We start from the raw sequence: 69,378 nt of genomic DNA, 5'->3' as shown, positions 1-69,378 counted from the left end.
TATGCCATTTTAAGCTAGTATGCCTTATCATTTTTGTGTAGACTGTTATACTTACTCAATGGCTTTGAAATTTTTATAGTAGTCTATGTGAAGCATGAAATAGCTACTGTAATTTTTGTAGATTTTTCTGAACAGGTTTACTATATATTGCTTTAATCACCTAATTAACTAGATAAATTAGAAAAGGATATTAAAGAATTTATTTAGAAGTTAGCACTGTACTTTCTGATGTTGCTTAGGTATGAAAAACAAGTTGGTTAACTTGGTTTGGTCAAATTAGGCTTTTGCACCATCATTAAATAATTAAGTTAGCAACCCTGTCATTGCGGGACAGATTCTAGGTCTACGGAAATTGGAGTTGGTCAACTTTAGAATCATGCTTTGATGTTTACAAATAAATTGTAGAGAATTTCATAAGCTTTCCAGAATGTCCTCTTGTACGTCATTTGGAGTTATAGAACTCGGGTTATGATAGATTTAAGTTGCTACTTGTTGCATATGAAGCTTTAACTGTTATTTTAAGTATGTCTTTACTATCCTAAGTTCATGGTACTGTTCCTAGGTGTTAGGCCTTTAACTGAAGATGAGCATCTTTATCTTAGGTTATGCAAGCTAGGTAAGTTGCTCTTGTTATTAAGTTAAGTTGGATACATGCTTAAAGTGATTTGAATAGAGCTAAGTACTCGGTAAACGAGTGTCCAGTAATACTTTCGTAAACACTCACTGTGATTCATTCATCATAAGCATCACGCCATTCCTTATGCATCCATGATATTCATCGTTTGCATCGGCATGCAATAGGTGTACCGGAAGGAGTAACCCTGCTAGAATTCGAGGAACTGAACGAGCAGCAGCAGCCGACACCGGAGATTCAGGAGGAGCAGCCTTCAGGAGAAGTGCCAGACGAGGTCGCCGTTGAGTGCCCTGACCACCGTCCTTGCAACTTTGTGAAAGGCAAGCCCCGGAGCATATTAAGCCTCCTATTTTCCGAACTGCAGTTACAGTATTGTTATTACATATATTGTTGCATTAAGTTTAGGTGTTGGATGCAAACACTTGCTGCATTGGTTACCCATTCCTTGTCCAGATATTGTTACCCTGAATCCTATGTAGCTCAGGCTCGAGTAGTGCTTAGCCCTGCTTAAACGCGGTAGAAGTCGGGTGATTTCCTGTCACCTGCGAGATATAGGATGATACATGTGGCACGGTTGGCTATATTTGCTATCGTGGAAAAGAACCAGTCTTAATTTGAAATGAAGACCGGACGGAGGCTTGCCGGTTTGCAGTGACTCCGTCTGTGTCGATTAAGGACTGGATCTTGGAGCCTTTCCTATTCATGTTGAACGCATGCCTCTCTCTTAGTTGGCCGGCCTGAAGACCGACCGCGAAGCCGAGTAGCTCAACTCAGGCCGGGAGTCGATAAGTATAAAGTACGCCTCGGAAGGGAGCCGTAGGCGTGAGTCCAAGGGCAGGTGATTTAAAAGTCCTGATCATCCTGGCAGAAGGGTAATCCCTGAGAGCGCTGGCGCTGATCGAACCCGCGAATTTGGTTCCTGAGTTGTACCAAAGATAACCCACGGCTACCCTTGCTAAGTATGCCAGGGTGAGAGTTAGGAATACCCCCTCAGCTGAGTTGCAATTCGATTCGAATCGCCGTCTCTCCCGGTTAGTGAGAACTTGACGGGTTTATCTCCAATGTAGATACACTTAATAACATAATGGTTCGGAAATGATGATATGATGATGACAGCCTTATTATACCTGCTATGGTTAATATTGTTTGCTCCTAATAAGTGAGTGCTCTAGTACAGGTGCTAATCTAGTAGACAGGTAAATAATGATAAGCTTGATGCTAAGTTTAAATTGGTTACTGTAATCATAAGCTCTTTTATGCAACTGTGTCAAGCTAGCCCACCTGAAAAGCCTTGCATGATCCTTGGTGTCTTTTGTTTCTAATTTTCGTCGGGTAAGTCTAGCTGAGTACCTTCTCGTACTCAGGGTTTATTTCCCACCTGTTGCAGATGACCAGTTCTACTTTGGTTGCTGCAAGTACTGCCTTCTCCCTGCCGGGGATGAAGACTAGACCATTGGGCGCGGTTTCTACTAGTTCTCATACCTGATAATGCTTTTGTGGGACATGACTCTGATCTTGGCAATGTATTTGAAAACTATGATGTTTTGTACTAAACTATGTTGCTTCCGCACACTCAAACTTGGTTTGTAATATTTATTTGACTCTGATGGATGTAACCCGAATGCTACTTATGAAATGTTGTAACGGATGATGTGTTGTGTTGAATCATTACGATCTTGATTTGTATGTCGAGAGTTGGTTGAAATCCTTCGTGATTTCCGGACTACCGGGATTATGGGAGCTTAAGTACAGGAATTTGATCGCTTTGGTGATTGTTTTTGTACTTACGTTCTTATGATTTGGTCGGTTCTGTTACAGCTGGCATCAGAGCAAGATTTGACACTAAACACGTCATTTGTGTATTTAAAACAAAAGTATTTGTGAAAATCCTAAATTAAATACTAAGTATTGCCAGTGGTCATATCCCTTATGCCCAAATAAGGACTCTTAGGTGGCTTATTAAAGTACTAACTTGGGGGTTCCTGCTTGTTTCTGTTTCGTCGTCCATACGGCGTGCTATAGTATGGATGCCATCCACTTGGGTGGTAATGTATGGATCAAAATACCTCTACGCTCTGGTAAGTGTGAGTTGTGAGAGCATGACCGTCCAATCGTCGGTCTAGGGGAGAGTAGTTGTGGTTGCTCGCATACTTACATGTTTAACCATGTATTTATGAGAGTACTTAATTGTGGGTATCTCTGACGGGTAGCTGTGATACTAGGGTATATACATCAGGGGATGTATGTATGAAAGTATTTAGTTATTGCCTGCTTTTATGCATTTTGGGAAATTACTGGGCTGAAATGAAATCTTCTGCAGGTACGCTAACAACGTATCGTTGTAGATCGACTAGTTATCGTATACGAGAGAACGTATGTATGCCACCGTATATTTCGCTAGCCTTTAAATTTTTCTAGGTTTGTGAGGACGTACGGATCGTGCATGCATCATGTTCAAGCATACATGGCATTTCTTGCATTACTCCCTCCTTAAAATTGATGGTCCCGAATAATTAAATTTCGCATCCCTTAAATGATTCTCCCCTTACGTTATAACTTTTTGCTACAGATGGCGCGCACGAAACGCACTGCTCGCAAGTCCGCTGGAGGTAGGGCGCCTCGTCATCGTTTAGCTCCTCGTGAGCCCCGTCCTGAACCTACTGAGGCAGAAAGGCTGAGGGCAGAGCTAGCTCAGGTGACTGCTGAAAGGACTGCAGTTCAGCAGCGTTTGGAGCAAGTCACGCTGGAACGGGATCAAGAGAACCTAGAGGTTCAAAGGTTGACAGTTGCTCACCGCAACTGTGAGCGTATGTTGGTTCACATGTTAAACCAACGGAATGAAGCCTGGCACGAGGAGAATGTGTTGAGAGCAAGGCAGGTTGAGCTAGAGCAGCAGTTGGTAGCTGCAGAAGAGTACAATGACAATCTCCATGAGGAGGTTCACCTACTGCATAATCAACTTCACCCTATCCTGCCACCAGATGATGAGAATGAGATGGGTTCTGGTGTCATCATGGCTGAAGGTGATGATGACATGGAAGTCAATGGACCTGAGGACGCTCCACCTGATGAGGAGGAAGATGAGGAGTTAGAGCCTCCTAGTGATGAAGATGGAGGAGAGATCCTCGACACTGACTCCGAGGACGATGCGTAGTTTAGCTTACTACTGAGCTAATGCACTAGATCTAGTCTTTTGTTGATCATCATGCATGAACAAGTAACTTTGTAGCAAGTTAATCGTTGGGATGTAATATCGAACCCTATGTTACCCTTGATGTAAGTTGGGACCACTATGGCTCGATGTAACTTATCAAACGTATTATGCTTCACGTATGTGAGCTTTTGTGGAATTTCGCCTTTGCGATTTATGGATCTCATTGTTGGTTAAGTTCATCGCATTCATAGGTCAATTGATGCGCTTGATGAGTTGTGTGATTGTGATGAATGATTGTGCCTCGGTTGATTATTTAAATACATTCCCACCAATGGACCCAGTTTGGCATAATTATACGGTTCATCTACAAAAATTTCCACATCGTCAGTGCTCATTGGCTATACATTTTGCAGATGGCTCATAACCTTCGTCGCGGTCGTGGCATGGGAAATGAGGAACAACCACCTCCGCCACCGCCCACACCAGCTGAGCTAATGCAGACAATTGTGGAGAGTCAGCGCATGCTAGCTGAGGCTATGCGCCAGATGGCCAACCGTGAGGATCGGCATGCCCGCCAGGGACCCGAGCCGAACCAGTATAGCACTTTTAAGGACTTCATGGACACAAAGCCTCCTATCTTTCGTGAGGCAGAAGAACCCTTACAAGCGGATGAATGGTTGAGCACGATAGAGCAAAGATTTGGATTGCTCCGTTTGACTGAAGGCATGAAGGCTACGTACGCAGGACACCAGCTCCAAGGTCCTGCAGGCATCTGGTGGACCCATCATAGGACCACCTTCCCTGCTAACGTTGAGATCGTCTGGAACCAGTTCCAGGCAGCCTTCAGGGGACACTTTATCCCTCCTGGTCTCATGGCCATCAAGCATACTGAGTTTATGAAGCTCACCCAAGGCAATAAGAGTCTCAATGAGTACCTCCAAGCATTCAACAACTTAGCAAGATATGCTCCTGAGTTCGTCGATACTGACGCCAAGAGAATAGCTAGCTTCAAGAGGGGACTTTCCCCAAAACTAATGAAGTCAATGGGCAACTGCAAGTGTGTCACCTTCAATGAGTTTATCAGTGACACTCTGACTCAGGAGAACAATGACAAGATATATGCTGCTTCCAAGAACCGAAAAAGGAACTTTGAGGCTGGTGCTTCCCAGTCCAAGGCTCCAATGGTATCTAAGGCCCCGTACCGTCCACCCACTGCTAATGTCCAGTACCGCCCACCGCAGAAGAAGAACCAAGCTAAAACCGGTTTCCGCAAGGGGTATACCATTTCCTTGCCGAAGAATACATCTGGGCAGAGTAGCTCCAATGTTCCACCATCAAACAGGCCGTGCTGGAACTGTAACCAACCTGGTCATTGGGCAAACAGATGTCCCCATCCTCCCAAGAATGCTCAAGGAAACGTCCGTCAGGGGCGTGTTCACTATACTACAGTGGAGGAAATTCCTGCTGGTGAAGTGGTCACCGCTGGTAAGTTTCTTGTTAATGATCACCCTGCAGTTGTGCTCTTTGATTCGGGTGCTTCGCACTCCTTTGTGAGTTCTACTTTTGCATCTGAGCATAATATGAATGTGATTACAATTGTCAAGGGTGGGTATTGTATTAGTGCTGCTGGAAATAATATCCTGACGAACCAAGTAGTTAAGGATGTAAAGATTGAGATCGGGGATCGAGAGTTCCTTGTGGATCTTGTAGTCCTACCGGGGGTAGGAATCGATGTAATCCTAGGAATGAAGTGGATGAGCGGGAATGGAGTGTTGATCGATACATCAACCCGTGTGGTTATGTTGAGGGATCCTGTGGATAAGAAGGGTTTTCTAGTGCAGTTACCTCGTGATATTGCTATCCACAGTGCAGCCAATGCTACCTTAGCCAAAGCCATTAAGGATCTACCGGTTGTCTGTGAGTTTCCAGATGTCTTTCCTAATGACTTGCCTGGATTACCTCCGGACCGTGATGTAGAATTTAAGATAGAACTCATTCCGGGTACGGCTCCCATTTCTCGAAGGCCCTATAGAATGCCGCCCAATGAGTTGGCTGAGCTGAAGAGTCAGTTGAATGAGCTATTGAAGAAAGGGTTGATTCGGCCTAGTTCTTCTCCTTGGGGTTGTCCAGCTATATTTGTGAAGAAGAAGGACGAGTCTCTACGCATGTGCGTGGATTATCGCCCCCTTAATGCTGTTACTATCAAGAACAAATACCCTCTTCCTCGCATCGATATTCTGTTTGATCAGCTTTCTAAAGCTAAGGTATTCTCCAAGATCGATTTGCGGTCTGGCTATCATCAGATCAAAATTCGTCCTAAAGATATACCTAAGACGGCTTTCTCTACTCGTTATGGCTTGTTCGAATACCTCGTCATGTCATTTGGGTTGACCAATGCTCCGGCACACTTTATGTACCTGATGAATTCTGTATTCATGCCAGAATTGGACAAATTTGTCGTCGTGTTCATTGATGATATCCTGGTATATTCTCAGAATGAAAAAGAGCATGCTGAACATCTGAGAATTGTTTTAACTCGGCTACGTGACAACCAGCTTTATGCTAAGTTCAGCAAGTGCGAGTTCTGGTTGAACAAGATACCTTTTCTTGGTCATGTACTATCTGGTGATGGAATTTCGGTTGACCCTACTAAGGTGCAAGAAGTTCTTGAGTGGAAGGCACCTACTACGGTCACAGAAGTCCGAAGTTTTCTGGGTCTGGCTGGCTATTATCGTCGCTTTATCCCAGATTTCTCAAAGATCGCCAAGCCCATGACTCGACTACTGCAAAAGGATGAGAAGTTTGAGTGGACTCCGAAGTGTGAAGAGGCTTTCCACACTTTGCGGACCTTACTAACCTCTGCTCCTGTATTGGCACAGCCTGACATCGGGAAGCCTTTTGATGTCTACTGCGATGCATGTGGCACCGGTTTGGGGTGTGTCCTTATGCAGGAGGGTCGAGTAATTGCTTATGCTTCACGCCAGCTCCGAAAGCATGAAGTCAACTATCCTACCCATGACTTAGAACTGGCCGCAGTTGTTCATGCCCTGAAGATTTGGAGACATTACTTGCTGGGTAATGTGTGCAACATCTATACTGACCATAAAAGCCTCAAGTACATTTTTACTCAACCCGAGTTGAACATGCGTCAACGGCGCTGGTTAGAATTGATCAAAGACTACAACCTTCAAGTGCATTACCATCCTGGTAAGGCAAATGTGGTTGCTGATGCCTTAAGCAGAAAGGCCCATTGCAATTCCTTAGTTAGTGAAGACTTTCATCTGGCACACCTCCTTCATCCTGTAGTACTCCACAATATCACTGTGGATTGCTCTCTTAGAAGTCGAATTATCGAACTCCAGAAGACGGATGTGGGTGTGTTTCACATCAAGCGGAAAATGAAAGAGAAAGAGACCAAGCACTTTAAAGTCGATGACAAGGGAATTCTCTGGTTTAATGATAGGCTTGTGGTACCCAAAGATAAAGAACTTAGAAATCAAATTATGAATGAAGCCCATTCTTCAAAATTGTCCATCCATCCTGGTAGCAGTAAAATGTATCAAGATCTCAAGCTATATTATTGGTGGACCAAGATGAAGAAAGAAATCGCAGCTTATGTGGCAAGGTGTGATAACTGTTGCAGAGTCAAGGCTATTCACATAAGGCCCGGACTATTGCAGCCACTATCTATTCCTGGCTGGAAGTGGGAAGAAATTAGTATGGATTTTATTGTTGGACTACCCACTACCAAAAAGGGTTGTGATTCCATCTGGGTTATCGTAGATCGTCTAACTAAATCTGCTCACTTTATTCCGGTCAAGTCTACCTATCATCCTCACAATTATGCTGAGATTTATTTTCAACAAGTGGTACGTCTCCATGGTGTACCCAAATCCATTGTTTCTGATAGAGGCCCTCAGTTCACGGCTCGCTTTTGGGAGTGCTTACATCAGAATCTTGGCACTCATCTAATCCGCAGTTCTGCCTATCATCCGCAAACATCAGGACAGACTGAGCGTGTTAATCAAATTCTTGAAGATATGCTTAGAGCTTGTCTTATCTCTTGCAAAGGCTCTTGGGAAGACTGGTTACCTCTCGCTGAATTTTCTTATAACAACAGTTATCAAGAGAGTATCAAAATGGCTCCTTTTGAAGCTCTTTATGGCCGCAAGTGTAGAACTCCTTTGAACTGGGTGGAACCCGGAGAAAGAAGATTCTATGGCATTGATTTTGTAAAAGAAGCCGAAGAGCAAGTCCGAACTATACAGAAGAATATGACTGCCGCTCAGGCCAGACAAAAGAGCTATGCTGACAAGAGGAGAAAACCTATTGAGTTTGAAGTAGGTGACCATGTTTATCTGAAGGTATCCCCTATGAAAGGAGTCAAGCGTTTTGGAATTAAAAGGAAGCTTGAGCCTCGATATGTTGGACCCTACCGCATTATCGAGAAAAGTGGAAGAGTAGCCTATAAACTCGATCTACCCCGTGAGATGGGAGCTATATTTCCGGTATTCCATGTGTCCCAGCTGAAGAAGTGTCTTCGTATTCCCGAGGAAAGAATAGCAACAAGGAAAGTCAACTTGAAATCTGATCTTTCTTATGAGGAAAAGCCCGTGCAAGTTCTAGATACTCAAGAAAGAGTGACTCGTACACGAGTGGTTAAGATATACAAGGTAGTTTGGAGTAATCATAGTGAGCGGGATGCAACCTAGGAGCGGGAAGATTATTTAAAAGAAAACTATCCAGCTTTTTATATTAAATGGTACGCTTTCCAAATCTCGGGACGAGATTTTTCTATGGGGGGAGGGCTGTAACACCCTAGGTGTTTGGCTTCCACTAATTGCATTTCATTCATAAGCATGTGCATTATCTATATCATCATGTCATTATCATTGAAACATACATATGCAACATTTGAAATTGTATGTGTTTCGTACTTGAGTGCTTATGAATGATAGTAGTGCAACTTGAGAATGCAACATGAAATTCTTATACTTGGAAACATGGCAACATGGTAGAAAGATGACAAGTGTAGAATAACAACCAAGCCATGAAACATATGAAACATTTCATTGCAACATATGATTGAATTGTTTGTTTTAATTGTTTTATTTCATGTGATCATTAGAAGTGATATAACAACTTTGTAAAATGGTTGATCATGGTCTAATACACCTTAACTACATTTAGTTTACTTGTTGGAACATTGTTCATGTAGGTCAAAATGACAGAATTGCCCTTGAATGGAGGTTTGACTAGAATTGACCATAAGAGTCTCATTGTTTGACTGTTTAAAAAGTGCAACTTAGAGACTTTGCATGGCTGTGCACTCTTTACAAAAGTTGTAGCAAATTTATCAAGGAACAAAAGTTGTTTTATAGCCAAGTCATGAAAATGTGTGGAACATGGTCAAACATGGCCCACAAGTCAGAGATACACGCTGTTTTCAACACTTAGAAAAATATTCTAAGTCATAGTGTTTTCCAGTTGCATCAAGCCAACTCTAGCTTCATATAACTTCGGATCCATGACTTTTTAGGTGTTGATCTTTGAAAAGAAAGTGTAGAGGGCAGATAGGTCTATAGTTTTGATGTTCAAATCTTCCACTAACTCGTCACGGTTTGGGAGCAAATGATCGTTGAAATTGCTCTGTCAGTCACCTTCGACGATGACTGAATCGCGTTTTCAGAAGAACGATTCAGTGAACAGGGCCGACCGGGTTCAGAAAGCACCAGACGCGTGTGCGCCGCGCGTCGACGGCCGGCTGACCGCGCTGGCCACGCGCCGTGCACCTCCTGGCGTCGCAGCCGCGTCTTGAGCACCCCACGCGCCTGTCCGACGCACTCGCCTCCCCATTTCGTTTTCCTCTCCTCCCACAGAACGCAGCAACGCACGAGCTCTGCGGTCCGCCATTGCCGACCAAGCATCGCCGCTGCCGTACGAGCTAACCACCGCGAAAACGCGTTGCCCCGTCCGCCTGCAGCCTCGCCGTGACCCCCTCCACCTCCTCCACCCTTCAGCCGGGTCGTTTGAGCCTCGGTAAGAGCGCATTTCCGTTTTTTCCCCACCGCGGCCATGGCGGGAGCTCGCCGGAGTTGGCGCTCCACGCGGCCAGCTGCCCTCGCGCCGCTCCCATTCCTTCCTCGGCCGCGCGCTAGGTCATAGGAACACCACTGAAGCTTGTAGGGTCACCGCTAGGAACTGTGTCGTCGTCGGTCCACCGGAGCCGGCCGTGCCGTGGCCGTGCGCCGCTGTGTCAGTCGCCGACCCCGCTAGCCACCACCATAGCACCGATTGAGGTCACCAATAGATGCGCATGTTCAAGGCGAATGTCGTAGCGTAGATGGTCTCGCCGGAGGAGCCACCGGCGGCGAGCTACGCCACCGACCGACGCTCCTCCCCTGTTTCGCTCACTGCCGAGCGGGCCCTCCCTATCAGCGTCGTGGTTCAGGCGGGAGTCCAGCTCGGGCCGCGCCGTAGTCTTGGGCCGCCGTTCTTGGGCTGGCCCGTGTAGGGCTGAGTGTTGTTTTCCCATTTTATTTCGTTTATTTATTTCACAGATTTATGTACATCTTGAAAAATATGTAGCTCCTAGTATATAAATCCAAATGCTATGGTTCTAATTTTGTTGGTTTCCTGGTCATGTCTAGTATTTAACAAAAATATTATATGGGCACTTGTTTTAGAAATTTTTGATGATTTAAATAGGACTTTGAAATGTGTTTTTAGGAGCATGCAAACTTGTTTGAATTTTATCTTGAGTTTCTGTGGTCCAAAAATTATGAAATTTAGTGGGTCCTCTATTTAGGTCTATTAGAAGCTCTGGTAAAAATTTCGGAGCTAGTGCATGTGTAGTTTTTAAGTTATAGAATTTCCTTTTATTAATAGGTGGATCTTGTGTGAATTTTCATAATTTTTCTATAGATCCAGTGAAGGTGAAATTTTATGGGTATTATTATTATGCTATAATGATGCTAGGAAAAATGTGAAATCTGTTGCTTGACACTTTTCATTAGGATTTCTTAATTATGCCATTTTAAGCTAGTATGCCTTATCATTTTTGTGTAGACTGTTATACTTACTCAATGGCTTTGAAATTTTTATAGTAGTCTATGTGAAGCATGAAATAGCTACTGTAATTTTTGTAGATTTTTCTGAACAGGTTTACTATATATTGCTTTAATCACCTAATTAACTAGATAAATTAGAAAAGGATATTAAAGAATTTATTTAGAAGTTAGCACTGTACTTTCTGATGTTGCTTAGGTATGAAAAACAAGTTGGTTAACTTGGTTTGGTCAAATTAGGCTTTTGCACCATCATTAAATAATTAAGTTAGCAACCCTGTCATTGCGGGACAGATTCTAGGTCTACGGAAATTGGAGTTGGTCAACTTTAGAATCATGCTTTGATGTTTACAAATAAATTGTAGAGAATTTCATAAGCTTTCCAGAATGTCCTCTTGTACGTCATTTGGAGTTATAGAACTCGGGTTATGATAGATTTAAGTTGCTACTTGTTGCATATGAAGCTTTAACTGTTATTTTAAGTATGTCTTTACTATCCTAAGTTCATGGTACTGTTCCTAGGTGTTAGGCCTTTAACTGAAGATGAGCATCTTTATCTTAGGTTATGCAAGCTAGGTAAGTTGCTCTTGTTATTAAGTTAAGTTGGATACATGCTTAAAGTGATTTGAATAGAGCTAAGTACTCGGTAAACGAGTGTCCAGTAATACTTTCGTAAACACTCACTGTGATTCATTCATCATAAGCATCACGCCATTCCTTATGCATCCATGATATTCATCGTTTGCATCGGCATGCAATAGGTGTACCGGAAGGAGTAACCCTGCTGGAATTCGAGGAACTGAACGAGCAGCAGCAGCCGACACCGGAGATTCAGGAGGAGCAGCCTTCAGGAGAAGTGCCAGACGAGGTCGCCGTTGAGTGCCCTGACCACCGTCCTTGCAACTTTGTGAAAGGCAAGCCCCGGAGCATATTAAGCCTCCTATTTTCCGAACTGCAGTTACAGTATTGTTATTACATATATTGTTGCATTAAGTTTAGGTGTTGGATGCAAACACTTGCTGCATTGGTTACCCATTCCTTGTCCAGATATTGTTACCCTGAATCCTATGTAGCTCAGGCTCGAGTAGTGCTTAGCCCTGCTTAAACGCGGTAGAAGTCGGGTGATTTCCTGTCACCTGTGAGATATAGGATGATACATGTGGCACGGTTGGCTATATTTGCTATCGTGGAAAAGAACCAGTCTTAATTTGAAATGAAGACCGGACGGAGGCTTGCCGGTTTGCAGTGACTCCGTCTGTGTCGATTAAGGACTGGATCTTGGAGCCTTTCCTGTTCATGTTGAACGCATGCCTCTCTCTTAGTTGGCCGGCCTGAAGACCGACCGCGAAGCCGAGTAGCTCAACTCAGGCCGGGAGTCGATAAGTATAAAGTACGCCTCGGAAGGGAGCCGTAGGCGTGAGTCCAAGGGCAGGTGATTTAAAAGTCCTGATCATCCTGGCAGAAGGGTAATCCCTGAGAGCGCTGGCGCTGATCGAACCCGCGAATTTGGTTCCTGAGTTGTACCAAAGGTAACCCACGGCTACCCTTGCTAAGTATGCCAGGGTGAGAGTTAGGAATACCCCCTCAGCTGAGTTGCAATTCGATTCGAATCACCGTCTCTCCCGGTTAGTGAGAACTTGACGGGTTTATCTCCAATGTAGATACACTTAATAACATAATGGTTCGGAAATGATGATATGATGATGACAGCCTTATTATACCTGCTATGGTTAATATTGTTTGCTCCTAATAAGTGAGTGCTCTAGTACAGGTGCTAATCTAGTAGACAGGTAAATAATGATAAGCTTGATGCTAAGTTTAAATTGGTTACTGTAATCATAAGCTCTTTTATGCAACTGTGTCAAGCTAGCCCACCTGAAAAGCCTTGCATGATCCTTGGTGTCTTTTGTTTCTGATTTTCGTCGGGTAAGTCTAGCTGAGTACCTTCTCGTACTCAGGGTTTATTTCCCACCTGTTGCAGATGACCAGTTCTACTTTGGTTGCTGCAAGTACTGCCTTCTCCCTGCCGGGGATGAAGACTAGACCGTTGGGCGCGGTTTCTACTAGTTCTCGTACCTGATAATGCTTTTGTGGGACATGACTCTGATCTTGGCAATGTATTTGAAAACTATGATGTTTTGTACTAAACTATGTTGCTTCCGCACACTCAAACTTGGTTTGTAATATTTATTTGACTCTGATGGATGTAACCCGAATGCTACTTATGAAATGTTGTAACGGATGATGTGTTGTGTTGAATCATTACGATCTTGGTTTGTATGTCGAGAGTTGGTTGAAATCCTTCGTGATTTCTGGACTACCGGGATTATGGGAGCTTAAGTACAGGAATTTGATCGCTTCGGTGATTGTTTTTGTACTTACGTTCTTATGATTTGGTCGGTTCTGTTACAATGTTAAGTGCCTCCTGAGCCTCGGCCGTCCACTCGAAGCGGTCAGTTTTCTTCAGGAGTCGATAAAGGGGGAGTCCTCGTTCGCCGAGGCGTGAAATAAATCGGCTGAGGGCGGCAAGGCACCCGGTGATTCGCTGAACCCCCTTTATGTTTTGGATCGGGCCCATCCTCGTGATGGCTGATATCTTCTCTGGGTTGGCTTCGATGCCACGCTCGGAGACGATGAAGCCGAGCAGCATGCCCCTCGGGACCCCGAAAACACATTTTTCGGGATTGAGCTTGATGCCGTTCGCCCGGAGTTTTGCAAAGGTGCGTTCAAGGTCGGCGACAAGGTGGTCAGCCTGCTTAGATTTGACTACGATGTCGTCGACATAGGCCTCAACGGTTCACCCGATGAGGTCTCCGAAGCAACTAAGCATACAGCGCTGGTACGTTGCCCCAGCGTTCTTCAGACCAAACGGCATTGAGACGTAGCAAAATGATCCGAAGGGCATGATAAAAGATGTCGCGAGCTGGTCGAACTCTTTCATCGCGATTTGATGGTAGCCTGAGTATGCGTCAAGGAAACAGAGGGTTTTGCACCCCGAGGTGGAATCGACTATTTGGTCTATTCGTGGCAAAGGAAAAGGATCCTTTGGACACGCTTTGTTGAGGCCAGTATAATCAACACACATTCTCCATTTCCCGCTCTTTTTCCGGACAAGAATAGGATTTGCTAACCACTCTAGGTGGTATACTTCCTTAATGAATCCTGCGGCCAGTAGTTTGGCTATCTCCTCACCAATGGCCCTGCGTTTCTCCTCGTCGAAGCGGCGCAGGCGTTGTTTTACTGGCTTGGAGCCCGAGAGGATCTGGAGAGTATGCTCGGCGACCTCCCTCGGGATGCCCAGCATATCCGAGGGTTTCCACGCAAAGATGCCCTTGTTGGCATGGAGGAAGTCGACGAGCGCGCTTTCCTATGCGGAGGAGAGCGCGGTCCCAATTCGGACTTCTTTGCCCTCGGAGCTACTAGGATCCAAGAGGACGCCCCTAGAGCCCTCTGCCGATTCGAACGATCCAGACGACTTTTTTGCGTCGGGTGTCCCCTCAATGACCTCCTCCCTGAGGGTGGCGAGCTCTTTGGATGCGATGACCACGGATGCGTGTCCGCAGCATTCGACCTCGCACTCATAAGCGCGCTGGAAGGAGGTGCCGATGGTGATGATCCCATGGGGGCCCGGCATCTTCAGCTTCAGGTATGTGTAATTGGGTACGGACATGAACTTCACGTAACATGGTCGCCCCAAGATGGCGTGGAAAGTCCCCGGGAACCCCACTACATCGAAGGTGAGGGTCTCAGTCCGGTAATTGGATTGATCCCCAAAAGTGACGGGCAGGTCAATCTGCCCTAGCGGTACGGCTTGCCTTCCTGGCACAACACCATGGAAAGGCGCTCGGATAGGGCGGAGGCGCGTTCGGTCGACGCCCATCTCGTCGAGCGTCTTGGCGTACATGATGTTGAGGCCGCTGCCCCCATCCATCAGTACCTTGGTGAGCCACTTTGGACCGACGATCGGGTCGACGACAAGTGGATACCTTCCCGGGTGTGGGATGGTATCTGGATGGTCAGTTCGGTCGAAGGTTATGGTGGATTCCAACCACCGGAGATAGGCTGGTATAGCCGGTCCAGCGGTATAGACCTCTCGACGTGCGACCTTCTGGCGGCGCCTGGAGTCGTAGGCCGTTGATCCTCCGAAGATCATGAGGGCACCGGTCGGAGTTGGGAAGGTGTCATCCTTCTCCTCCGTGTCGTTAGTGGTGGGAATAGGCTCCTTCCCCTGCTCCTCCTTGTAGAGAACCCCAGCCAAGTATTTGCGCATAAGGCCGCATTCCTTGTATAGGTGCTTGGCCGGAAAGGCGTGGTTCGGGCATGGCCCCTCGAGCATTTTTTCGAAGTGGTTCGGAGTGCCTTCCGCGGGCTTCCGGCCACCTTTGCGGTCGGCAGCGGCCGCGAGCGAGTTGTCACGCCGTTGCTTCTTATTTTTACCTTTGGCGGGACGGTTGGAGGCGCCTTCGCTGGCGTCCTCGTCCCGCCTTGTCTTTCCGTCGGAGCGATCAAAGATGGCTCCGACCGCCTCCTCTCCAGAGGCATGACTGGTGGTGATGTCCAGAAGTTCCTTGTGGACTAGGGATTCGCAGGTTGTTCTGAACAGAAAGGCTCCTATCACGTCGGCGTCGGTGACGTTCGGGAGCTCGTTGCACTGTCGGGAGAAGCGCCAGATGTACCCGCGGAGGGTTTCATCGGCCTTCTGATGGCAGTTCTTGAGGTCCCATGGGTTTCTAGGGCGTTTGTACGTGCCCTAGAAATTACCCACGAAGATCTCAGTCAGATCCACCCAACTCTGAATAGCATTGGACGGTAGGTGCTCCAGCCATGCTCGTGCCGAGTCGGCCAAGAACAGCAGGAGATTACGAATAATAAAATTATCATCACTTGCACCACCGGCCTGACATGCAAGCCGATAGTCTTTGAGCCAAAGCCCGGGATTTGTTTCGCCAGAATATTTAGGAATGTTAGTAGGCAGTCGATACCTTAGGGGGAACGCAGCGTTGAGGATGTGCCAGCCAAAGGCCTGAGGGCCTGGCAGAGCGGGGCTCGGGCTTTGGTCCTCGTTGCTATCGTAGCGCCCGCCACGTCGGGGATGATAGCCGCGGCACGCTGCTTCTCCATCGTCACCGTGGGCACGTCTCTAGGCGTCGATGATGCTACGTACGTCGCGGCCACGGCCGAGGTGTTGATGTACAGGGACGACGGAGGGCTGCCCGCCGGCTGGCGGTGTTTGGTGTACGGATGCGTCTTTGGTGGGACGCACTGAGGGCGCGCGTTGGCTGGTGTCGGGTTCGCGTCGTCGAGACAACGAACTTTCCGCCTGCTGCGCTGCTGCACGCTCGAGCAATGTGCGAATCTCCCGATGAGCACGTCGATCCTCGGACGTCGCGGCCTCTGGGAGGCCATGCAGCAAGGCGGTTGCTGCGGCGATGTTCTGGCTGGCTCGAGCAAAGTGAGGAAAGGCCCCATCATCGGTGAGGATCCTTTGATGTACGGTGCGGGCTATGGCGCGCGCGCCCCCTGTCTTTGCGGCGTTCAATCTCGCGATTGATGTCCGCGTATTCCCGTGCGAGCCCTTGCCTGGCCTCATTGATTTCCTGTTGACGAGCCTTTAGCTGCTCCATCCTCAAGTGAGATGGGGCTGTCCCCTCCTCCCCGGATCTGCTGTCAGGATTGTTTGTAGGGGTGGCCACTTCCCTGGAGGCGCTTTCGACATGACCCTCGGGGGTCTGCGTCATGTAGCATTCCCAGGAAGGGTGGTGACTCCCCCTACTGGAATCTGAGCTAGAGAGCGATACGGGCTCCTTGTTGAGGAGCTCGTAGAGGGTCTCCGTATCCTGCTCAATCGCCCCCATGAACTCGATGTCCGTGGGTGGTTGAACCACACATAGCGCCAGAAGGCGGCCAGCGGTTGCCGCAACGTTGCGGAGACCGAACGGAAACGCTATCGGGGCACTCCATACGGACCCTTCCGGACACATGGTGGCGTTGTGAGAGGCCTCCTTGGGTGATGGGTCTCCCCGGGAGTTGCCCGGTGGACCCTCAAGCCTGAGACAGTTCAGGTTGATGGAAGGGAGAGACGGAGCGGCTGAGTGAGTCAGCACCAGCTCTCCTCCTAATGTGATGATGAAATCCAGGTCGCTGAAACGCAGGTGTGTGCCCGGGGCCCAGGTGATTGCGTGGGTGGCCATCCGAGACCTGATTTGGAATGCGCAAAGCCCCTACCTGGTGTGCCAACTGTCGGTGTTTCGTATAAGCACCGGCAAGTAAATTTATAGTAATGCGCGTTAGGCTCGGATGGTGCGCTAAAGGACACAGGATTTATACTGGTTCGGGCGGAACATCCCTACGTCCAGTTTGTTGCTGCTTGTGTTATTAGCACCGTGAACGGTCTGTAGTAAGGGATACAAACTACCGAGAGAGGGACTGGTCCCAAGTCTCTGATCGAAGGATTGAAAGGTGGTCGAGAGCTTCATAGCTGCTCATGTGTATGAGTGCGTTCTATTGTTCGGTCCTATTTTTCCGTCCCTTTGATGGAGGATGCGCATCCCCTTTTATAGATGAAGGGGCTAGCTTTACAAGGGTGAGGACTCCAGGATGTGTATTCTACTTAGTCTTGTGGCTTACGTCTATCCGATCAGGTCCTCCATCCTGATGAGTGCGAAGGAAGATAAGTGCTTACGATATTGTCGATGTCTCTATAGGATGTTAGGTTAGTCACAGAATGCTGCCCTGCGCAGGGTATGGGCTGTAGTATGGTGGTTTTGACTTATGAGCCTCTCCCAGCCTCGCTCCGTGCGCCTTCTGGTTCCCATGATTCCTTGTTGGGAGAGTTCGGGGTCAGGGTCCGGTGTGGCACCATGGCCAAGGCCTTCCGACTGGGAGGACCTGAGGGGTCAAGAAGCGGGCGCCGCTCCCTCGGGTCCACAGCGTGGTGATGGAATACCCGTTGTCCGTGGAGATAGCAAATCTGTTCTTGGAGCGTAGCGGTTGTCGTATATCTTTGTTGGGTTCCGTGTCCCAGAGCTGAAGGCGGCGCCTACAACTCTACAGGGTGAGGCGTACACACCTGTAATACCTTTTGGGCTCTATGGCGCCCGAAAGGGTCTAAAGCATCAGTCCTGTCGTTCCCTGACAGTCCTTTTCCTACCAGGGCACAGGGTATGGTCGTTGGAGCCATGGTTGACCCGAATGTCTTGTCTCGTCCTGTACCCATCATTATGAGGGATAGATATCGATCAGGGCGAGGCTCGTTCTGGGCCATCGGGTGAGGCGGAGATCAATCCCTATCTCTTGGGCGAGACTAACCCTATCCCTCTGGGATCGGGCGAGGCGGAATCCATCCCTTAGCCCTCGGGCGAGACCGAGCCCGCCCTATAAGCGTCGGGCGAGACGGAGTTTGGCTTTGAGCCTTTGGGCGAGACAGGGTTATCCCACAAAGGCGTCGGGTGAGGCTGACCCTGCCCCTCCGGGATCGGGCGAGACGGAACTCATCCCTTAGCCCTCGGGCGAGACCGAGCCCGCCCTCAAGGTGTCGGGCGAGACGAAGTTTATCCCTCGGCCCTCGGGCGAGACCGAGCCCGTCCCAATGGTGTCGGGCGAGGCGAAACCGAACTCCTGTTACTCAAACAAGGGATGACATGACGCCTTTATGCGTCCAGAAGTTTTTCACGTTTGGTGGTTATCGGTTCCTCCTTCTAGGGTACCCCGGTATTAGGTCCCCGACAATATGAATGATAATTGGAGACCTGGCAAGATGGTACTTTGGATTTGGACTTGATTTGGCATTCAAGCGAGGCTCGGATTGTGCTTGTTCCGCCTATGTTGGTTAAGGACCATTCGTTGCACTGGATGTAGTCAGGTCACAGACTTATTATCCTGAACACATACTTGTGTATGGGTGTGGGAAGGCTCATTGTTCTCTTGTCATGGGTTCTGGCTCTTTTTGGATCGACTCATTGGAGGCAGGGATAGTGGAGGTCTAAGCACCGTACTGAGTCTGGGACTCATGAGCGGGGGCTTGGAGTCCAAGTTTGAACGGGGACCTAGACCCTGGATAGGAGGATAGTGGGTTTGTCTTGCTTGTGCCTAGGGTACAAGCGGGGCATGTGTTTCAGGGTACCTAGCTAGGATACATTGGTTCATGAATCACTAGGTGATCCGGTACGACTTGTCTATAGTCTAGCACTATAGTAAGAACTAGAATATGACAGATGTAAAACTAGTTCTGATTGCTTACCACCTGCTTGAAAGTAGTATAGGTGCTTACATAGAATGATTAGTTAATAAACTAACGATGGCTGCTACTAAAATTGAATATAAGGACGCATGTTTAGTAATACTCCTACAGATGCAATAAACCCACAAGTCAGATAGCCTTGCATATCCTTGGAGTCTTTTCTTTTCTCCTAATGGGTAAGTCTTGTGGAGTACAATTGAGTACTCAGGGTTTGCTCTACCCTGTTGCAGGTGATAGGTAGATGCTAAAGCTGACACTTGTGTGCGGGACCTCTTGGTGGGATCAACGAGGATTCCTTTATGTTGCGATCATAGTTGTTATTTATAACTCTCATTAAATATTTTTATAAATAGAAGTTTTATAATCTGATGTCATAGTTTATGTATCAATGCTTTATCATGTCATGAATAGGTATTTATTTCCGCTGTAACTATGATCACATGTTTATATTCCGCTATTAAATTAAATTGTTCATAACTCTGATAACATGATCATATTCCGCTATTATAAATAATAAATATTATACTCTGATGTTGCATGAAAAGGGATGTGTCGGTGTTTCGGACCGGGGGGTCCTCAACCAACTAGTGAATTTGAACTGCGTGCCCCTAATCCCGGATGGTGATGCAAAGAGACATAAGGTTTATACTGGTTCAGGCAATCGATGCCCTATGTCCAGTTTGAGAGATCGATCTTGTATTCCTTGCACCGAAGTGCTTGTAGTAGGGGGTTACAAGCTAGGGGAGAGAGGGAGCTAGTCCCAGGTCTCAGCAAGGTGTCGTGTGGGCCGTTTGAGACATTGCTCTCAGGCGGCTGGGATGTGTGCGTGCGTGTGTGTTACAAGGTGTTCCTCTTTTTTCTGTCCCCTCTAAGTGGCCCAAGTCTTCTCCTTTTACAGTTGAAGGGAAGACAAGGATAGTCCATGTGTTAACTATGTAACGTCGTGCCAACAGGGGCGGCATGTCCGAGCCCTGTGGCCTGTTCCTATGGTGGCGTGGTCGTCGAAGTGGTCCGTCCTTGGAGCACTAGGGCGGCGTGCTAGTCCCATCCGATCCTGTGCATCGTGAGAGCCCTGGGACTGCCTCAGAGTGGGTGCGGCGGTGGACGTGCAAACCGCTGTGGACGGACTGTGCGTGAGGCCGAGGCTTGGTCGGTGCCGAGGCTGCACCATAATGGGGGGTCTCGGCAGGCACGAACCCCAAGATAGCTGAGACCTTGGTGCACAGTGCCGAGGCCTCGAGTGGGCGGCTGATCTGGTGCGTTGGCTTGGAGGCGGTGATGACCCGAGATAAGTTGTCCGTGCGATGTTGTTTTCGAGGCGGGGATCGTGGGACACAGTGTAGTGTGGGCGCTGATCGTGGGCATAGCGTCAGAACACAGTGGCCGGTAATCCCCACCATGCCCTGTCCCAGCCGGTATGGCGCTGATGCGACCTCAGGTCCCGTTGGCCATTCTGTGGCATTGAGCCCTCGTCCGGCGGAGATTGCGGGAGTGGTCGAAGTATTAATGAGACACGACGCGCTGTCGGGAGGGTCGGCCGAGGCGAGGGGGCGACGGGCCATGGACGAACCGACCTCGAGTGACATGGAGAATGAGGCCTTGCGCGAGACGGAGATCGGACTCCTTACTGAGGCCTTCCGCGAGAGGCCTCGCGCGACACAGAGAACGCACCCCCTACCGAGGCCTTCCGTGGGGAGCCTCGCGTGAGGCGGAGATCGTGTTCCCTACCGAGGCCTCTCGTGAAGAGCCTCCTGCGAGGCAGAGATTGTGTCAGGATGCCGAGACCTCCTGCGCGAGGCTCGAGGCGAGGCGGAGGGCTTAGTGGGCCCGGTCATGGCGGGTGAGGGGCCCACGGCTTACCTTCTAGCTTTGTTTTTTGATGGGACTTAAGTGACCCCTTTGATGTTTGCTCAGGGCACCCCGTTCTAAGGTACCCGACAGGATGTAAGAAAAGGCTAAAATGTTGTAAGCTTTATTCTCTCATTTGTGATCCTGATAGAAAAATGTGGATCTTTAGGTTCTCCCTTGGGGTGTGCTCAACAGAGCTGTGTAATTTAGTGTCCTCACTTGAGTACTTAGTGTCTAATAGAAGATTAGTACTCCTGGGAGGTATTAGATTAGGCAGTTCTACCACAGCACTGCCATAGTGCGGCACTGCTATACTTGAGTTGTGGCACAAAGAAGTTAGCGCCCACGCTGACTTCCTTAGATGGCTCGATATGTAGTAAAATGTCTCGCTCGACCCTAAGGTCGTGGGCTCTATATCGCCCGACTAAAAGGTCCTTGTGTGGTTTTGATAATTGAGTGACAACCTAGGTGGACTAATTGTATTTTTGTGAGATACACAAGTGATTAGTCCACAGATACATGTATGTGAGCAACATATGCCATGGAGGTGGAAATGGCTAGAAGATGTTGCAAAGGTCACACATGTGATGATGAAGTAGCTTATTACCTATGAGACATGACATTGAGTCATGTGATCAAGGTGGAGAAGATCAAGACATGACTTGGCTTAATGGACCGGTTGCAAGCATGAAGGGCAAGTTGAAGGCTTTGAAGTGATGGACCGCATAGCGATGAAGCTTGAGCAAGACTTAGCGCCGATGGATGAAGGCAATGGTGAAAAGCAAGTGAAGTTAAGATTGATGAACCAATATGATCATGTGATGATATGAAGTGGATCATATCATTGTTGATCGTATTGGTGCATGTGTTGCATTGACATTGGAGGAGATGGGATGAAATACGTAAGGCAAAGGTATAACCTAGGACAATTCATTTCACCGGTCATAGGTATGTAGAGAAATTGATGACCGAGTTTAGGATAGATGGCTATACAATCAAGAGGGGCAAACTTGTTTACATATCGGTCATCTAGTGCCACTTGAGTGATCTAACTTTGCATCATCGCTAGGATCGAGTGGCATGGCAAGTTGAGTGGCTAATCCATTGGAAAATGTTTGTGAAAAGCTAACACACATACACATTGTGGTGTACACTTGGTGGTGTTGGCATATTTGCAAAGGAGAAGAAGTTGGAGTTGATGTGGATCAACTTGGTGAAGAAACGATGGCGAAAGGTGATACACATTGTGTTTAGCACTTGGGAGCAAGGGTTCAAAACTTCACCGATGGAGTGTCCGCTCGTAGAGTGCGGACAGTCCGACGGTGCCACCAACGCCCTATACAGAAAAGACAGGGTTTCACATAGTGCACCGGACGCTGGTCACATAGTGACTGGGCGCTGGGTCCTACGTCCGCTTAGTAGTAGCAGTGAAGGTGCAAGCATTGGTCTTCGACCGAATGCTAGGTCACTTCATGATCGGACGCTGGGTGGGTGTGTCTGGTCCTACTGACGTGGTGGCGTAGAGAAGAGGAGAAGGACCGGATGCTGATGCTACATCCGATCGTGACTGACTGGACATGTCCGGTCACAAAATAGAGGCTCAAGGAGCTCTCTAGAAATGATCGGACTTTGGTTGGTCAGCGTCCGGTCATGCAGCAGCGGTGCGTCCAGTCATTGAAAGCTCTAGTTTGGTTTTGGTAAATTGATGAAACCCTAAGTGCTAACCTAGTTTATCAAGTGATCATAAGATAGGTAGCACACTCCAAGTGGTGAAGCAAATGAAGATCATAGCATGATGATGATGCCATGGTGATGATCAAGTGCTTGGACTTGGAAAGAAGAAAGAGAAAAACAAAAAGCTCAAGGCAAAGGTATAAACCATAGGAGCTATTTTGTTTTGGTGATCAAGACACTTAGAGAGTGTGATCACATTTAGATTTGATAGCCATACTATTGAGAGGGGTGAAACTCGTATCGAAATGCGGTTATCAAAGTGCCACTAGATGCTCTAACTCATTGCATATGCATTTAGGATCTAGTGAAATGCTAACACCATTGAAAATGTTTGTGAAAATATGCTAACATATGTGCACAAGGTGATACACTTGGTAGTTGGCACATTTGATCAAGGGTAAAGAAGTTAGAGGTGAAAAGGAGTTAGTCTCACTGGTCACAAGGTGACCGGATGCTGGTCCTAGTGGAACTGGCACGTCCGGTCAGTTGTAACAGCAGAGATGCTGGTGTCGGTCAAACGACCGGACGCTGGGTCGCTCAGCGACTGAACGCTGGTGAGGTGTGTCCGGTCCTATTGTTGGGCAATGCTCAGAGGCTAGGGTCTCTGACCGGACGATGGAAGGGTCCGGTCATGCTTGACTGGATGCGTCCAGTGGGCGGAAAGCATTTCTAGAACCTTACTAGAAACGACTAGATGCTGGTGGCTCAACGTGCAGTCAGTTATAGCACAGCGTCCGATCGACTCAAGTGACCGTTGAGTTCAGGACATGTGGCTATCGTTGGGCGACCGAACACTGAGGTCTAGTGTCTAGTCAACATGGCCGGAGTGTCCGGTCAGCCCGTGTTGTGCCCAGTAAAGGGGTACAATGGCTCTATTTTATGGGGGCTTCTATTTAAGCCCCATAGCCACGTCAAGCTCACTCTCTTGGCCATTTGCATTGACATAGCAACCTTATGAGCTTAGCCAAAGCCCTCCCACTTATCTCCATCATTGATTCATCATCTTTGTGAGATTGAGAGAGAATCTAAGTGCATTGCTTGAGTGTTTGCATCTAGAGGCACTTGGTCTTTGTGTTTCGCTCGCTTGTTACTCTTGGTGGTTGCTGCCACCTAGATGGCTTAGAGCAGCGAGGATCATCGAGCGGAGGGTGGTGATTGTCTCCGGCTCCGATCGTAGTGATTATGAGGGGTTCTTGACCTTTCCCCAGCGGAGAGCCAAAAGGTACTCTAGTGAATTGCTCGTGGCTTGTGTGATCCTCATCTTGTGTTGGTTGTGCGGCACCCTATTAAGGGTTTGGCATGTGAAGCCAATTAGCGTGTGAACCTTCAAGTGAGTGAATCGCCACAACGAGGACTAGCTTGCCGGCAAGCAAGTGAACCTCGGTAAAAATCATTGTGTTCATCATTGATTCCGAGGTGATTGGTCTTCATTGTTATTCATCCTTATGATTGATTGGTTCCTTCATCTACATGGCGGTATAACCTTCTTGATCAATCTCATTACATTACCGCAAACTAGTTGTCAAGCTCTTTAGTGTAGCTAGTTGTGAGAGCTTGCTTGCTTGGTTGGTGTGGATCTTTAGTTAGCCTTTAAGAGCACACTAACATAGAGTAGTGTCATAGCTATTATGTGAATAGATACTATCTAAACTAGAATTGTGGTAGGTGGCTTGCATTTTGAGTAGGCTAGCGCAACACTTGCTTCGCCTCATAATTGTCTAACTATTTTGTTAAGTGTTGTTGTAGAAATTTTATTAGGCTATTCACCCCCCTCTAGCCATTAGGACCTTTCAATTGGTATCAGAGCCGAGGTCACCATGATTTGAGGCTTAACAATCTTCAGTGTAAAAATAGCTCAAATCAACAATACCAAGAAGCCACCCCAATTTGATGGCACAAATTATACTTATTGGAAGTCAAAGATGACCACACACATCAAGTCAATCAATAGAAAGGTGTGGAAGGTGGTAGAAACAAAAATTGAGATTGGTGATCCAAAGAATCCCACCGTGATCGAAGAAGTGCTTCTCCAAAACAATGATATTGCTCTAAGTGCTATTCATGTTGCAGTTGATGAAAGAACATTTGAGCAAATCAAGAATATTGAGATAACACATAAAGCTTGGAAGAAGTTGGAAGAATTATTTGAGGGCACTCAAGCCATGAAGGGTGCAAAGGCATACATCCACAAAGAGAAGTTTGCAAGCTTCAAGATGAAGGAAGATGAGAGTGTGCTGGAGATGTTCCATAAGCTTCAAGTGCTTGTCAATGATCTTAAAGCACTTGGTGAAGAGGTGAAGGACAAGGACTTCTCCCATAAGTTCTTGAGATGCTTACCTTCAAGATTTGGCACATTGGTCACTATTCTAGTGAGGAGTGGTTTGGACACCATGACCCCAAACCAAGTGTTGGGAGACATCATGACCGATGATACATATAGAGATGAAGATGAGAAGGAAGAAAAGAAGGAAAAGAAAGATAAGAAGAAGGATGAGAAGAAGAAGAGTGTGGCATTCAATGCCACATCATCCAAGGGCAAAGCTAAGCAAGAAACATCAAGTGAAGAAGATGAATTTTGGGATGATAATGATGATGAGAAAATAGCTCTCTTTGTCAAGAGATTTGGCAAGTTCATAGTGAAGAAGGGCTATCATGCTAGAAGAGAGAAGTCTTCATCCAATAACAAAGAAGAGTCAAGAAGGTGCTTCAAGTGTGGAAGCAAAGATCATCTTATTGCTCAATGCCCATACAATAGCAACAATGATGATGACAACAAGAAGGACAAGAAGGAAAAGAAAGAGAAGAAGGACAAGATGGCATTCAAGAAGAAGAAGGGTGGTTCATATATAGTCACTTAGGATAGTGATGCTTCCACAAGTGATGATGATGATGATAGTGATGATAACAAGACCACCAAGAAGAAGGTTTTGCAAATATTGCTATCAATGAGAAGCCTTCTCTCTTCGAATCTTCATCATGCTTCATGGCTAAAGCCACTAAGGTACAATCTTGTGATGAAGAACATGATGATAAAAATGAACATGAAAATGAAAATGATAGTGATAGTGATAATGATGAACCTACTAAAGATGAATTATTTGACATGCTAGAAGATGCTAGAGAACACTTTGACATCAAGAGAAGGGAATGCAAAAGCTTGCGTAAGGAACTAAGAGACCTTAAGCAAGCCTTTGATGAGCTCAATGTATCTCATGAGAGGCTAGAGGAAGCCAATGGGAAGTTTGGCAAAGCTCATAAAAAGCTTGAAAAGGCCCATTCCTCTTTGCTTGATGAGAAAAATAAAAAGAAACATGTTGAAACTTGCAATGTAGGTTTAACTTATGATATAATTGATGAATCACTATCCATGCCTATCATTGTTGCTCCTACTGACCCTTCTTGTAGCACTTCCACTTCTACCTCATCTAGTAGTGATGGTCTCACTTGTGACACCTCACTAGTGGTTGAGAATGAGAACCTCAAGAAGGAGGTCAACAAGCTCACTCACACCTTGGCTAAAGCTTATGGTGGCGAGGACTGCTTGCTTATGTGCTTGGGTAGCCAAAGAGCTTCTCTCTATAAAGAGGGATTGGGCTATACCCCCAAGAAAGGCAAAGCAGTCTTTGTTCCTCACAAGACTAGTTTTGTGAAGAACAATGGTCGATTTTACACTAGTTGCAAGCAAGTTGGTCATAAAGAGCAAGAATGCAACAACAAGTGCAAAGCATGATGAGCACTAGCAAAGCATTTGAATTATTGCACATGGATTTGTTTGGGCCAACACAATACATTAGTATAGGTGGAAACAAATATGGCTTTTGTGATAGTAGATGATTATATAAGATACACTTGGGTATTCTTTCTAGTGGACAAAAGTGATGTATTTGCAACATTCAAATCATTTGTCAAAGGTATTCACAATGAGTTTGAGACAACCATCAAGAGAGTTAGAAGTGACAATGGTAGTGAATTCAAGAACACTAGAATTGATGAGTTGTGTGATGAATTTGGAATTAGACATCAATTATCGGCCAAGTACACTCCACAATCAAATAGCCTTATTGAGAGAAAGAATAGAATAGTCATTGATATGGCAAGGTCTATGCTTAGTGAGTACAATGTGAGTTAATCTTTTTGGGCCGAAGCTATCAATACGGCTTGCTATTGTAGCAACCGCCTCTATTGTCACCGATTGAAAGAGAAGACACCATATGAGCCCTTGAATGGTAGAAAGCTCAACGTTGCATATTTTTGGGTCTTTGGTTGCAAATGCTATATCTTGAAGAAAAACACTAGATTGGGCAAGTTTGACAAAAAAATGTGATGAAGGATTCCTACTTGGTTATTCCACTACAAGTAAAGCATATAGAGTTTAGAATTTGGATAGTGGTACTCTTGAGGAAGTTCATGATGTTGAATTTGATGAAACCAAGGGTTTACAAGTAGAAAATAAGAACTTAGAAGATGTTAGAGGCATTTAACTTTCAAATGCCATGAAGAACATGGATATTGGTGAATTAAGGCCTAGGCAAGTGAACGATGATGAAGATAATCAAGTGCAAGTGCTCTCTAACTCAAATGTGTAAGATGATACAAATCAAGTTAGTGCAAGTGGATCTCATGACAATGAACAAGTTCAAGTGGCTAGTACATCATCTTAACCCAATGATCAAGCAAGTACAAGCAATCAAGTTCCAATACTCCAACCAACCAATGTTGCAAGGGATCATCCATTGAACACTATCATTGGTGATATTTCAAGAGGTGTACAAACAAGATCAAGATTAGCTTTATTTTGTGAGTATTTCTCATTTGTGTCATCCATTGAACCAAAGAAGATAGATGAAGCATTGAAGGATATTGATTGGGTGAATGCTATGCATGAAGAATTGAATAACTTCACAAGAAATTAAGTATGGGAGTTGGTAGAAAGACCAAAGGGACACAATGTGATTGGAACCAAATGGGTCTTTAGAAACAAGCAAGATCAAGTTGGGATAGTAGTAAGGAACAAAGCAAGATTAGTAGCATAAGGTTATACACAAGTTGAAGATCTTGACTTTAGAGAAACATATGCCCCGGTTGCTAGATTGGAAGCAATTAGAATCTTGCTAGCCTATGCTTGTGCCCACAACATAAAGCTCTATTAAATGGATGTTAAGAGTGCATTTCTCAATGGCTACATCAATGAAGAAGTATATGTTGAGCAACCTCCTGGTTTTGAAGATGACAAGAAGCCCAACCATGTATATAAGTTGAAGAAGGCATTGTATATCTTGAAGCAAGCTCCTAGAGTATGGTATGAGAGAATGAGAGACTTTCTACTCTCTAAAGGGTTCACAATGGAAAAGGTTGATACCACTCTTTTCATCAAGAAGATTGGAAAAGATCTATTTGTCTTGCAAATATATGTTGATGACATCATATTTGGATCAACCAATCAAGAGTTTTGTGATAAGTTTGGAAAAATGATGGCTAATGAGTTTGAGATGTCCATGATTGGAGAGTTGAGTTACTTCCTTGGTCTTCAAATCAAGCAATTGAAGAATGGTACATTTGTAAGTCAAGGCAAGTACATCAAGGACATGATCAAGAAGTTTGAAATGATTGATAGTAAAGCCATTAGCACACCAATAGGAACAAATGGCAACTTGAATAGTGATGCAAGTGGAAACATGGTGGATCAAAAGTTGTATCGGTCCATGATTGGAAGCCTACTCTATGTGACCGCATCAAAGCCGGATGTTATGTTTAGTGTATGCATGTGTGCAAGATTTCAAGCCTCTCCAAGAGAAAGTCATTTCAAGGCTACAAAGAGAATATTGAGGTACTTGAAACATACACCAAATGTTGGTTTATGGTATCCTAAAGGAGTAAAATTTGAGCTAGTTGGTTACTCCGACTCGGACTATGCGGGATGCAAGGTTGAAAGGAAGAGCACCTCGGGCACATGTCAATTGTTAGGAAGATCACTTGTTTCATGGTCATCAAAGAAGTAAAATAGTGTTGCATTATCAACCGCTGAAGCCGAATACATATCTGCCTGTAGTTGTTGTGCACAAATACTTTAGATGAAGGCCACTTTGAGTGACTTTGGAATCAAGTTCAAGAAAGTGCCACTGCTATGTGACAATGAGAGTGCAATCAAGTTGACTAGCAATCCGGTTCAACATGCAAGAACAAAGCACATTGATATCTGCCACTATTTTATAAGAGATCACCAATAAAAAGGGGACATTTGTATTGAGAGTGTAGGCACCGAAGATCAACTTGCCGATATATTCACCAAGCCATTGGATGAGAAAAGGTTTTGCAAGCTAAAGAATGAGTTGAACATATTGGATTTCTCAAATATGTGTTGATGCACCCCCACTCATATGACATGCCTCTCCTTCGAGCTATTCAAGGTAAAAGTTGATTAGCATAACATACATCCTTGCTAAGGACATGTTTAGTGCATTTAGTCACATTTTCAATCTTTTTAGGACCTTCAAGTGGTTCAATTTTATTAGGCTCATTCATGAAAATCAAATAAATTTGATGTTTATATAGTATCACTATTGCTTCTATGCTTGACTTGATCTAGTGATAGCATATGACATGTTTGTGGGCTTGTAAACCTAGTGTTTAATCTAGAAAATGAACTCTAAGTGTTTAACTCAACATGGTACAAGATAACCCTTATTTGGAGGTGTGAAGAAGCTTGTCCTTAGATCAAACCGAGTTAAATAACTTTGATCAATGATCTAGATTAGACCAAATTTGGAAAAAAAAATGATCCTCACCCTATTGATTGACATTGATAATCTCGACCCTACAAGTGGTACTATCTATATTTTAAGTCTTTGTGGTCATTAATGACAAAGGGGGAGAAAAGTGCACAAAGATAGTGAAAGGGGAGAGAAACAAAGATATAAGTGATAGGGAGAGAAACAACAAAGATATTAGTACATGGGAGAATATTAGTGTACTAAGTGAAACGACAACAAAAAGGGAGAACTTGACATAGGGGGAGAGATATGACAAAGGAAAGGAATCAACTAAAAATTAGAGCACACAAGTAGGGGGGAGCAAGCTCATGAACTTGTATGGTGCATTTGAATGTGCATTTCATATGTTTGCTTGCATGGCATAAGTTTTAAATTTCGATATCCATGCTTGTGTGATGTATGCTAAGTGTAAGATTGAATGATGAAATAAAATCACTAGATAACTTTCATTTCCAAGTTTTTCCATGTGGTATCTTTTCAAAGTATGATTTCAAGTAGTATAAAGCTAACCATGATGCTAAGGATGGTATAATGGTGCACTCCAATTGGTATCATGCTTCAAAGGTCCATCTTTTATACATTAGCATCATTTGGTAGACATTGTCTCCTACATTTCCTATCTAAGCATATATGCAAGCTTCAATTCAAACTCTTAGCACACATGTAGGGGGAGCAATTGCTACCATTTAGGGTTCATAAAACTTGTCCATAATCTTTTACACATGGTAAATATGCTTGGGCAAGCAACATGGATTCAATTGAATTTTATTTCATATCTTTGTATAAGGGTTGTCATCAATTACCAAAAAGGAGAGATTAAAAGCTCTAGTTTGGTTTTGGTGAATTGATGAAACCCTAAGTGCTAACCTAGTTTATCAAGTGATCATGAGATAGGTAGCACACTCCAAGTGGTGAAGCAAATGAAGATCATAGCATGATGATAATGCCATGGTGATGATCAAGTGCTTGGACTTGGAAAGAAGAAAGAGAAAAACAAAAAGCTCAAGGTAAAGGTATAAACCATAGGAGCTATTTTGTTTTGGTGATCAAGACACTTAGAGAGTGTGATCACATTTAGATTTGATAGCCGTACTATTGAGAAGGGTGAAACTCGTATTGAAATGCGGTTATCAAAGTGCCACTAGATGCTCTAACTCATTGCATATGCATTTAGGATCTAGTGAAATGCTAACACTCTTGAAAATGTTTGTGAAAATATGCTAACACATGTGCACAAGGTGATACACTTGGTGGTTGGCACATTTGATCAAGGGTGAAGAAGTTAGAGGTGAAAAGGAGTTAGTCTCGCTGGTCACAAGGTGACCGGATGCTGGCGAGGTGTGTCCGGTCCTATTGTTGGGCAACGCTCAGAGGCTAGGGTCTTTGACCGAACAATGGAAGGGTCCGGTCGTGCTTGATAGGATGCGTCCGGTGGGCGAAAAGCGTTTCTAGAACCTTACTAGAAATGACCGGACGCTGGTGGCTCAGCGTCTGGTCAGTTATAGCACAGCGTCCGATCGACTTAAGTGACCGTTGAGTTCGGGACACGTGGCTATTGTTGGGTGACCGAACGCTGAGGTCCAGCGTCCGGTCAACATGACCAGAGCATCCGGTCAGCCCGTGTTGTGTCCAGTAAAGGGGTACAATGGCTCTATTTCATGGGGGCTTCTATTTAAGCCCCATAGCCAGGTCAAGCTCACTCTCTTGGCCATTTGCATTGACATAACAACCTTATGAGCTTAGCCAAAGCCCTCCCACTCATCTCCATCATTGATTCATCATCTTTGTGAGATTGAGAGAGAATCCAAGTGCATTGCTTGAGTGTTAGCATCTAGAGGCACTTGGTGTTCGTGTTCCGTTGTGGGATTCACTTGTTACTCTTGGTGGTTGCCGCCACCTAGACAGCTTAGAGCAGTGAGGATCATCGAGCAAAGGGTGGTGATTGTCTCCGGCTCTGATCGTGGTGATTGTGAGGGGTTCTTGACCTTTCCCCGACAGAGAGCCAAAAGGTACTCTAGTGAATTGCTCATGGATTGTGTGATCCTTATCTTGTGTTGATTGTGTGGCACCCTATTGAGGGTTTGGCGTGTGAAGCAAATTAGCGCGTGAACCTCCAAGTGAGTGAATCGCCACAATGAGAACTAGCTTGCCGGCAAGCAAGTGAACCTCGATAAAAATCATTATGTTCATCATTAATTCTGAGGTGATTGGTCTTCATTATTATTCATCCTTGTGATTGATTGGTTCCTTCATCTATACGGCGGTATAACCTTCTTGATCAATCTCATTACATTACCGCAAACTAGTTGTCAAGCTTTTTAGTGTAGCTAGTTATGAGAGCTTACTTGGTTGGTTGGTGTAGCTCTTTAGTTAGCCTTTGAGAGCACACTAACATAGAGTAGTGTCATAGCTATTGTGTGAATAGATACTATCTAAACTAGAATTGTGGTAGGTGGCTTATATTTTGAGTAGGCTAGAGCAACACTTGCTTCGCCTCATAATTATCTAACTATTTTGTTAAGTGTTGTTGTAGAAATTTTATTAGGCTATTCACCCCCTCTAGCTATTAGGACCTTTCAGTCGTGTATGGAATCTCTCTAGAAATGACCGGACTTGGTAGAAATGTGTCTGGTCTTGGCACTGTGCTGTGTCCGGTCATAACTTGACCGTTGAGATCAAGCGACTAAGGTTGAACGGAGGCGACACATGGCATGCATCTATTGACCGGGCATCGGCAGGGTACGTCTGGTCTATCTGACCAGAGCGTCCGGTCACCCTGAGCTGTGCCTAGTGAAGGGGTACAACGGCTCTATTTTTGTGGGGGCTATAAATAGAAGGGGTCTCGACCTTGGGTTGTGAGTTGAGCACACTAGAGCCTTGGTGGCTTGTGTGGTAGTGCTTGGGAGCCCTACATCTCACATATGCTTGATAGTTATCATCCGATTATGTGAGAGAGCGATTCTAGTGCGATTGCATCATGATGTTGCATCAAGTGGCACTAGGTGATCGAGTTAAAAGCCGATGGTGCTTGTTACTCTTGGAGGTTGCCACCTCCTAGATGGCCTGGTGGTGGTCTCCGTTGAAGCCTGCAAGAAGCTTGTGTGGTGCTCTGGAGAAGAGCTTTGTGAGGGGCATTGTGCTCGTCCCGCGAGAGCCGCGAAGAGCAACTCTAGTTGAGCGTGTCATTGAGCTACTCTCACTTTCAAAGTAGGTTCTTGCGGTGCTCGATGTGCGGGCTTGGCGGGTGATGCTAATTAGCCATCGAACCACCAAGTGAGCGGTCAACACAACGGGGACATAGCGTGTTGGCAAGCACTTGAACCTCAGGAGAAAATTACCATGTCAATATTGTTCTTCCTGTTGGTTTGCTATCTCCTTACACAAGCTTGTATTTACTTTCATATACTTTGTGCTTGTGTAGTTGCTCTTGTAATTAGTTTACTTGTGTAGCTCACTAATTACCTTCTTGATTGTATAGCATAGAAGTAGCTCTCTTGTGTGACTAATTTGGTTTGTATAACCTTGTTAGTCACATTGCTTAGTTTGTGTAGCTAAGTATTTACGCTCTATAATTTGGCATTGGTTGCCTTGTTATTGAGCATTGCTAGTGAGCTTAGTTGGCTTTATGCTTTTGCTTACTAGCATGTGTAGGAGCTCCTCGTTGCTTAAAGTATTAGTGGCATAGGTTTGTGTGACATTTCTTCTAAAATTGATTAGGTGAGCTCTAGCTAGCCCGACACCTTAGTTACTTAATTAGGATCTTTGCAAGATGTTAGAGCACATAAATAGAGGGGTGTAGTCTTGGTTAGACCGAAAGATTTAATTCCACACTTGTTTCGGTTAGCCAGCACGATTATGTTTTAGAAATAATTATTCACCCCCCCTCTAGTCGCCATCTCGACCTTACACCAACCTTGAGGCCATGGGCTCCGTCTTGTCCGACCCTAAGGACGCAGGTTCTGTCTCGCCCAAAGTTGTGGGCTCCGTCTCGTCCGACCTCAAGGCCGTGGGCTCCGTCCCACCTGATCCCTTGGGTGCGGTGACCGTTGGGGGCTGGGGGTATATATATACCTTTCCCCTTCCTCCCCAACGGCCCTCTGTCTCTTCTTCCTCACTTTAGCACACTCAAAAATAGAAAAGAGTTGCTCTCTCTCACTCACCATTGAAGACCCTCAAACTTCTCCCTTTGACCCCCTTCTAAATCCAAGAGAGTTTGAGCCTCCAAACTGTATTAGAGAGCAACCCTAACTGTTCTTCATCTCCTAGAGTACTAGGTTCATGTTTTGGTTGGCGATTGTGTTTATTACTCTTAGAGCTTTGCTCATAGCTGGCTAGAGCATCACCCATGGAGCTTGCCAACTTATGTGGCAGCCTCGAGAGATTTGTAATCACCCCAAACAGCTAGTGAAATCACCCCTCATCTCAAGAGTTCATTATCTTAACTTTAGAACGAGGAAAGGGTTAAAAGAGACCCAAAGCCTTTGTGGCAACCTCAACAACGTGGACATAGGTAAGCCTTAGTGGCAAGCTAAACCACGAGATAAATCGGTGTCTCACTTATGTTCTTGTGATTTGCATTGATATACTTGTATTTGTGGTGATTCTAGGGTTTGGTCCCGATCTACTTGCTCATGCACTTTCGTCAACATCCAGGTGGTGGAATAGGCTCTACACTATCCTAGAAACATTAGTAATTTGCTCGATCTACTTTTCCTTGGGCAGTTTTTGAATTGTAGTTTGAGCTTATCTACAGGTGCGGTAGTGTCGCACTTTTGTGAGGCAGTGCCGCAGTGCGGCACCTTGGAAACAGTAGTGCCGCACCTAGAATTTAACTTCTGCTATGAGTTTGTTTTAAATAGGCCTATTCACCCCCCTCTAGGCGACATCAAGATCCTTTCAAAGTCCATAGGACCTATGGAGAACCTAGCTGTCTACACTAATGCTTGCAAGGGCCTTGAAGTTGCAGTGGCTAAGGTTTTTCCTAACATTGAACAGAGGGAATGCTTCAGGCATTTGATGGAAAACATGAAGAAGTACTACTCAAGAGATGTTTATGCTAAGAACATGTGGCCTGCAACAAGGGCATATACACCCCATAAATTTAAGTACTTCTTTGACAAGGTAATAGATGCTAGTCCAGAGGTGCTTAATTGGCTCAAAGAACATCACAACCTGTTGTGGGCAAGAAGCAAGTTTAGCATAGAGATCAAGTGTGACTACATCAATAATAATCTAGCTGAGAGTTGGAATGCCTGGATCAAGGAGCACAAGGACCCGCATGTTCACTGCTTGGCTGATGCCATTAGAGAGAAGACCCTCACTCTTTTTTCTAAGAGAAGGAAGATAGCAAATGCACTGTCTCCTAGAATGCTGCCTGTAGTTATCCATCAGCTCAATGTAGGCTCTAGAGGTTTAGGCCATCTCAAGGTGACTAAAGGGCACCCAGAGGAAGCAGAAGTGACTGAGATTTACAAGGATGGAGAGGTTAGAAGGCATGTTGTCTACCTGCCACAACATGTCTACACATGTAGAGAGTGGCAGCTGACTGGAAAGCCTTGCTCACAAGCATTAGCTGTCATCACAACCCTAAGGCAACCCAATATAGATCAGTATGTGGACAAGTACTACTCAGTTGAGAAGTTCTAGGCTGCATACTGTGGGATCATTCCTAGCATAACAGATAGAGGACAATGGCCAGAGGTGGATAAGGGCTTCAAGTTGTTCCCACCAGTTACGAAGAAGACTAGACCACCAGGAAGGCAGAAGAAGAAAAGACATCTTGCTCCAAGTGAGAGAAGTGGCAAAGCAACAAGACAAGTGAAATGCCCTAGCTGTGGTGAGTATGTCCACAATAGTGGAAGCTAGAGCTGTCATCTGACTAGCACAAAGAAAAGGTAATTTGCACACTAACTGATTTTTATTACTATTGCCTTCAAACCATGATACCTAACACTAGCATTATAGAAAAAGAACCAAGAAATCAGCACCTAGACCTAGGAGAAAGAAGAACAAGATAGACCCTACACCAAATGGAGCAAACACACCTAGGACAAGAGCAACAGTGGCTAGAGAAGCAGCAGCTAGGGCAACAAAGGAGGCCCAAGAAGCTATAGCTGCTGCTGAGAAGGATGTCCTAGATGTGCCACCACTTGAAGTTGAGCCTCCACCGCCATCACCACCCTCTACAAGCACTAGGAGGTATGTCATACTTAAAAAAGCATTACAACTTGTCTAATTGAGGGCATTTTGATGTAATTTCTTCACAAATAGAAACCTATACCATGAACTCCAAGTTATGAGTGAGCTAGATGAAACTACAACAGTAACTGTTGATCCACTTCCTAAAAAGTTCACTCCAAGGAAGAAGCAGCTAGCAATCAAGACCAAGAAGAGTCCAGCCAAGAAGGGGAAGAAGTGAGTGAATGGAGTGAAAAAATAGCATGGATGACATTCATTTTGGTTGTAAAAGGCCCACAAAATGACTTCTTTTGTGTAATTGAGGCCTTGCCTTGGCCAGAACATGCTTATATAAGTGGCCAGAACTATGTAAGTGGCATGAACTATTGCATGTGGCCAAAACTTATGGCAACTCCTCTAAACAACTTTGTTTAATATGGCCTGAATGTAGCACTGTTGGTTGGTTTATGGTTAATGTGTTCCATCTGTTATGTGTGATCTATTATGTTGAATCTGTCATGGTTAACGTGTGCCTGATCTGTCTTGTGTTTGTTGTTAACATGTACAATTGTTTCAGTTGATCTATCTTGTGTTTGTTACCAAGTTAGGCACTGCCAAAAGACACATTGAAACACAATTTACACATTGTCACATTCAAACATAATTTTCATTTTCATACATTGTCACATGAAACACAACTTTCATTTTCCATACATTGTCACTTCATTGCAACATACATCACAACTGATCAAAAAACAGATACAACACACACAATGAACATATTCATCTTCCAAATCAATGTCTCCATCTAGTGCTCCAGGTCTTTCCTATTATTGTCGGGACCTTTTAGACTGTCAACTGAAACATCTTCATGATCCACCAACTCTGCCCAGTTGGAGGGGCGAACCTGGATGATGCCCTTCTCCTTTAGCTGCTTGAAGTAATGCTTCTCGAATATATAGTACCAACATAGCTTGGGAAACTTCAAAAAAACTCAAAGTTAGAACCCTAACTGTGATAATGGGGGATGGGCAGTACACAGAACTCACCCCATTCCTCGCACACTTGAAGTACAGATGCCCCGTGGTTATCACCATCCTTCTTGGTTCGCCCCTCCACCACCCGAGCAAGGCCGCAATCCGGGTAAGGGATCAACAGGAAACCGCTCAACTCGCCTACTGAATCCACACAGACAGAGGCGATGCGGAAGCTCCAGGCACCTTAGACCCGACTCCTCGCCCTTCCAGATGACTCGGCGTAATGGCACAGGGACATGGCTCGTAGTGGGGGGCGGCGGCGGCGATGGCGGTGGTTGGTGGGCGTCGCGCGCGGACCAGAGAAAGGAGAAAAGGGGAGCGGATGGGAGAGAGTGGAGTGGGTCGCGGGGTAATATAGACGCCAGGGGCAGGGCGGTTATTTTACATCGGCCTGCTGCTGACTCGGATCCGTGCTGGACAGCAGAGCTGGCGTGCCACGCGTGTAAAAGTGACAAATGTATATCGTTTTTCTCTCTCCGATACTAAAAACGTAGCGCTAAACCTAAAGCTGCTATATCAAGAGTCGCCATGGATAACAGCGGTAAAAAGTTAAATATCGCCAAACGTGTGGAAACAAAAGAACGTGCTTTTATTTGCACCGTTGTCGCGCGATCGGACGGCTGGTGTGGCCTCAAGTAGGGTGCGCACCATCTTCTCCGACCGAAGAGGCGCTCCAACCCAACCCCAACCCCGCGCCGCCGACGACCACGTCCACCACAACGGCGCCCCGCTGTTCTTCTCGGGCGCCTCTTCGGAGGCAACCTCGGTCTCCTCCGTAATAACTCTGCGGTAGTTTAAATAGTACCGGTGCTTCTCCAGCGGCTGAGTCTGCTCGCCCCTCAGCTGGATCGGTGTAAATCCAATCCGTACCATCGTTTGGTAAGTCTTGATTGATTCCACATGCTCTAAGTTGAATCTGACTGTGTCGGGGGGGGGGGGGGGGGGGGGGGGGGGGGGGGGGGGGGGGGGATTCCTGATCACACGCAGTTCTTGCATGCTTCACTCCTTGGCCTGCAGTATTATTCAAGGTTTTTGTTTCACTTAATGTTGCTATCCTTATCCTTGTGACTAGATAGTTGGTCGGATAATTGAACATGGGAACCTACAACCATCTTTGGTCAATAGCCAAGAGGAATGCAATGGCGGCTGTAATTGGCGTCTCAATTTCCGACCGTTATGTGACCTTCACTTCGGTGACCGGCGAATCCATGTATCCTACTTTTACCGCCGCCAGCAACGTCTGGGGAGGTATTATGATTTCAATTCGTACATATCAATTGGGCAATGGACAACTAGGTTATGCTGCAGTCCATATTCAAATAGTTTGGTCTTCTGGTTTGTGCTGACCAGGGTGTTGGAACCAGGTGATTTCGTTTTAGCCGAAAAGAGGTGCATTGAGCGGTACAAGTTCTCACATGGTGATGTGATTTTGTTCAAGTAAGGACGGGGTAATTTTGGGAAAAGGTCATTGCCGCTGACTTATTCCATGTTCTCTTGGCTGACCATTCCCCGTGTGCTCATAGGTGCCCTAGCAATCATAAGCAGTTGTTTGTGAAGAGGTTGATTGGGCTTCCTGGTGAGTGGATACAGATCCCTGGGTCCCTTAAGCTCACTAAGATCCCAGAAGGTCATTGCTGGGTTGAAGGTGATAACTCTGCTCGTAGCTGGGATTCTAGGGCATTCGGCCCGGTAAGTTTGTTCTTCTTGACATCTATACTACTTATTCAGGTGCCCTGACTCATGTCGAGTTGACTGAATGAAACTTATTAGTGCATATAATGCTCCTGCTCTGCATCGATTACTGATGGTCATGGGGATTTTTGGTTCCATGGTTGGATCTTGTTGTAGCCTGTTTCAATCCGAAGGGCATGTGCGTGTGATTTGAAAAGGCCAGTGACCAGCAATGGTACTTACGAAAGAATCTGAGCCTTAGCTTTTTTATATAAAAAAATTGAAACTCCTGGAGTGTTCCTTTTGTGTGAAAGTGCTGAGATGCTCCCCTCATCCCCTGCCATTTTAAAGTTAGACTGGGTGCCTATATGTGGATGTGGAGCATTTGGGTTGGAAATATCATTAAACCATTAAATAATATATGTATTGCATTCATCTTTGTTGGAATCTCTTAGAATAATGCTATAGGTACTATATCTTAGAACATTCAGATTTACATGGTTATTTAGCACTGTGGTCCTTTAAATTGATAGCCTATTGGATCTGTAGTTATAGCAAGATAATAAATTGTCTCGTTGCCTCTTCAAAGCATTTTTTCTTATTCTGTAGTTTTTGCCTGAAAATGAAATTGATACACCATATGGTTGTAGCAACTGAAAGCTCCTAAGCAACACTTTGGACCAAGCTCTAGACGAACTAGATACCAAAGAGGGCATACCCAGTGCAAAGAGCTCCCGCTTTGTGCGGGGTCTGGGGAAGGGTGTTAGTGGCAAGCCTTACCCTCGCCTGTGCAATGCGAGAAGACCGCGACTCAAACCCGGGACCTTCCGGTCATAGGCGGTAAGACTCTACCGCTTGCACTTACCAAAGAGAAGCAAAAAAAAACTGAAAAAATGGGAATAAAGCAAAACTTTGACAGTCAGGACAACCTATAGCACAACAGACAAGTACATTAGTGCACCTCAGGTTAGGAGCACACACTTTGTGTCCTTGGTGATAATCTTTGAGGCTCTACAACTTGCAGCGATTTCTTCCTATTTATGTTGCTGTATTGCAATCTTTTGTGACGATAGAACTGGCAACAAAATCTGGTCCCTTTTCTGAAAAAAACTTGTGTTGCATTGACTGCCAAGTATGAAACTATTGAGTTATAAAGCTGCTACCAATGAGCTTGGTTGTGTGCTTGTTTAGACAGACAGTGGTTTTCTTCAGTAATCATCGGTTCAAATGTCTCCATGGTGTACAACTAGTGAACAGTTAGTAGAGGAGATGGCGAGAAAGCATAAATTGGGCACAATTCATTCTTGGCTTTCAATTCTGAGCTTCTGGTTGTTTCCCAAAGAATGCATCCTTTGTCAATAGTTCAGACAACTCATTACAACTATATATAAGAAAGCAATACCATATGTTAGTGACAAATTATGCTGCATCAGTGTGACTTATTTTGTATTTGTGCTGTTTTTCAGATTCCCTTAGGTCTAGTTCAGGGGAGGGTTACCCACATAATCTGGCCTCCATCAAGGACTGGCCGAGTGGAGAGAAAGATACCTGAAGGGAGAATTTCACCTGATTGATCTTACTCCCTACTACATTGGATTATCATTCGTGTACCAGATAAACTTGCTCAATTACCATTTATTACAAAACCATAAGTTTTGTAAAGCCATAAATGTATACTTGCCCCAGTAGTTGCACCGTGATGTTGTATTCTGGGATCTTCAAAAATCCATTGGAGTGGATTTTTTTAGCTTCATAATACTGAAATTTAACATATGCAGGTGCATGTAGTAAAACCCTAAGTCAGGTTACTATTTCGAATGTTGCAATCTGCTGCTTATGCGTAGAAAAAATCGAAGAGAAGTGCAATGGCTAGTGTTCGGAAATCTTGGCCTATCTTTTTTTGCTCTCTTTTTCCCTGTACTGAGAAATAAAACTAGTATGTACACAAGCTATAACCTTTCTACAAACACTTTTTTTTCTTTCTTTCTTGTGGTCAACTAGAGTTGTGCTCTGCGCCAGCTATGAAATTCATGACCATGCTCCTGGCCTTGTTGATGGTCATGAAGCACAAGAAGAGGTGCTCCTCCAGGTCGTCCAGCTGCTGCCTAAAGCTCTCCTCGTTCTTGCACAGCTGCTTCAGCACCTCCTGCACCAGCCTCCCCTTCTCGCCGGCCGCGGCGCGGTGCTCCACGCACAGCTGCAGCAGCGCCAGCATGTGCTCCCCCTCGTCGCGCAGCCGCGCCACGAGGCGGCTGATGGTGTCCATGTCCCGGTTCAGTATGTACGTGCCCTTGGCCGCGGCCTCCAGCTGCACCAGTGCTCGCCGCACCGACCGGCCGGAGAAGAGGCCCAGCAAGGCTGGCGACATCATCGGGAACGCGGCGAACGCGGCCAGGATGTGCACGCCGATGAACGCGCCCACGACGGCCACGGCGGCGACGACGGTGATGAAGGAGGCCGAGAGCAGCTGCCTGAGCCGGGCGAGGCTCTTGATCCGGAGCCGCGCCTTCTTCCTGCTGGCGTCGAGGCTCCTGAGCAGGTCGGCGGAGCTGAGCCGCACCTGCCGGAGCTTGCCCTGCGACACGGCCAGCGCGGCGAAGGGCTGGCCGAGGGCGGCGGAGACGTCGGCGAGGTTGGACACCCCGACGTCGCTGGCGAGCTTGCGGAGCGTGGTCTTGAGCGGGCGGTACCGGAGGCGGATCTGCTCGATGTCCCTGAGGAGGTGGCTGCACAGGAACGACGCGCTCGCCGTCTCGTTGTAGTAGGTGGCGAGGAGGTCGCGCACGCTGGGGTGGAGCTGGCCGCTGCGGGGCGAGGCGAGGGCCGCGCGGACGGCGCGCTGGTCCGGCTCGAGGAGTTGCTCCGCGAAGAGGCGGTAGGAGGGGAGGCGCTTGGACGCCGTGACGCCGCCGCCGCCGCCGCCAGGGCGCGGCACCAGCCCCGCGCCGTGCGCGAGGGTGATGTCCAGGACGCGCGCCCAGAAGTCGTTGTAGGACTCGGTGCGGAACGCGCTGGTGTACTCCTCCCGGAAGTCGAAGCTCGACGACGGTTCCATCACGGGCTTGGGGTCCTGCACTGCTGCATTCCAACGCAAACACAGTTTAGCAACAGAGATCAAGTGCCATGCCTGCACTGCATTCATGTATACTACTGTACAACAGAGATGAAGGCACGCATGATGAATGAAGGATCGATCTAAAGCCAGCCACCTTGAGGATGATGCTGGTGGATGCATGCTTGGAAACACTTGAACATGCTACCACCAGTGACGAAGCCAGAAAAAAATTTAAGAGGGGCTGAACCAAAGAATAGAGGTTTTTTTTATCTTCTCTTAACCTTAGCCCCTCCTACCTAATACATATATGCATAAAATTTTAAAGAAGGGTTTAGGGGGGCTCCACATGCCCAGTATCGATAGGGGGGGGCTCTAGCCCCACCGCTCACCCATTTTTCCCCCTGGTCAAGAGACCTTTAGTAGTGCAACAGGCTAGGGTTCGTGAATGGATATTGGATATCTACAGGTGCATTTTAAATGGCGGGTTGAGTTGCTTAACAATGCAGAAATGGCAATGTAACAAGGTTGTGCGTTGCTGTGTGTAAAAGCGAAGCGACAACATTGTTAACGGGTGTTCTGGCGTGCTGCTACACGCATGCACGGACGCAACGCGACGCCAACCGGCGCCGACTGACTCCGCCGCCGTGGTGACCATGACCATGACAAATGCGTTACTCTACGTACGTGTCACACACCATGAGGTCCATGACAAATGCTGAGTGAATACAATGCACGAACGTCGATGCAGTGGCGCGTACCTTGCCGGCCTCCGTCGCTCTTCTGCACGCAGCCTCCGAAGCACCCGAACGCGACGCCCATCGTCGATAGGTGAACGAAGCTGCGCCTGCGTGTGCGCGCTCCGACGAACCCGAGCGATAACCCAACCAGTTCCGCCCGATGCACAAGGCTGCACGTACGTTTCCTGTTGCAGGCTGAAGCGCAGCTGATAACTGATATATGGATGCGATTCGATCCGCGAAGCAGCTATCTGCGCGTCTCTTCTTCCGGTGGAAGTGACCAGCCAGGGGCAGAGGACTTATAAGACGCCGCCCCAAGATATCTCTGGCCGTGGAAATCGTGCTTGCATTGGGCGCCAAGACAAGTCTCCGGCCTCTCCTCCTATCTCCAGCTTGCTACTAGCAGATGCTGCTACCGCTAGCTAGACCTGTCGTCTGATTCGGCGGAAGCTTGGAAGGAAGCACAAGAGGTTGGCCAGCACTCAACAAGACACGCCAGACGACACGCGCACGTCCTAGAATTCCACAGTGACAGGAGCCGTCGGATCGGGCACTGACGGCCTGGTGCATGGACACGCGCGCAGCTCGGTCCCTGGACGATCGACGCCGTGGCAAGTGGGCGCCCACCGTACCCCGCAGGCGGGCGGGCCCCGTGCGTGCTCCCGTTGCTTGTCCGTGTGGCGGGCTGGCGGCGCGCGTCGTCCGCGTCCGCGTGGCGCGCCCATGATCGCGACGTGTGTTTTGCCGGGGGCACCCGGCCGGGCGCGGGCTGGTTTGCGTTGCGTCCGCGTCCGCCCGAGCGTTTCGTTCGCCAGCTGCGAACGCCACCGGCATGGGACTGGGACTAGCCCTGGGCCCTCGCCGTGCCGCTCTGTTCGGCGGAGGGCCGGGCGCGCGCGTGCCGTGTGCGCGGTCCAGAACGCATGCAGGCGGGCCAGATAGTCCGAGATATTTTTCCAGGCGGCCGCTCGTATCTTCTTCCTGATCTGGGAAGGATCTGGGAGGGATGGGCGCCGGGGATCTAAGCTTGCCCTGCGCTACCTTGTGGCACAAGGTGACGCGGAGGTGCGGAGCTGTGGATGGTTGGAGGAAACAGTAGGTTGCAGATATCCCAAGCCTCCTCGGCGGCGGCAAAGGGTGGCCAGCGCGCAGTGCAGTGCCTTGCACAAGAGACACCGCGTTGGGCATGGGCAGATCATGCACACATGATGACAATGGCTTGGCTGCGGCAGCGGCAGGCGTCGCTGTTGGTTGCCCGGTGGTCGCTACGCTACTCTTTTTTTTTTTCCTCTTTCAGTGACGGGCAATGACGTCGCTGTTGGTCGCCGATCACGCCAGTACACCCGTCTTCTCTGGATTAGGGGTTTTGGCTTCAAATGGTCCAGAGATCCTAACCGCCTCTACAAAAAGGCTACAGCTGACTGCAGGAAATGGACCGACAAACAGCAACGGGCAACATCAGGCAGTGGCGAGGCTGAAGTGAAGACGACTCTGATCAAGGACGGTTGCCTTCTTGCATTCAGAATGGGAGGGGAGCAGCACGGTGGTTACAATACTGCAGCAGTAACACAGACCATTTGGCAAGGAGGACCACTAGTCCACTACCTGTGATTTTGTCAGGTTGCACAAGGTAAAACTGCTATGGGAGCAAAACTGAGTAGACCAAAGAGAAGAACGAACGAACAAAAGAACAGGACATGTAGAACAAATTAGAATGAATCTACAGTTCATCTCTAGAATTATGACGCTTCTTTTTCTGTGGCTTGTCAAGAACTTGCTTCTTTTTCTGTGGCTTCTCAAGAACTTGGTCCAGGGGTGGGTCTCCAGGCCTGCGGAAAATTTGATCACCTATCTTAAACTCGTAGGCCTCGGCCTGACTCAGGATAAACTCCTTCAGCTGAAACCAGGGAAAAGAGAGAGAGGAATTATAAACATTTGAGCAGACTGGGAAGGAAAACGAATCTTATCTGTAAATCTGGAAGGAAATCATGTTTCTAGGTTGTTTCGGCCCTCAATTTTACATGCTGTGCACTGAGCCTCTGAAAATGATAGAACGGTCGTCCTAAAGAGATGGTAGAATGGCTACAGAAGTGCCATCATTTTCACCAATGACAAAGTGTGCTCTCTACCATTGAGCTGTAATAACGCTCAAGTGAATGAGTCATGGGATAAATAGACATGAGTAGACCTGTGATTTCGTCTAATTTTCGTATAAGATTTTCATGCCATGGACCATGCATAGATTACAATGAAATGATGAAAACTTATCCAGCTCGTGCTAGGCAGTGATGAAACATATCGCTTAACTTTTCTTATAAATTGAAATTCAGGATCAACTGTCCAATATGCAGTATGAGTATGATATGTAGCTAACACAATTTCAGGGAAAGGTAATTGCAGTCCACATCACCAGTCCCTAGTGAGTCCACAACGTGAATGAGATTGTTGAACTAAGTTGCTAACTTTTTTTCTTAACGTCTAATCTTTCAGGTGAACTGGTCAGATCAAGACCACCATTTTTTTTCCAGATCAAAAGACCACTGTTCTGCCCCAACTTTACTGCCATTGTAAGAAAATGGCCAATCCAAAGGAAGGAAGCACCAACCTCTAGAATGTCTCGCCCTCTCTCCATGGTGAACATGAGCGTTCCGAAATTAACCGCCACGAATTTGGCGTCCACCGATCCCGTCCGCAGCACATTGCTCCACCTCGTCGCGATCCCCACCACATCCTCCTGAAATTAAAAAAAAAAAAAACAGAATTTTTAACGACACGGTCAAACGAGGCGACGAGCGCGCGGCCGTGGCGGCGATCGAGGTCGAGGGATCCACACCTGTGAGCGGGCGGTGCCGGGGCGGAACTTCACGAAGCCGAACGACGGGCCGGTTTGGCCGCGGAGGAGCTCGGCCTGGAGGGCGGCCGGATCCATCTTTGAAAGGTCAGGCGGCAGGCCGTCGCCACGGCCCGGGCCCCGCGACGAGGGCGCGCCATAATGGCGCCACTCGTCGTCTATCACGTCGCGCAGGTCGTCCGGGATGCGCGCCCGCTTCGCCCCCAGGGCCGCCACCGCGGCCGCGCACAGGAGGACGGCGGCGGCGAGTGCCACTCGGCACGCCATTCTTGCCATGTGACTTGAGTGAGGAGACGGTTTGCTTGGGCCCTGGGCACCCCCAACGGATCAAGCGTGGCTCACCAAAGCACTATCGCACGATGCGAACGGATTGATGCCAATTACTTGCATGTTCCATGCGCCTTCTGATCTCCAAGTTGCATGGAAGCCATGTTGATTTGCATATACTATTATTATGTATCAATCAAGGTCAACTCTCAATGTGCTACTACTTTTCAATTAAACAAGAGGAAATTTCAATGCTTCACTTTTTAATCTCTTTCCTACCGCTGCTTACAATACAAGCATATCCTAAGTTCGTGTTACTTCTAAAGAAATGGAGGAAATTTCAAAGCTTCGCTATTTGATCTTATGTTATCCAACTTTATACGATAGCTATGTTGTGCAGAACTGCAGATACTCGGCGTGTTCGCTGGTTGGTTTCTGGACTGATAAGCTCAGCTGGTGCTGATTTATTGTGAGAAAAAAAATACTATTGACTGACTGATAAGCTCTAGCTGAGACCACCAAACGAACAGGCTGACTGTCAGATAGGGTACCACGGTTAAATGCAAACACTGTGACTGATGGAGCACTGATCTGCACAATGTAACACTGATGAAGCACTAACCCCCCACAATAATTGAAGAGATTCTCCAGGTTATATCAGTTCATGCAGCAGCAGATTGCATCCTCGGCCAATATCTCAAATAGCGCATTACCTATGCACTGACTTTAAAAGGTTCATGAATTATTGCACGGATTGAGGAATTTGCTTGTGCTAAAGATTGCACAAATTTTAAAGCAACTAGCCAACGCACAAACCTACACTCCTGGCATGAGGACATAGTGATGCTGTAAATCCAATTGGTCAACTGGGGATGGAAATAACATTAGCGAACATGAAATTGCAGTTTATTTACATGGCATTCAGACTGCACGGGAACGTTCAAGGACTGTTTAATTGCAGTTGCTGCAATAAACATTGTGTGCAGATTACAGGTATAGGTTCCAACTTGACTATGGGTCTGGTTTGCCCATTATCTCCTCATCACCCGAGTCATTTTCATCTTCACTCAGCTCTTCGTCACTGGACTTGTCTTCTGGGATGACACCAGCATCCTCTGGTTTGGCATATTTTTTGCAGTACTCTAAAGAAAAATGTGGAACGGAAAACTGAGCTTTCAAGTACTGAGGAAGACTGTGTGATTCAATATCAATAAACAAGAAACCAAGGAAGAGAGTGTAATTCAATAAACGCCAAAAATGGTTATGTTTCATTTGACCAACGATTGGCTGGAATAATATTCTAGTAGAGGAACCACTGGAAACAATTAAGCTCTTAATAGCTAAACACATCGTGCAAAGTGGCAGCCTGGTAGGTTGATTATTTCTCTAATTAAATTCCTTATGTATTCATATTTTAAATGAGGCCTTCGATAACTGAAATCAAATAAACCCATTGCATTCTCCCCAGATCCCATCAAGAATAAAACAGCACATCCTGTGCCATCCCAAGTCCCAACCAGATACAGGGACCTGCTCATCTAGGCAACTAAAAAATTTTATGGACCTCCACATCTGAAACTCACTCAGACCACACGGTAGCTTAGGATGTGTTTGGTTGAGGAGCGAACTAGGATGGAGCCGTTCCATCCTGTTTTCACGGCTGTTTGGTTGCAGAACGAGCAGAGCAGAGCGATTCTTCAGAGGGAATATACGGGTAAGATTCGGGGTGAGCTCGGCAGCTCGCTCATTCCAATTAGCCGAACCTGCTCGTCCCACCGAACACCATCTTGCTCCGTGGTCATCTCTCTCACGCTCAGTTGGCGGCGCAAGAGCAGAGCAGACGCAGCACGAGAGCAGAGCAGAGGCAGCTATTACTTAGGTATACTGAAATAATCATTGCACATAGAGCGCCTACAATAAACCAACACATTCTTTGGAAGTTTTTTTATTTCATACCTAAAACCAGTATTGAAGTATTCTTGAAGATATTTTTATTACTTAAAATGGTTTGCCATCAAAATGAATGTAGTGAGGTAAATTAAATTGATCAGTCCATGTATGTCAAGGAGATGAATTATCCCACATTCTACTAGTTCACAAGGGAGTGCAAACTGCAAAGGAAATTCAGTACATAGTATCCCAACTTTCAATGTCATTGTTAAATGTTTTAATAAATCTCCAACCAAGTTTAGAACAAGGCAGTAATAAACATACACTAGTACATAGTGTATTACCTTTCACTTTTTGTTCATAAGCAGGGCGATCACGCATCATCAACGCAGCTGCATCTCCATTTAATGGATCAGAAGGATTAGGATATAACAGAAGTTGTGGAAGGAAGACCTCAAACACATTGACAAGATCTGCAAAATATCACACATAGGTTCAAAGCTAACCCTGTTATAATTGAGTACAAGACATGGAGCTCTAACTGTATACAGATAAGGCATGGAGATAATTAACTGGTTGTCCATACTAATAATGAAATGCAAAGACCAATCTTACCAAACATTGGGCTCCATGTCTGGTTGATGACATCTAAACAGACTGAACCAGACCTGCAGTTTGCATTCATCCAGAAGTGGTTAGGAGCTAGATTGTTATCATGGTTTGAATTGGCAAAGTAATGGATCATTGAGTTCAAAAGTACTCACATCTCATCGACATTTGGGTGATATATCTTATTGATGAAACCAATCGATGGGGATTTGTAAGGATACGCATCTGGCAGCTCTACTCTAACTCTCCACACACCTCCTTGATAAATGCCTATTCAATTCAGCAAAGTATCCTTCAGATAGTGCAGCCAGTCCTCCTAAATCACTAGTGCACAACAAGACTGAAGCTTTAAGTGCAGCATTCAGATAGTAAAGACAGCATATGCAGCAAAAGCAGCTCAGCAACAAGTTAAAATTTGGAATCTGATCAAATCTATTCTTAAGCTACAGGCCTACAGCAGTGGAAGATAAACGCCACAACGATCAAGAAAAAATTCTTAACTTTCTGAAAACTTGCACTTCGGTCTATATAGATCATAAATCAGGAGCTACAGAATCATCGGCCCTAGAAAGAAAACCTAAATCGGCCTTTTGCGTTATAAATCCGTACTTTCGTTAGGCCCACGAAATTCAACAAAGAACTCCTGCATCCCATCGTTCACCATCTCCACCTTGTAGTCGCTCATCATCCTGCAGGCATCAACAGGCAGTAGAAACACAGATCAAGGAATCCCCATCGAAATCCCATAGAAAAATCACCGAAACACGCCACCAGAATCCTTACAGCTTCATGAGGTCCATCTCCCGGCGCTTGCTTGGAGAAGACATCTTGTCTTGGGGAAAAAAAAACAAGAATTCGCCGCTCCGCCCCTCCCTTTCCGCCTCTTGAGATGCGCTGGAGATAAGAGGAGGAAAAGGAAGGGATTAAGCAACCGCTGTTGCTACCTCCTCTCTCTCTCTATTATTGATTTTATTTTTAGATGCACTTATATAAAAAGATTGTAATTATCTGCGAGCCACTAAAAAGTTTGTGCACGTATGTCACTGACCGAAACTTTTTTTTTTATCGTCCACGTCATTCCGTCCATCTTCTGTCCAATTTTCACCGTTTAACTGCCCTGACATGTGGACCCGGTTAGTAAAGATGTCTAAAATGCCCCTCTCCCTCAGTACCTTATCCTCTCCTTCCTCTTCTCCTTCACCCGATCCACCTGGCCGCCCGTAGCATCCTCTCACGCCATCCTCCGCCCGGCGGGGCCACTTCCCTGCCCCGTGCTAGCCTACCCCGACCGCCTCCTCCCGCGCCGCCCTTCGCCGACTGCTTCTCACCGGGCCACGCTGCTGCCCCGTCGTCGCTTGCTCGCGTCGTGGCCCTACTTGATTTGGTCGTCGTCTGCTGGAGTCACCGCCGCCTGCCTGAGCCGCGCCCCTGCTCACTCATGCCATCATTTCTATTGCGGGCACATCCTTCTTCTGCAACAGACGCAGCGGTGGGGGATCGGGCTCGGCTTGCCAAATCCCGGCCGGTGGCGGCCAGCGGTCGCGGGGGCGAGGCCGCTGTTGCGGCGCGACAGTAGGCTGCACCCGCGAGGGGCCTCAGCTCGCGCTACGACGGGCGTGGCCTCCTGGCCACGCGAGCCTGTGGCACGGCGAAGAGCAGACCAGTGGCGGCCCAGGGTGTTCCAGCGTCGGTGGTGAACAGGAACGGAGAGCGGCGCACATGCGGGGAGATGGGGAAGGCGAGGGAGCAGCCAGTTAGGGTGGAGGAGGCTTGGAGGAGCGAGCTCTTGGTGGTGCACTGGCTGTGGCTGGTGGCGACGTTCGTTGGCCCCTAACGCCACCCAGCTCGGTGAGCTTGCGCCGTGCATGGAGGACGACGCGGTGGATGCGACAGCGGGGCTGGTTTGGCGCTGCGGCTGAGAAGATACTCCAGATCAAGAAAGCCGAAGGAGAGGCGGAATCCAAGCGCCTGGTTGGCTGGCTGGCGTGGGTATTGTAAGGCAGCGTCAGGCCATTGTGGACGGGTTGAGGGGCAGTGTGCTCGTCTTCTCAAAAAGGTTCCAGGCACCACAGCCAAGGACATCATGGACATGGTCCTGGTCACCCAGTAGTCTAGTACCTCGACACCATGATGGAGATTGGGGCCTCCTTCAAGTCCTCTTCAGTGTTCATCCCCCATGGTCCTAGAGCTGTCAAGGATGTAGTGGTGCAGATAAGAGATGGCCTCCTACAGGCTAATCTACAGTGAGAGGATCCTCAGAAAAAAAAGATTGATTATGATTCGCAAAGCAGTACCGAGGGCATCGGTCCTATGGTGCTATAAAATTTCTAATATAAAGCAAAACTTGCTTGGTTTGTAAAAGCATAGTAGGCTTTACTGTACTTGTGAGTGAGCCTAGGTATCCAAACCCGTCTGCTATTTGGTGATCTTCTATGCTGTATGTGGATAATCTTTTGGGTCAGACTCCCGAGTAGGCATCTTGGAATCTCATTTGCAGCATATTTCATTTGATTCGGTCTGGGCCGCTGCAACAAAGTTGTCATCCCCCCTAAGCTCTACAACTTTTATTAAGAGGTCAGGGTCATTTACGCTTCAGATTAGTGGCTAATTAAGCCCCAAGTTGACACTGTCAGACGAATGCCAAAGCCACAGGACTAGGAAGTGGCACGGGAGGAAAATGCAACTTTCAGCAACGTACTCTAGCCAGAGGGCAGTTTTGAATTTTCACAGCTCCATTTGACATCGTTAGTGGCAGATGTCGACGGAATGACGTGGACGACAAAAAGTTTCGAGCAGTGGCACCTATGACCACTTGAACTTTTTAGTGGCTTATAGGCAATTGTAATCTTTTATAATGGCATACAGGTAAAAGCCTCTTATTTTTATTATGATGGGCACAGGGGAGAGGGGGACAGGAGGTGAGTAAAGCACGAAAGGAAACCCTTGTCAAAAAAAGCACAAAGGAAACCATAAGCCAAGCTTATCAACCATGGTATAGTGTTTTTCTCTCACAATAAAACAGCATCAGCCGACTTATCAACCATAGAAACCATCAGCTGACCATCTCGTAGGAGAGCTGATTTATACAGGCAAGTCTATTTAATTGATCTTAGACATATAATAATGTCATGTAATATAGTGCATTCTTTTGAAGGAAAGAGACAACTTATAAGAACGGACTTATAGGGCCTATTTGTTTGCCTGGACTAGGATGGCCGGCATGTCCTAGCCGGGCCTGGGCAGCGGGAGGCAACCCCAAGAGGTGCAACTAGGATCGTTTGTTTGTCTGGACGCAGTTGGGGCTAGCTGAGGGCGAGCTGGTGTTTGTTTGCCTGAGTCAATGTATATGGTTACCCTGCAACAGGAATATGGTACACTTACCACCACACCTTCTTCCTCCTCACCTCATTGGTATTTCATTGAGCACCTTGTCGGCATGAACATCTCAACCACATCTTCTTATTCCTCACTCCCTGCTGCTGCCGTGTGCCCCTGTGCTGCTCCCCCTCGTGCTTGGGATGGAGGGCAAGCCCTAGCATGACAAAGAGCTCGGCCGGGGATATGCCATAGGCACTCCACGTCCGCGAACTCTACAGCACGACCAACCCAGCCTCGCTCAGCTTCTTGGCCACCAGCACCGCCGCATGGGCGCCATCAGTCGAACTCCACAACGCACTGGTCGCCGAACCGAACGAGGACGAGTGAGCCGTGGGCCCCTAGCTGCTAAAGGCAAGGACCGAAGGAGGCAATGGCAAGGAGCCAAGGAAGGGCAGGGGAGGTGCACCGGACGTGGAGCCGCGCGCTGTCGTGCACCGCGAGCGTGGTGAGCGAGGACGGTACGGCCGCGGTGGCTAGGCAGGCCTACCGCACCCTCGCGGGGCTATCATCGGTTAGGGCCAGCGTCCCCACAGCTTGCGCGGCTCCTGTGGGCGGTCGAACACCGCCACCGCCGCTCCATGGTCGTCGCCGATGAGTCACCTCCTCATGCGGCTAGGTTAGCGCTTGTTTCCCACGGGAACAAGAAGGGAGGTATCGAGAAGGAAGGTGACGGGAAGGAAGGCAATCGCACGCACCGCGCCCACTCGAGCCGAGCCCGGGAGGAACGAACCCCTGGGGCCTGGCTGAGGCCTGCTTTAATGGTCGTGTGGCCGGGCTGGAAAGGGGGTTCAGGCAAACAAACACCTCTCGTTGCGCCCGTGCTGGACCAGGCAAACAAACGCACCCATGCATACCAAGTCTATTTAATTGGTCTCGAACATATAACAATTACTCCCTTAGTCATGTAAGATAGCGCATTCTCACGAAGGAAAGAGACAACCTACAAGAACAGACTTATACATACCCAGTCTATTTCATTGGTCTCGAACTGTAATAGTTACTCCATCAGTCATGTAATATAGTGCATTCTAGTAGCATTCAAAATTTGTATTAAATATTTCCTCCATTCTCTTTTATAAAAGGCACATCCATATCAACATTCAAACTTTACAATCTCTCACCAATAATTTAGCTAATAATTTTTAATTATTATAATATAAACTTGATATGATTAGATTTGTAATTAAATGAACTATCAGATTATCATAATTTATAAAAATATATAAAATAAAATAAAATAAATAGTCAAAGTGCAATTTGGGAGACAGTGTCATGTCCAACTGCGCCTTATACAAGAGAATAGAGGTAGTATAAGGGATTCTAGGAGATGGAAACTAGTTTTGCACTAATTATTTTCTATTTATCAATCGATCACTATTAATCATGTTGATGATAGCGTTTGATTAGGAAATAAAATGAGAGCACATGTGTCTCTCTTAATTTGTCCTAAAAATTCCGGAATACACTAGATCACAAGATAAAGGGAGGAGCCGCTAAAAATTATCAATTCTAGTTAATTTGAGTCAGATGTATAATAGTTAGTTGCAAAGTTAACCAGGTGGATTTAAACAAAATTATTAATGGTATATCTACAGGGCCGTCTCCAGAAATTTGGGGGCCCAGAGTGAAATACTGGCCAGAGCAAAAAATTTACCATATTCAGATATAATACAAACAAGAAATACAATTAATTATAGAGCTTCTATATGTAATTAAAGGCTTGCTTGCTAGGATTGATATTCTGACAAAATCAATGGCCTTCTCGGTTGCCCAAATCAGAGACCATGTTAGCACGTGGCTTAGTTTGGGGAAACAAAGTGAAATATTTTTTTTAGTGTGCTAGTGCTAAACTGCAAGGCTCGGCTAGTGGTCTGTATAGGGCCATAGGGGTACTACGTTCGATGTTCTACTGAAAAAGTGACGAAAATAAAAGAACCATGCATCACTGAAACACTTATTTAATGATCAATGAATCTAGTGTTATTATCGTACCGATGGTTTCTGCCGCTGATAAGTCGGTTGAAGCTGATTTGTTGAAAAAAAAACTGTTCTATGATTGATAAGCCATGATAGGTTCAGGCGAACATATAACTTCATTTGGATATGCACTGGACAAGCTATAACACCCTCGGTGTTACATTGTACAGCTTTTGCTAAAACACTGTATGCGCATCATACTTATGTGTAAATATGTGTAACATAAAATATAAATCGATGTATGACGCTTGAAACTTTCATCTGAAACAAGAAACAAATGTTACACTTCATGTCGCTTAATATCGTTAAGTATTCTAAGCAAATTTTATCAAACAAAAATGCTATAGAACGTTTATGCGAACTTTGATAAAGTTGTAGTACGAACTTCGTAGGCGACGATGAAATGCGTACGGTCGAGGACGAGGTTCGCTAGCTAATATATCAAGTAGCTCGGAAAAGAAATTCGACGCGAAACCGTTCGAAGTTTAGTCATTTCGCGTAAGTTTGAAAATGAGTCGACGAAGCCATGTTCGACAATTTTTGTAGAGCGATCGGGTTAAGAAGTGGCGAGATGTTTTGGCACGGTTGGCTAGCCCTAGTTACCCTCTTGAGTGTAGAATAGCTGGTTCGACTCTTGAATCTTTGGGTTTGAGTTTTTGAATGGCTTTAAAATGCGTGCACGCCACGGGTTGGGCCATGCCAGCGCCTGGGGCGCGGTCGCCACCCTATTCGGCCTGGCACAGCTGCGCTGGCCTACCTAGCATGCTGCTGCGTCGGCCGCGTTGTCAGTGCCGCGCTTGTACAGGCACGCCGCGCATGGGCCGCTGCACTGGCTGTCCCTGCCACCGTCCTCGCCCTACTGGCACGCCGCGTGTTGGTCCTGCGCTACCGGTCTGGGTCCCCTCCTGCCTTACTATGGCACCCGGCACGCGCGCGGGCTGGGCCGGCCATGCCTGGCTGCTCTGTCCTCCTCCAGAGCGTTCGCCCAGGGCTGTTGCTCGTCGTCGCGTCGCGTCATGTCGTTTGCACTGCGCGTTATCCAGTACTGCTGTCCTGCTACTGCTCCCGTTGACGTCGGGTGTGCGCGCACGTGGGCTTGCTCTGCTTGCCTCGTTCTCATGCTTGCGCTCGAGGCCACGCCAAAGGTGCCAGTCACGTCGCCCGGGAAGTCGCCGGCCGGCCGAGCCATGCCAAAGCCAAATCGATGCGCTGGCCCCTTTTCTTTGTATCGAGCACGTGTGGTGGTCAAGTGGAAGGACGACGTCGTGCCTAACCGGCCACTGTGGCGGTGGAACAAGGATGGGGCGCCAATTTGAAATTTTGCCGTCGCCGGCCGCCATAAGTCCATAGGCGTCGCCCCTGCTATTGGCCTCACACACTCCACCGTTTTCTAATTAACTATGCACACTACGAGCTCAGACGGTTAGCTTTCGAGTGAAGTCGTCCCGGCGTTCGTTTGACCTACAGTGAGGTGAGGCGGGGTGTTTCCCTCACGGCGGTCCGTCGTGGCCGCCAGAGCGGGCGCACGACCAGGGCATCGTGTGGTGCTTCGTCGTTTCAATTAGGCCGTGCATTGCGTAATGGTTGACTTGGTGATCGCGCTTGTGCAGTGGTTTCATCGGTGGAGCCGTGGGTCACCGGAGACGCCGTCGCCGTGCTCGCTGGGAACCAGAATCACCCCATGTTCATGGCCAACCATCTTGCCGAGCCTCGTGCCTTTGCCCAGTCCGTCCGTCACACTATTGGTGAGGTCCTCTTGCTCCTAGGGTAGCTGATTGACTCAATTAGGGCTGGGGTTCGCCGGAGCGCATGGCCGTCCCCGGCGGATGTAGGTAGATGTCGTTTCCATGGCCGACGCGTTTGAAGGTAGTAGCAGACCAATTAGGACTTCTACATTGTTTAACGCAGTCCATAGATGATTAAGGAGTAGCGGTTGAGGTGTTAGGCAAGGTTATTCGTCGGCATCGGTGCCACCGTGGCCAAACACCGCCGGGGTGCGCGGCCATGGGCCTGTGCGTCACCAACCGGGCGGTTTAGTACCTCTATCGGATGCGCTTGGGTTGAGTGTCGTGGAGGTAAGTATCGAGGCCGTGGGAGTGTGGGCTCACCGGCGTTAGGTCGGGAGGATCGTTGTCTCTGTTAAGTCCGGCCAAGGACCTCGCATTGTAAATTTGAAGCAAAACAGGGGGTTAAATGCTAGAGTCAGTGAGAGAAGGGAATAGTGGCATGGACTAAGGTTCTATTTGTTTGGAACCTGAGGGCTCTTTTGCTTAATGTGGCACGCGCGGGTCTTACCTCCGTGGGCCGCTGGCGCGCATGGGCCGTGTCGCGCTGGGCCACGCTGGTGCGCTACGTGGGTGAGCGCGCGGACATTACGGGCAGGGCTGCGCCAGGGTGCTGAGCACTCGGGGGTGGGCCGAGCTGTTCGAAAGCGGGCCGCGCAAAGAGAGATTTGGTTTTCCTATTTCAGCGGATTATTGAAGATTTATTCAATATTGTTTCAAACAGAACTTTGAAAATGATAGTAAATCGTGTAGATGTCCAAAAATAGTGAAACCAAGTTTGTTAGGTTCACAAAAATACAACATATTTGTTAGTGTAGTTAGATTACAGTTAGCTGTAACAATGATAGGTTCATAAATTCAAACTAAAGGGCTTAATATTATGTAGATTAATAATTGTAGAAATTTTTGTGGTAAAATGGTGATGGATGTAACTATGCAAATTTTACAGTAGGCTCACTATATTATTATGTACTTGCTGTAAATTTTGTAGTCTTGAGTAAGTTGATAAATAGAGTGGCTATTATCCTTGCTTTATCATATATAACGTAAATCGGTATTAGGAGTAAGAATACCTGTAATTGCTATAATAATGAATGCCATGCTTCAAACTTGTTATCGGTAACAATAGATAGCTTAGTACCATGGTCGGTAGCACTAGTTTAGTAGTTAAACAGATGTACTTTTATTTTAAGAGTTGTTATATCACTAGGCATTACATCATCATTTCATGCATATAGATCACGAGCTGGTAGACTTCGTGGCCGTCGATGAACCAGAGTACGATGAAGTGATTGAAGAGTACGAGGAGGAGATCCTCGTGCGGGAGGGAGCCCCGAAGCCTTTTGGTGCTAACCTTACTGACTCGTCGTTTGTCCAATGCAAGTCCCGGTGCATAACCCCTATTTTATGATCACTGAATATATATATGATGTGCATTTAAGTTACAAGCATTTTATGGAAACTACATGCATAAATATATTTACCCATGAATCCTCCTAGTACAGGTCGAGTAGTTGCTATGCTTAGGATATCGGTAGCGTGAGTAACCTGCTGCTACTCGCAAATAGGTGATAAATATGATCACACATGATAAAATGATGGAAAGGAAAAATGGTGACCGGGCAGGGATATGATTTGGGTACTGGTGGGTGTAAGGGGTTGTGTCCTACGGCCAACAGGGCATAACTCGGTTACACTTTTTCCCTGTCTGTGTCGATTAAGGACCAGTAGTTGCATAAGTCTCGAGGCAAGTCACAGACCTATTATCCTGAGCACATACTTGTGTATGGGCATGGGAAAGACTCGTTGCTCTCTTGCCGTGGAACCGGCTCTTTCCGGACCGACTGATTGGAGACAGGGATGATGGAGGTTCTTGCACCGCACTGAGTCTAGGACTCAGGAGTGGGGGCTTAGAGTCCAAGTTTGGACGGAGACCTGGACACCCAGGACATGAGGGTGATGGGTTAGTCCTGCTTGTGCCTGGGGTACAAGCGGAGCGTGTGTTTTCAAGGTACCCAGCTGGGAGGTATTGATTCACGAATCGCCGGGCGATCCGGTACGACTTGTTTTTAGGTCTAGCACCGTAGTAAGAACTGAAAGATAAAAGGTGATGAAATTGAACTGATTGCTCAACTCTTGCTTAAAAGTAGATCAGGTGCTTATATAGACTGGATATATAATAATTTAATGCGGCTGATAATAATAATATAAATAAGGACTCACTATTAGTATTGCTTTCTGCTAAAAGAAAATCAGTAAACCATAAAGCTTATCATATTCCTTGGAGTCGGAAAATTATTCTCACTAGTCGGATAAGTCTTGCGAGTACATTGTGTACTTAGGGTTTATTTACCCTGTTGCAGGTGATGAAGTACCTTTGTGTGGAGGATTTTTCTGTTGGGCTCAGACGGATCCTCGTTTTTATCGCTAGATGTTTATTTTAAATTTCGTTGTTCATCATTCCGCACTCTGACATTTGGTAATGTAATAATGTAATTTTATTAAGAACTTCTGATGTATGAAATGGACAAGTATTATAACCCGTTCTCATTATTGGATCCTTGGAAAAATATGGATCTTTCGGGTTCTCCCTTGGTATGTATCCGACGGATACCGTCCGTTGTAACTTGCTTTCGGGGTGCTTAGTATCTGGTAGAAGACGAATACCCTCATAAATGTGTTATTTCAGACAGTTCTGCCATACAAGCCACCTTACTGCCTATGCTAGTGTGCGGAGAAGGGACCTTATAATTTTAGGGGCCCTGTGCGGGTGCTCGCCTCGCACATCCTCGTCAACATGTATTCGATTAACCCCTCAGATAATGGTAGAGATAACTTGGATACTTCAGAAAGAGAACTTAAATGTGAATGCCAAATCGCTCCATAGTTCAAGATCAGACAAACAAAGTTCACGCTGGTGGAGTAAGCAATAACATAGCCAAAGCTATACATTGCTATAGCAATCCCATTAATTCACAAAAAAATGTAGGCCACTACCCACCACGTCTGATATGACGCATACCACGTTACCACCTCCGAAAAAGACAATGAGAGTTATAAATCTGACTATTCTCCATCAGTATTCCAATACAAGCACCAGACGTTGGCGCTGGTGCCCTACAGGTAGGGAATTTAGAAAGGCAAGCTAGTCCATCAGCACTCTTGATGTCATTTGGAGTATGCATGTTCTGGCCGTCTTTCTAGCCAAATTGGAAAGCATCTGGTAGTCTCTCCAGTGTAGTTGGAAAGCATCGCAATTATAGCTCGCGATAGCATTTCAAGCCCTTGTAATTTATTTCTTTGAAGAACAAATTGTTGCTTCAAGGATGGCAATGAAATCTGCTTTATCCACTGTCCATGATATTGCTTCATTCTCATCCATGTGGATGGATTTCTTGGAAAATGATTTGATTCTCTGGTTGTCTTCTGAGTTCTGACTTCACTCAAGAATTTGTTTAATTGATAGCAGCTCGATTTCTCCAAGTACTTTTGCAAACCAGGGAAGCATGCCGATGCAACTGAACTGTTAGTTGGAGAATGCATAGTATGATTATCTGGATAAGAGAATGATTCTGCAGCATACACAACGAGTAAAAGACCGTAGGGGCAGCAGTGTATTCTCAGGGGATGTGAATTCTCTGCAACCTGCAAAATTTTCATGGACAGAGTAGTGGGACGAGTTAAATTGAAAGTTAACACCCAAAGAGAAATGGTCCTGCATTTTCGTATATCACGTGGTCAGCTAGTGACACACTTTGCAAAATTAGATATAGGATAGGATTTGAAGTCAAGCAATAGTTAAATGGACATAGCACCAAGGCTCCAAGCCCCTCAGAAGAAAAGAAAAGTACATCCTTCTGAACAACATTCGTGCAAGTTCACTAATTTATATGCTTCTATAGTTCAATGCTTACAGTAGAAATCTACAACATATAATAAGTAAAATGGATAGAGATGAAATAACACAGAAAAACTGAATCAAACACAAATCAGCAATACAATGCAATCATCTTGTTTTAAAAATATATATGAAAACGATCATCAAGGGACATTTTTTTATAATGATCATCAAGGGACATTTAGGCATTAAACTCTGGAAAGGAAGGAACTCCAATCCCTAAGAAATAGTCTATACGATTCAACTTGACTAAACAAAAATATTGTTACGCAAATGCATGTGCAGTTGACGATTCATGCTTGATCCATTACTAAGTCTAGTTCAGCGTAAAAATATGATGGATTGAGAATCCTGATGGAAGAATTATGAACAGCACAAGGGCCCCATCTATGAGATTTTTTTCTGAGAACGATGATAGGAGATAGCAACCCACATGAAAGAAGCCTGGCCATGCCATTTATAGGCTACAGTACTAATGAAGAGCATGCAGCAGTGGTTGCACACTTGCACTGTAATGACAGCCCAAATATGAACAGCAAATAATGCCAAAGACAAGCAAATATAGGAAAGAAATATTTGACATAAAAAGGAAGAGGTTCAATGGGACACCACATGCAGACTCTTGATGTCTGGTTGTTCCTATGACTAAATGCTAATCATATTTAACAGCAGTTGAGAATTCTTTAGCTTGCAAGTTTCCTCACCGACTGATAAACATGCATATGATTATGAAGAGTAACGTATTAGAACAAAATATACTTTGAATAAGACAGAAGAATTGAGAACTCTCGGAACAAATAATACAAATATTATTATCAACAAAAGTAATTACATTGTGATACTAATCTGCACAGGTTTGTCCAGATTCCATCTATAAGAAACATTTTAAAGGAACTGAGCAGCAAATCTGCAACTAACAGTGAAGCTTCTTTGAGTCTAAGTTGGGACTAAACAGTCTCCTACAAGAAAGAATATGGCGGAAAAACTTACGATGCTGCCAATCCTTAGAAACCAAGTAGATTGCAAAGAAAAGTTGCTTCTGCTGCTGCCATCTTAAAAAAACACATGGCATGGGCTAACGCTCTACTTCAGCCACTCATATGAAACCGAAAAGTCCTCTCGCAAACAAGCGTGAACTTCTCCTCCTCCCCCTGTTTGCAATTCTGGAGCTTCTCATTGGTGTCAGATAAAACCGAAGCATCCCATTGTCCAGGTTCCCAGGAGATGTATAATGAACACTCCTGCTTCTGCCAATCTTGCTATTCTTGAGCCAATCGGTCCGGAAATTCTGCACATCCCCATTACTTGCAGCCTGTGAGCTTCGGATCGTGCCTTGGCTTGCTCTGCCCTGAACATGTCCGTTGCGTCCGGGTTGATGAATTTCGCCACTGATGTCTGCTGCCTCCGCATTTTTACCCTTCCGGACTTCTCTCCTGGATTCCGAGAGGGACCGCTCGAGAACATGCTCCCCTTTCCTCACAAACTCCTTGAGCGGACTCGTTATGCTCCGATCCCACACCCTGCTCCACCTGTTAGACCTCCGTCTCCCAACACCAGAGACGGCCATCTCCATCCCAGTGTCACAAGAGCTCCTTCCCCTGAGACTCAGACGCCGCCCATCGCCCCCTACATCAGCCGAGTCCGAGTGCCCGCCATTCCTGCTCTCAGCAGCCACGGCGCGGGCCTCCCCGACCGCTTCCTCCGCATTGCTCCTCACCCTCCTCGCTCCATCCTCCGGCGGCTCCGGCTCCTCTAAGCAGGCGAAGGAGCACGCGAACGCCCTGCCCACCATCGACCCGTCCCACGAGTGGCGGGGCGGCTCCAGGGAGCCTCTGCTCGGGTCCCGGTCCCGGGACGCCATCCACTCGCACGAGCGACGGAAGCTCGGCTTCCGCTCCACCTGCGCTCCGCCGTCGTCGCTGGCGCTCGGATCCACCACCGCCACCCCGCGCGGCGGCATCGAGGGCAGCTCCTTGGCAGAGGCCGCCGGCCCATTCCTCCTCCACCGCAACGCTCCCCTCGGCAGACGAATCGACCGGAGCCACGACCCGGGGCCCTTCCGCTTGCCCCCTCGACCTCCTTCTTCGGAACCCGACTGGAACTCCGCCAACGACTGCGGCCCTTCCGACGGACGCGCGCCGCCACCGCCGGTGGAGTCGTCGAGCTGGAAGAGCAGCATGAGCGTCTTGCGCAGCCTGCCCCGGTCCGCGGCGCCGGAGCCCTCGGCGGGCTCCGCGGCGGCGACCTCGACGATCTCGGACTCGGGCTGGTCCCGCACCGAGGAGAGGCGCTCCATGAGGCAGGAGGAGCAGATGCCCGTGAGGAGCTGGGACGGGTGCCTGCCGCACCGAGGCGGCTCCGGCACCGGCACCGGCACCTTCTCCTTGTCCCTCTCGGGCTGCGCCTGCTCGTCTTCCTCCATCGGGTCGGGTCGGATGGAACTCTCGCGGAAACTGGCTATCGCAGGCCGCCGCAGCGCAGCAGCCACCCAGACAGCAGGGGAGTGAATGGAGTCAGGCGGGGACAAGCTGGTACGACATGGCCAGAAAATCGCGAGGGAAAAAAAAGAACCCTAGCGAGACACCCGAAAAGCGACTTTTGGGTTTGGGGGGCAGCGCGCGTGGGGAAACGTTAGGAAAGGTTCGTGGCCTTTTGCAAGGGGCCGCCGCCCCGGCGCGGGGGAGGGCGGGGCGGGCGGCGGATGGGAACTTCGGCTTTGTCCCGGGCCGACCCAGGAGGTATCGCCGAGCCGGGACGCGGCCAGGCGCCCCCCCGCCCGCACGAGCAGCGCGCTCGGCCTCGGCCGCGAACGATTCGCCCCGCCCGCGGGCTCGGTGCGGCGTCCGCGGAGGAGGGAAGGGACTCGTTGCGGTGGGCGCGGCGCACGTTATAATACCTGTGCTACTGCTGCCACTGGATGGGTGAAGGCCCGAAGGGTGATGATGGCCCTGGGCTGTGGCCTGTGGGGCTCGCCCGCACGGCTCCTGCGGCCAGTGGCTCACAGGACTCACGGCGCGGGATTAATTTCGGTGGGCGGTTGGCCGTGCTGGCTTGGCTGGGAGTCGCGGCTCCGGCACCGGCACCGGCACCGGCTGCGTAGGTACCGTGCGGTTGGCCGTGCCGTGCCGTCCTACTCCTGCCTGCGGCGAGATAAAAAGATAAGGCGGTGAGTGGCCGTGCCGTGCGTGGTGCGTGCCGAGCCCAGCCAGTTGCCGATGCGCAAGAAAGCAAGCTTCTGACGAGGCTGTAGCAACCAAAGCAGCTGTCGTTGCTGCCTGTTGCTCATGATTTCAGCAGACTATCTCACAAACAGCATGTTCGCTTTTTTTTTTTCCAGCCAGAGCTTATCAGTCAGTCAATAGTATTTTTCTCTCACAACAAATTAGTATTAGTCCAGAAACCAACCAGCAAACAGGCCGGAAGTCCCTGACAAACTGAACGGTATTTGGACTGTGCTCTTGAAGTTTACTTCTAGCACGAGGCAGTAACGTTCAAAGTTTCTTTTGTTTCTGGTGCCACTTTGGCTGGCAGTTAGCCGCCACTTTTACCTGGGAATTTGGTCAAGCTGAGGCCGCTGAATCAGGTCTCTCTTTTTTCTCGAATACATAAAAGATTTACGTATCACTGTATTAAGAAGAATAGTTTAAACAAATAAGCAACGTGTTTCTAACGAACGCCGAAGGAGGTCGACCTAATACGGTCAAAGCTACACCATCGTAGTAAAAGATCTCAAGTTTCGATATTATATAAAAAAAACAATCAATACCAACGTAGCTTTATGACCTAAGGGGTGGCCTTATATCTTCAGGGCTATCCGGAGGATGCCTTTGGCTATCCGGAGGATGCCTTTCCAACGGCTGAACCAGGTATCTCGCTCAGTCGCTCTCTGAGACGGTGGTTTATTAGTATCTGAACTAGAGCAAACCTAACAACTAGGGTGGTGGTGCCCGCAAACGGGCAAAACAGTGGAAGTGGACAGACGCCGAACCCATGCAGTTCATCGGGACGAAAAAGTCACAGCCTATCTGTTTGATTTGATCATGTACCGCTCGATGCCGCCAATCTGTTTGATTTGATCCCGGTTGGCCTACTGGGTACAGGCCCGTAGCCCTGTACGCTTCCTTACAAGTGGGCCTGCTTGTCGCCGGACAAACAGTTCGGCAGGATCCTGTACCAAAATACGACTATACGAGTAGCTAGCAGGGGGAGAAAGGACGTCACTCTCACTCCCTGCTGAGCAGTTTCCATTGTCCCGTTCGTTTATTTTATAAAACGTATTTTTTTAGTTAATAAATAATATTTTTTTTATAATAAATTAACTAACAGTACTTTCAGCCTTACTTATCAGCAAAACGAAAAGAACACGTTGCATTCGTGAAGTAGAAGATCGCGACTCAGATCGCGACTCTAGCGTGCCCAAATGTCAATATGCTTGGTCCTATCCAGTGGCATTGTCCTATCGTGGAAAAATTTGATTCTCATAGTAGCAATGTACGTGGTGATGACAAAGTACACGAGGAAGAGAAACACGCACATGCTCAAGTGCCGAAATTTTTGAAGTCTGTTGAGCTCTGCTCTATGAGATATTTAAATTTTTTTTATCATTATAACGGATGTCACCTCTCTAGATACCACTCTTAAAATTACTCCTATATATTTATCATCGAGAGAGTGCATTTGATATATTCTTACCATTTTAGCTGACGTGGCACGGCAACTCGACCTGACAGTATAGACCGACCATGGGAAATGATATTTTTGTCCCCCATCTATTTCTTCTATCTCTATCCCTTCCTCGCTGGAGCTCCGGCCATGACCGACGATGGGGTCCATGGCGGTGGCTGACAAGACATAGGGAAAGTTGGGGGGAGGAGGAGCGGTTTGGCAGCCGGTTGGGGAGGGGGAGGTGACGTCGGAGGCCGTGGCGAACGCGCTGCTCGCCAACCTCTTCACGGGGGTCTCGGCGGTCAAGGCGGCATACACGTAGCTACAGCTCGCGCAGTTCCCCTACGACTTGGAGGCGATCCAGTCCGTGGACGTCGCCGTGGTCGTCGAGCTCACCAGGCTCTCTGACACCAAGCGGAGGTACCTAAGGGACCCCGTCGCCGCGGCCCGAGGTACGGCGGCGGCGGGTGTCGGTGTTTCGAACAAACACCGACTAGTAAATTTATAATTGTTGCGCGTTAGGCTCAGATGGTGTACCAAAGGACACAAGGTTTATACTGATTCGGGCAGAATGTCTCTACGTCCAGTTTGTTGCTGCTCGTGTTATTAGTACCAAAAAAGGTTCGTAGTAGGGGGTACAAACGGTCGAGAGAGGGACATGTCCTAAGTCTCTGATGGAAAGATCGAAAGGACGCTAAGAGCTCGGTTGCTGCTTGGCTGTGTGTTGTGTATTGTGTGTGGAATCGATTCGTCATCGTTAGTGGGGTCCCCTGTCCTCCCCTTTTATAGACCAAGGGGGGCAGAGATTATAGATGGGAGAAAGAAAAAAACAGAGGGTAGAGAAGGTCATTCGAAGCAGTCGAGTCTTCCTTTTTTCCTGTGCCTGCCCTGCTAACATGGCATATCGTGTCAGGGATGGCGTGTTCATTGATCCTTATAGGGCCGTGCCTTAGCCTCTTTCGACGAGTGGGTACGTCCCATCCTACACCAGCGGACGGTGCGGCGTGCTAGAGAGTCGAGCTATGACCCTTCGGGGAGTAGACGGAGAAGTGACCATATGGCCATCACTGTAGATGATATGAGTTCTGTCTTAGATTATAGTGGTTGTCATATGCTTATGTTAGTATCCGCGCCCGAGGGCTGATGACGGCGTCTACAATATTGTGGGACAAAAGTCGGCGCCTACAACACTGTTTGGGCTCTGTCAGGTCGAAAAGGGCTTAAAGCGCCTGTCCCGTCGTATCCTAACGGTACCTTCCTGCAGGCATGCAGGGCATGACCCTCGGTACTGTGGTTGACTCGAATGTCCTGTCGTACCCTGTGCTCGTCTTTATGAAGGAGCAGGGTACAGTCGTCGGGTGAGGCGGAGCCTGCCCTCAGCCGTCGGGCGCGAGGCAGAGCCTGCCCTCGGACGTTGGACGAGACGGAGCTAGCCCTCAGCTGTCGAAGGAGGCGAAGTCTTAGCCCTTGGGGGTCGGGCAAGGCGGAACTAATCTTCCGTTGTTCGGGGAAGAAGTGTAGTAGCGTTCTTGTCTAACCGAAAGCGTCAACGTTTGATGGTTATTAATTCCACCTAATTGGGTACCCCGGTATTAGGTGCCCGATAGTAGCCTCCGTGCCCTCGGGTGATTCGAATAGAATCGTCCAGGGGGTATTTTGACTTGCCAGAGGGTGCACGCGAGCGCACCCGACGGGTGTAGCCCCTAAGCCCCCAGGTGATTCAGGTAGAATCGCCCGGGGGTATTTTGATTCGCTAGAGGGTGCGCGTGAGCGCACCCATCGGGTGTAGCCCCCGAGCCCACGGGTGATTCGGGCAGAATCGCCCGGGAGGTATTTCGATTTGCCAGAGGATGCACGCAAGCGCACCCGTCGGGTGTAGCCCCTGAGCCCCCGGGTGATTCGGATAGAATCGCCCGGGGGTAATTTCAAACCCTTCGCGGGTATGGCTGTGAGATTTGGCTTTTGTCAATTGGACAGTTTAAAGGAAACCCTGGTATCCTGTTTGCGGGAATTCTTCTAGGGTTAGCCCGGTTGGGACTTGATTGCACATCGAGGTTCTCTTGAGGCTTGTGTGCCTAAGTTTTGGTCGCTCGTGGGCCCATCCCTCGTTGGGACGGCCATCGAGACTGTTGGGCTGGTCCTTGAACTCTTAGGCCCAGGCAGGCTAGAGAAAAGCTTTTTGACCCATGTCCCCTCTGTGAGAAAAGAGTCCTGGTCTACCTAGGGAAGGCGAAACGTCCGATGTGATTTTGGTGAGAAAGGATATGGATTGTGGGCGCATATCCCACGATGTGACACAGCGATGTATCATGGCAGGCTTGGAGACCTAGGTGGGCGGTTGCTCTTCTCACATCCGTCGCCCCTATAAAACCAAGGGGTTTGCCCCTAGGGTTCTGTATTTTGCCTCCTCGCCTTCGCATGGACAACCTTGAAAGCTCTAGTTTAGTTTTAGTGAATTGATAAAACCCTAAGTGCTAACCTAGTTTATCAAGTGATCATGATATAGGTAGCACACTTCAAGTTGCGAAGCAAACAAAGATCATAGCATGATGAAGATGATGCCATGGTGATGATCAAGGGCTTAAACTTGAAAAGAAGAAAGAAAAAAACAAAAAGCTCAAGGCAAAGGTAAAATTTGTAGGAGCTATTTTGTTTTGGTGATCGAGACACTTAGAGAGTGTGATCACATTTAGGTTTGATAGACTTACTATCAAGAGGGGTGAAACTCATATCGGAATGCGGTTATCAAAGTGCCACTAGATGCTCTAACTCATTGCATATGCATTTAGGATATAGTGGAGTGCTAACACCCTTAAAAATGTTTGTGAAAATATGCTACCACATGTGCACAAGGTGATACACTTGGTGGTTGGCACATTTGAGCAAGGGTGGAGAAGTTAGAAGTAAAATGGAGTTGGTCGCAATGATGCTAGCGTCGGTCAACTGACCGGACGCTGGGTCGCTCTGTGATCAGACACTGATGGGCTACGTCCGGTTGTGTTGTTGGTTGGCACAGTGATTAAGGTTAAGCACCAGATGCTGGGCTATGTCTGATCAAGCATGACTGGACACGTCCGGTCGGTAAAAACACATTTTAGACCCTTACTGTAAACAACCGGACGCTGAGGGTCCAGCGTCCGGTCAGCTCTGTCGGAGCGTCCGGTCAATATGTCGACCGTTGAGATCAAACGTTCACTGTTGAATGCAGGAGACATGTGGCCACCATAGGGCAACCAGACGCTGAGGAGCAGCGTCCGGTCAGTTGGACCGAAGCGTCTGGTCAGTCCGTGTTATGCCCAGTGAAGGGGTATAACAACTCTATTTCGTGGGGGCTTCTATTTAAGCCCCATAGCCGGCTGTAGCTCAGAACCTTTGGCCATTTTCATTGACATAGCAACCTTGTGAGCTTAGCCAAAGCTCTCCCACTCATCTCCATCATTGATTCATCATCATAGTGAGATTGGGAAAGAATCCAAGTGCATTGCTTGAGTGTTTGCATCTAGAGGCACTTGGTGTTCGTGTTTCGCTGTGGATTTTGCTTGTTACTCTTGGTGGTTGCCACCACCTAGATGGCTTGGAGCAGCGAGGATCGTTGAGTGGAGGGTGGTGATTGTCTTTGGCTCCGATCGTGGTGATTGTGAGGGGTTCTTGACCTTTCCCCAGTGGAACGCCAAAAGGTACTCTAGTGGATTGCTCATGGCTTGTGTGATCCTCATCTTATGTTGGTTGTGTGGCACCCTATTGAGGGTTTGGCGTGTGAAGCCAATTAGCGCGTGAACCTCTAAGTGAGTGAATCGCCACAACGAGGACTAGCTTGCCGGCAAGCAAGTGAACCTCGATAAAAAATCACTATTTTCATCATTGATTCCGAGGTGATTGGTCTTTATTGTTATTTATCCTTGTGATTGATTGGGTCCTTCATCTACATAGCGGTATAACCTTCTTGATCACTCTCTTTACATTACCGCAAACTAGTTGTCAAGCTCTTTAGTGTAGCTAGTTGTGAGAGCTTGCTTGCTTAGTTAGTGTGGCTCTTTAGTTAGCCTTTGAGAGCACACTAACATAGAGTAGTGTCATAGCTATTGTGTGAATAGATACTATATAAACTAGAATTGTGGTAGATGGCTTGCATTTTGAGTAGGCTAGCGCAATACTTGCTTTGCCTCATAATTGTCTAACCATTTTGTTAAGTGTTGTTGTAGAAATTTTTATTAGGCTATTCACCCCCTCTAGCCATTAGGTCCTTTCAAGTGGTATCAGAGCCGAGGTCACCGTTATTTGAGGCTTAACAATCTTCGGTGTTAAAATGACTCAAATCAACAACACCAAAAAGCCACCCCAATTTGATGGCTCCAACTATCTCTATTGGAAGGCCAAGATGACAACTTATATCAAGTCAATCAATAGGAAGGTTTGGAAGGTGGTAGAAATAAAAATTGAGATTGAAGATCCAGAGAATCTCACCGCGGCTGAAGTACTTCTCCAAAACAATAGCATTGCTCTAAATACTATTCATGATGCAATTGATTAAAGAACATTTGAGCAAGTCAAAAATATTGAGATGGCTCATGAGACATGGAAGAAGTTAGAAGAATCATTTGAGGGCACTCAAGCCTTAAAGGGTGCTAAGGCATATATCCTTAAAGAGAAGTTTACAAGTTTCAAGATGAAGGATGATGAAAGTGTGCCAGAGATGTTCCATAGGCTTCAAGTGCTTATCAATGATCTCAAAGCACTTGGAGAAGAAGTGAAGGATAAGGACTTCTCTCACAAGTTCTTGAGATGCTTACCTTCAAGATTTGGTATATTGGTCACCATTCTAGTAAGAAGCGGTTTGGACACCATGACACCAAACCAAGTATGGGGAGATATAATAACCGATGATACTTATAGAGATGATGATGAGAAGGAAGGAAAGAAGGAGAAGAAAGATGAGAAGAAGGATGAGAAGAAGAAGAGCGTGGCATTCAAAGCCATATCATCCAAGGGCAAAGTAAAGCAAGAAACATCAAGTAAAGAAGATGAATCATGGGATGATGATGATGATGAGAAGATGGCTCTATTTATCAAGAGATTTGGCAAGTTCATGGTGAAGAAGGGCTACCATGCTAGAAGAAAGAAGTCTTCATCCAAGAACAAAGAAGAGTCAAGAAGGTGCTTCAAGTGTAAAAGTAAAGATCATCTTATTGCTCAATGCCCATACAATAGTGAAAATGATGATAACAACAAGAAGAACAAAAAGAAGGACATGAAGGAAAAGAAAGAGAAGAAGGACAAGATGGCCTTCAAGAAGAAGAAGGGTGGTTCATATGTAGTCACTTAGGATAGTGATGCTTCCTCAAGTGATGATGATGATGATAGTGATGATAACAAGACCACCAAAAAGAAGGTTCTTGCAAGCATTGCTATCAATGAGAAGCCTTCTCCCTTCGAATCTTTATCATGCTTCATGGCTAAGGCCACTAAGGTAAAATCTTGTGATGATGAAAGTGATGAAGAACATGTTGATGATAATGAACATGAAAATGATAGTGATAGTGATGATGATGAACCTACTAAGGATAAATTAATTAACATGCTAGAAGACGCTAGAGAACACTTTGATATCAAGAGAATGGAATGCAAAAGCTTGCGTAAGGAACTAAAAGCCCTTAAGCAAACCTTTGATGAGCTCAATGCATCTCATGAGAGGCTAGAGGAAGCCAATGAGAAGCTTGACAAAGCTCACAAAAAGCTTGAAAAGGCTCATTCCTCTTTGCTTGATGAGCAAAATAAAAAGAAACATGTTGAAACTTGCAATGTAGGTTTAACTTATTATATAATTGATGAATCACTATCTATGCCTATCATTGTTGCTTCTACTAACCCTTCTTGTAGCACTTTTACTTCTACCTCATCTAGTAGTGATGGTCTCACTTGTGATACCTCACTAGTGG

General features: G+C 47.0%; 6 protein-coding genes across 10 annotated transcripts; 2 read left to right on the top strand and 4 right to left on the bottom strand.

The window, feature by feature from the left end:
* Positions 1-34,360: 34,360 nt before the first annotated feature.
* Positions 34,361-35,092, top strand: LOC136469350 (uncharacterized). Its single transcript, XM_066467575.1, has one exon. It carries the CDS (start codon positions 34,361-34,363, stop codon positions 35,090-35,092), a length of 732 nt encoding a protein of 243 aa, XP_066323672.1.
* Positions 35,093-37,295: 2,203 nt separating this feature from the next.
* Positions 37,296-40,019, top strand: LOC136507822 (uncharacterized). 4 transcript variants are annotated; one of them, XM_066502427.1, is made up of 6 exons: positions 37,334-37,433; positions 37,505-37,539; positions 37,733-37,908; positions 38,025-38,097; positions 38,184-38,349; positions 39,798-40,019. In XM_066502427.1, the coding sequence occupies exons 3-6, from the start codon at positions 37,755-37,757 to the stop codon at positions 39,903-39,905; spliced, it is 501 nt and encodes a 166-aa protein (XP_066358524.1). In that variant the 5' UTR covers positions 37,334-37,433; positions 37,505-37,539; positions 37,733-37,754; the 3' UTR covers positions 39,906-40,019. The 4 variants fall into 4 exon arrangements, with proteins under 4 accessions (XP_066358541.1, XP_066358529.1, XP_066358524.1 ...); XM_066502439.1 differs by having other exon boundaries at positions 37,339-37,433; positions 37,737-37,908; XM_066502444.1 differs by having other exon boundaries at positions 37,296-37,539; positions 37,737-37,908.
* A 146-nt stretch (positions 40,020-40,165) lies between these two features.
* LOC136507806 (UPF0496 protein 3-like) lies at positions 40,166-42,587 on the bottom strand. 2 transcript variants are annotated; one of them, XM_066502416.1, is made up of 2 exons: positions 42,145-42,587; positions 40,166-41,409 (listed from the first exon to the last, which is right to left on the bottom strand). In XM_066502416.1, the coding sequence occupies exons 1-2, from the start codon at positions 42,203-42,205 to the stop codon at positions 40,325-40,327; spliced, it is 1,146 nt and encodes a 381-aa protein (XP_066358513.1). In that variant the 5' UTR covers positions 42,206-42,587; the 3' UTR covers positions 40,166-40,324. The 2 variants fall into 2 exon arrangements, with proteins under 2 accessions (XP_066358513.1, XP_066358516.1); XM_066502419.1 differs by having other exon boundaries at positions 40,166-41,406.
* Positions 42,588-43,634: 1,047 nt separating this feature from the next.
* Positions 43,635-45,962, bottom strand: LOC136507785 (uncharacterized). The gene is made up of 3 exons (XM_066502403.1): positions 44,957-45,962; positions 44,729-44,857; positions 43,635-44,020 (listed from the first exon to the last, which is right to left on the bottom strand). The coding sequence occupies exons 1-3, from the start codon at positions 45,248-45,250 to the stop codon at positions 43,844-43,846; spliced, it is 600 nt and encodes a 199-aa protein (XP_066358500.1). The 5' UTR covers positions 45,251-45,962; the 3' UTR covers positions 43,635-43,843.
* Positions 45,963-46,099: 137 nt separating this feature from the next.
* On the bottom strand, positions 46,100-48,696 carry LOC136507795 (ubiquitin-conjugating enzyme E2 4-like). The gene is made up of 6 exons (XM_066502408.1): positions 48,524-48,696; positions 48,350-48,429; positions 47,896-48,010; positions 47,747-47,799; positions 47,476-47,604; positions 46,100-46,383 (listed from the first exon to the last, which is right to left on the bottom strand). The coding sequence occupies exons 1-6, from the start codon at positions 48,565-48,567 to the stop codon at positions 46,253-46,255; spliced, it is 552 nt and encodes a 183-aa protein (XP_066358505.1). The 5' UTR covers positions 48,568-48,696; the 3' UTR covers positions 46,100-46,252.
* A 9,093-nt stretch (positions 48,697-57,789) lies between these two features.
* Positions 57,790-61,611, bottom strand: LOC136507776 (uncharacterized). Its single transcript, XM_066502396.1, has 2 exons — positions 59,768-61,611; positions 57,790-58,524 (listed from the first exon to the last, which is right to left on the bottom strand). The coding sequence occupies exon 1, from the start codon at positions 61,197-61,199 to the stop codon at positions 59,874-59,876; it is 1,326 nt and encodes a 441-aa protein (XP_066358493.1). The 5' UTR covers positions 61,200-61,611; the 3' UTR covers positions 57,790-58,524; positions 59,768-59,873.
* Positions 61,612-69,378: the final 7,767 nt, after the last annotated feature.

Source organism: Miscanthus floridulus, chromosome 1, assembly GCF_019320115.1.
Source record: "Miscanthus floridulus cultivar M001 chromosome 1, ASM1932011v1, whole genome shotgun sequence".
Taxonomy (NCBI): Eukaryota; Viridiplantae; Streptophyta; class Magnoliopsida; order Poales; family Poaceae; genus Miscanthus; species Miscanthus floridulus.
The sequence above is the reverse complement of the archived record's forward strand: the minus strand, read 5'-3'. Positions and strand labels throughout refer to the sequence as shown.

What these genes read in the sequence shown, in the direction of transcription:
- LOC136469350 (XM_066467575.1), top strand. Translation starts at nt 34,361, where the DNA reads ATGGAGAACCTAGCTGTCTACACTAATGCTTGCAAGGGCCTTGAAGTT.
- LOC136507776 (XM_066502396.1), bottom strand. Translation starts at nt 61,199, where the DNA reads ATGGAGGAAGACGAGCAGGCGCAGCCCGAGAGGGACAAGGAGAAGGTG.
- LOC136507795 (XM_066502408.1), bottom strand. Translation starts at nt 48,567, where the DNA reads ATGTCTTCTCCAAGCAAGCGCCGGGAGATGGACCTCATGAAGCT. An exon ending in GAGATGGACCTCATGAAGCT is followed by an intron (nt 48,430 to 48,523) that starts GTAAGGATTCTG and finishes TGATGCCTGCAG; the next exon opens with GATGATGAGCGACTACAAGG. An exon ending in TTATGAACAAAAAGTGAAAG is followed by an intron (nt 46,384 to 47,475) that starts GTAATACACTAT and finishes ATTTTTCTTTAG; the next exon opens with AGTACTGCAAAAAATATGCC.
- LOC136507785 (XM_066502403.1), bottom strand. Translation starts at nt 45,250, where the DNA reads ATGGCAAGAATGGCGTGCCGAGTGGCACTCGCCGCCGCCGTCCTCCTG. An exon ending in CCGGCACCGCCCGCTCACAG is followed by an intron (nt 44,858 to 44,956) that starts GTGTGGATCCCT and finishes TTTTAATTTCAG; the next exon opens with GAGGATGTGGTGGGGATCGC. An exon ending in GAGGGCGAGACATTCTAGAG is followed by an intron (nt 44,021 to 44,728) that starts GTTGGTGCTTCC and finishes CCCTGGTTTCAG; the next exon opens with CTGAAGGAGTTTATCCTGAG.
- LOC136507822 (XM_066502444.1), top strand. Translation starts at nt 37,755, where the DNA reads ATGGGAACCTACAACCATCTTTGGTCAATAGCCAAGAGGAATGCAATG. An exon ending in CGCCAGCAACGTCTGGGGAG is followed by an intron (nt 37,909 to 38,024) that starts GTATTATGATTT and finishes TGTTGGAACCAG; the next exon opens with GTGATTTCGTTTTAGCCGAA. An exon ending in ATTCTAGGGCATTCGGCCCG is followed by an intron (nt 38,350 to 39,797) that starts GTAAGTTTGTTC and finishes GCTGTTTTTCAG; the next exon opens with ATTCCCTTAGGTCTAGTTCA.
- LOC136507806 (XM_066502416.1), bottom strand. Translation starts at nt 42,205, where the DNA reads ATGGGCGTCGCGTTCGGGTGCTTCGGAGGCTGCGTGCAGAAGAGCGAC. An exon ending in GAGCGACGGAGGCCGGCAAG is followed by an intron (nt 41,410 to 42,144) that starts GTACGCGCCACT and finishes GTTGGAATGCAG; the next exon opens with CAGTGCAGGACCCCAAGCCC.